Source organism: Stegodyphus dumicola, chromosome X1 (genome assembly GCF_044657685.1).
Source record: "Stegodyphus dumicola isolate Sdum_Otavi_A_Nest chromosome X1, ASM4465768v1".
In the NCBI taxonomy this organism is placed as follows: domain Eukaryota; kingdom Metazoa; phylum Arthropoda; class Arachnida; order Araneae; family Eresidae; genus Stegodyphus; species Stegodyphus dumicola.
In genome coordinates, this window is record NC_140780.1 from 172553193 (window position 1) to 172615127 (window position 61935).

At 32.4% G+C, this 61935-nt stretch overlaps 1 protein-coding gene across 6 annotated transcripts; it reads left to right on the forward strand.

Annotated features, from left to right (window-relative positions):
* Positions 1 to 9634: 9634 nt before the first annotated feature.
* Scgbeta (sarcoglycan beta) lies at positions 9635 to 60657 on the forward strand. 6 transcript variants are annotated; one of them, XM_085807724.1, is made up of 7 exons: positions 9712 to 9775; positions 14599 to 14621; positions 27069 to 27263; positions 36746 to 36928; positions 51964 to 52173; positions 60011 to 60145; positions 60290 to 60657. In XM_085807724.1, exons 1-7 carry the CDS (start codon positions 9727 to 9729, stop codon positions 60497 to 60499), a joined length of 1005 nt encoding a protein of 334 aa, XP_085663850.1. In that variant the 5' UTR covers positions 9712 to 9726; the 3' UTR covers positions 60500 to 60657. The 6 variants fall into 6 exon arrangements, with proteins under 6 accessions (XP_085663854.1, XP_085663849.1, XP_085663850.1 ...); XM_085807725.1 differs by lacking the exon at positions 14599 to 14621 and adding an exon at positions 26198 to 26370 and having other exon boundaries at positions 9758 to 9775; XM_085807728.1 differs by lacking the exons at positions 14599 to 14621; positions 60290 to 60657 and adding an exon at positions 39135 to 39337 and having other exon boundaries at positions 9635 to 9775.
* The last annotated feature ends 1278 nt before the right edge of the window (positions 60658 to 61935 follow it).

Genomic DNA, 61935 nt, shown 5'->3' on the forward strand with positions numbered 1-61935 from the left:
TGTATCCATGTACACATCGACTTATTTTCACTTAAAAAAAATCCTAGAATTGCCAAAAATGGCACTGCGCACACCCTTAACTTTATCTATGTACACACCGACCTATTGTCACTTAAAAAGTAAAAGAAAATTGACAAAATTCCAATTGTTTTTATCCTTGTAAAAAGCGGCAAAGAAATAAGCGGGCGATTCTGCACTTTACCGAAAATGTTTTCAAAGAAATGGCATCATTCATTATAGAAAATTATGTTTGAACAACCAACGAGATGAGATTATGCTTTAGCGATAACTCGGTAGCGAAATATTATATGAAATTAACCTTTCATCTAAATTAAAACATCAATATTTAGATAGTTATTTACTATTATACTTCCTTTCTTGCGTTAGGGTTGCCGCAATTACTTTTGGCAGCACTGGCATCAACAATAGTTTGGCGATTTTTTACGGCTCTCGAAACCGAATAGTACCAAAATCTCTTATGTGACCTCAATAATTCGAAAGAAAAAATGAAATTATATCTGTACAATGGCAAGTTCTGTATTTTTAGTAGAAAGCCCACTCAATCCCTAAATATTAAAAATAAATATTTAGGATTAATAAATATTTTAATATTTGGAAATTTATTATTCCCGAATTATACGACTATAATAACTAAATCCTTTACGCTTTTTACAAAGACCAACACAACTACTTTTTACAAAGAGACAATTTAAAACCTTTTACAAAGGTCTTAAATTTACTCTCAGAAAGAACTAAGGGTTATAAAAGAAAGCATGGATTTTCATTTTTCTAGAATGAAAAAGTGAAATTATTATTTAATATTTTTATTTAATGCAATGACTGCAAAAATGTACGTCTTAATTTTAAGAAAGTATACTGATCTAACACAGTTTTTTCAAAATGTTTTGATCATGTATGAAAACAAATTTTCGTTTATTGAATATATTAATTTTAATATTTTATGCTAACCATAACACTATATAAACCTGAATTGCCAGTGCTGTGAGCAAACAGGCATAGAAATCATAAGAACAGTACACACTCAAGCAATGGTTAAGATACTACTAAATGATCCTCGTTCTTCTTTCTACATAAAAAAATTGCATCTTTTACTATCAGATCTTTGACAATTCAGGATACCAAACATAATCATTACTCAACCACCTGTAATTATAATTGCACTTGCTGGTCTTTTAAATGCTAATGAATAATATATATATATTATTAATTAGACTATATATTTATTACATCATTTTATATTTTAGTAATTTTAATTTGTTTAAATATAATTTGAAAGGGTTTTTTTTTTTTCCCCTAATCCGAGAACCTTTTTCTATTTAAATTAATGGTAAATAATTCTTTGATTTATACCATTTTGTTTATAAAATATTTCATTGAAAGATTGCTTTCATTATGTATTAAAAAATCTGACTTTAATTAAAATTTGAAAATTGTTCTGTAATTATATCAGCTTGACACTATTAATTAAAATATTTGCCATAATTTTCAAACTTTAAATTTCAAGATAGTTATTTCTTGTAAGTGTGTAGTGTATATTAATAGTACATAACTTAAAATAGCAACCATATGCCAAACTTATGGTGTATATAGTCCTTGCTGTATAATAAAAAGGCAAAAAAATACTAAAAACAAGTCTTAAAATATTTTCATGCTTTTAAAATGAGATACATTTCTTGCAAGAGAGGTAGCACATAAAATTGTCATTTTGCCAATGTAATTAATATTTAAATGCTACAATTGTCAAATTACTTAGCTGACACATTAGAAATAATTTTTCTCTTGCAGTAAATGCTTCTACAGTAAGACCCCGTTTAACACTGTTTCCGTTTAGCGCTCTTTTATTTCAACCCGGGGATTCTCCGAGATTGCTCGCAGCACTACGGGGATTCCCATAAATTGTGCGCAGCGCTAGGTTTCCAAATAAAGTATCCGAAACAGTGTAGTTGTGTTTCTTGTTTCGTGCGGTGCTGTACGAACGCATTTTTATCATTTGAAACATTTGTTGACATTATTGTAAGTATAAATTTATATAATACCATAACGATTAATACAGTGACAAATATTATGATCTTTAGTTTTTATCATGAGTGATAATAAAAAACAAGAAAAGAAAGCAACCAGAAAAAGCATTTCACTGGAAACTAAAATGCAAGTGATTAGAAAATTAGATTCTGGTGAACGTCAATCTCAAATTAGTGCTGCATTGAATTTGGCAACTTTAACAATAAGGACATTTCTTAAGGATAAAGAAAAAATACTGTCATCGGCAACTGCAACTTAAATTATCCGTTCTAGAAATAACATTATTGAGGAAATGGAAAAACGATTGTCTATATGGATTGACGACAAAATTGAACGCAATATGCCATTAAGCCAATCTATCATAATGGAAAAAGCTAGAAGAATTTTTAATTACATTCAGGCCGAGGCAAGTGACATAAGTGAAACTTTCGCTGCTAGTCGAGGATGGTTTAGTAGATTTAAACATCGAAATAATCTTCACACCATAAAGATTACAGGAAAAGCAGCAAGTTGTGATACGAAAGCGGTGGCTGAATTTTCAGCAACATTAAAAACAATAACTTACATTAGATGCCTTCTTGACAAAACGGTAGAAAATTGGAAACACAGAATAGACTGAATGATCTGACTGACTTAGAATTTTATTTGTTTTTATAAGTATATTCGTTTATATTGTTTTTATTTTTGTAAGAAATAAATGTTTGGCTTTATTTTTATTTAAAAAAACATTATTAAATTTCCCTAACCCCATTATTTACATGTTAAGATAACCTCGTTTAGCGCTGTTTCCCATTACGCTCTACTTTGATGAAACAAGCGGGGGTTCTTACTGTATATTGTTAATCTTATGTCGATTAAGAATTCTCTTAACCTGTTTAATGTCCATACGATTGCCATTAACTCCAATTTGCTGGCATGATAAAGGCTTCTATATATTTTTAAACAATTTTCATAAAAATTAAAATTTGTAAGAAATAATTTCTAACATTTAGGATTGTGCACTGTTGTAGTTTAAATGAGAAATCAACTAGGATTTTATAAAATAATATTTATTAACAGACTTCAGAAACAAGTACGAGACATACCTAGATATAAAAGGGTTAAAAAAAATTTCGCATATAATTGTTCCAATCAACAACTGTATTGCATATTACAAATCTCAACTGAGGTCAGTCTATGGTACCAATGGTACATAAATTTTACAGCTCTAAGGAAATTTAGATGCGTGTGTTATTATGGAAAAGCCTCGATTTCTACCTGCCTAAGATGAGGGATGCCTTCGTGGAGGATTCTCTAAGGGAAACCGGCTCGTATACGCAGTACACATGGGGAAAACCACGAAAACGCCCATGCAACCAGCGCGTTTGCGGGATTCGAACCTCGGACCGAATTACCAGGGTTCAGCGACTTTTACCGCTTGGCCACTGGTGGGCTGAAATTTACATGCGATACTTCAAGCCAAGTGCGAGATCTGAGACTTTTTTCTGGGCAAGATCTAAGATTGAAACGTTATTTTGGTGTATTGTAATTAGTAAAACACATCATTTTAGGATTATTTTTACAAAATTTTCATTGAACAAGAATTTCTATCTATAGAATTAAAGAGAAAGTGTTGGCACAGAAAATTAAACAAGTTACATTGAAATAAATGCTTAATAAAGCAAACAAATAAATCGAGCTTTTCGTTTTTGTACATTTTGATTCCCTTTAGGTCATACGTATTTTGTTATTTCATAAATCACCATTTCATATTTTTAATTTTATAATTAACATCTAACGTTTTGTTGTTTAGGAAATGCTGCTTCGCACAGCCAAAAACAAGTCCAGGAGACATTAAATTAAATCGATGGAACATTGTGCATAATTTTTTTAATTTCTGTTGCATATGCTCAGAATGAGAATGTCAAACAGGGTCCGATAAATAGGTTCTGCATGCTTTCATAGAGGACTGGGAAATAAAATACATCTTCTGTTTTGAAATGACATTAAAAGGAACATTTTCTAGATTTCATAACAAATGCTTTATATATTGCAGTCCAATGCACAAAGACTACGGTTAGTATTGGGAAAAGGTACAATCCAAGCTGTACGACATGATTATATTTATTTAATGAGAATAAGAAAGTGTAATAAACAAATAATAACACATGAATATTTGGCTCAGTTCACTCATAAAACCAAGATGACTTACCTGATCCCATTGTTGCTATCTTCAGCAAGTTATCACATATTTTAACACTGTTTTTTACAGTGCCCATATAACAGAAAAAAGTACCTGCATTTCTAATAACAGTTTTTAAATGGAACACTATCATTATGAGTTATAAAATATACTTTTTATGTCTTATTAGGGCAAGTTATTAAATTATAAATACAGTCAAAAGTCGTTAATTCGGACACCCATAATCCGGAATGATCTATAATTCGGACCTCAAAGCTAAAAACTTTCTGCGCATGCGCCGCTTTGACGCATGCGCATAGGCGTTTAAGCGTGCGCGTAAGACCTTTACGACTGCGCATTTGCGTGTGCACAAGCGCAGAATACGTTTTCGCTGCGCGTTTAATGTATAACGGACGGTATAAGCTAAAATTATTTAATTGTTTATTTCAGTTAATGTTGATGATTGCGTTGTTCTTTAATCTTCGAATTGGATCCGTCTTATTATTTTTTGCAGACTGTAAGAGCAATTTTATAAAAGTAAGTTTGAACTTTCGATTATGTCAAATAGAATTTCCGATGTTGGAGCTCCCAAAGGATCTACGAAAACGAAAGTATGTTTCGATGTCCATCGAACAAAAAATGGATAAAGGTATATCCTTTGTTTATCTAACCGTTCCGAAATCTGTTTATCAATTTCACGCTGCTTTGCGCGGGGGGGGACGTGGCGGCGCGCAATGAACTGGAAGTTGATCTGTCAACACTATCGTTATCTTCAGGGCAGATGTTTTTATTTTATTCGGCTTATAATTCCTTATTAAATGTAGTATTTCATCTCGATGTACTTCGTCTTTGATATGATTTAAATCAAATTCCTCGTCATTATAAATATCACGAATACAAATCAAATAGTTTTCTGGTACAATTTTCTAATTTCGGCTATGCGTAATGTATGCTTTACGCATGCGCGCGTTGAAAGAAATGTTTAATAAAGTAAACAAATAAATATTAAGCTTTTTTTTTGTAAATTTTGATACCCTTTAGATCATAATTGCTCATTATTTTATAAATTACGGTTTCATATTTTTAATTTTATAATTTCTGCATGCCATCTTACCAGATTTAAACTGATGATCTATAATCCGGAAAAATCTATAATCCGGAATCACCGAAGTCCCGACGAGTCCGGATTAAAGACTTTTGACTGTAATAGAATTTTTTAAAGTGTGAAAATTAACAGTCTCTTAATGAAGAAAAAGTTACAGAAATGATAATTACTTATGTCTAAGTAAGAAAAGATATATTTATAATTTATTTAAATCTGTTATTAAAGGGATAGTAATAATCAATTACTCAAGCATATGTTAAAATCTAAAATAAACCTAAGACTTATAAATGTAATAATTAATTAAAATGATCTTTTAAAATATATTACCTAACTATGTTACTTCTGATTAACATTTCTTACATGATAAAATATTTTTCAGATTGAATTTTCCTTTAAAACTGAAATACATATTTTGAATATAATGCCACTAATGATATGTCCCTATATATATATAAAGGAAAATATATCACACTTGGTAAGTGTTTGTATATGTTACAAACTAGACAAAGGAAGATGAAATGAGTTAAATAAAAACTGTTAAAATGAATAAATTATTAACTTTTATACATTCACTTTTTATTGATATTTTACAAGAAACAATACATATCTTAACAGAATTATTTTATAGGTAAATATATACAATACATGTTATAGTTACAGAGTTATTAATATTGAACTGTATAGGCCAGGGGTGGCCAAGTTCCTTGATAGTCCGACCCATTTTTCAAAAGTTGAAATTTTTCGTGAGCCGCAATTAAATATGTATTTAAAAGGTATGCAAAAAAAGTATTAAAAATTTTTTTACATAAATTATATTTATTAAAATCATATAAATAAAAGTACAAAATATGTGTATTGAATTTAAATATTAAAAATTAAACACATTTATTTTACTTTTCTTGATAATTCTTTAAAATTTGGTGAATAATTGGTGATAGCACTATAGTACGATCAATAATTCTTTGAGTTGCTGGTTAGTTAATATTGATTGGTGTTTGGATTTCACGAATTTTAAAGTGGAATAAAATTATTCACATAAGTACGTTATTCCGAATATTGAAATAATTTGACAAGCAGCCTTTTTTACTTCGACTCTGGTACAAATTTCCAAAATTCAGTAACCGGCGTCGATTTATATTTTAATTGTACAGCTTGATCTTCTCGCATCTATATTAATTCTAATTCTCCAGATGCTTTTGAAGTCATAATTATATTGGAAATGGAAAACTCACCTTGAATTTTGTTAATTTCAAATGGATTCAGAAAAAAAATCAAGAGACGATGGACAGAAATGAAATTTGTTACAACGTTGCACTTAGTCATTCATATTTGTTGTCTGTAATTTAAAAGACATTTTGAAACACATACGGAACTATAATATTTTTTAAAAATATAATAACACAAAAACGAAAAGGGAACTGGGGTACATTTATCGAGAGCCACAAATAATTCTTCAAAGAGCCGCAGGTTGGCCACCCCTGATATAGGCTAAACTAAGAATAGTAATTATTAAATTAGAAAGAATTATTATTATTTTATTGTTCACTTTCAACCAAATATAATCATTATTAAATATAATGGTTTACTAAATCCCACAAATTTACAGGAAAGGTGTAATAATAGGTGCTGAGACATGGTTACGTACAACTCCAGCATTCCATAAGCCGACAAAAAGCACTTCTGCCTACATTGCTATCCTATCATATGAGCTCATGCTCATCTAAAGGCGTTTTTTTTTTCGTGTATACTTAATATTTATCTTTCTGTAATGCGACCAAGCTAACCATATGCAGTGCTAATAACTGCCAATAGCTCGACACGTAGTCAAGCCATAAAAAAAAGCACCGTAAAAATACTCTGTTGAAAAATGAACCGCCATTTTTCTTTGTTTAACCCCCTCCCCACTAATCACATGTGAAGTTTGCTGCTTCAGTAATTATGTTTGACACATGCACAATTCCATATAACCCGCCATTACTAATCATCGGCGCGATCAAGCAAAGAAAATATACATGTTCTTTGGATCAAGTATCACGCTACAAAATACGACATATGATCACTATAGTTCGTCCATTTCTGCGCATGCGCTAGCCACACAATTTCGCCAAGACCTCATAAATCGCCAAATTTAGTAGCGGGTTGCGTTTCCTAGGGAGGAAGTAAAAATACGCTACCGGTTAATCTCCGGTTGACTATGGTACACGGAGTATAAAGAGAAGAGCACATATACTTTTAAAATAAAAAAAGATCTGCATTATATTTTTAGTTAAAATACTGCATTTATTGGTTAGAAGTTAGTTCAAGGCAGGACAAAATTAAAGATAGATTGAATTAGTTTCAATATTTTTTATTCTTTATATTTAATTATAAATAATATACAGTTCAGCATAACCAAGTGTTCAGAATACTTAATTCAAATCCGCATACTATTTTAAAATCTTTTGAAATCAATTTGAAACATACTTCTCAAATAACAAAGATATGGAAATTTTTAACAGGAAACGATAAAATATCAAAATCAAAACTGACATCTGATTCATAAAAAAGAATAACTCATTATGATATGATAGTAAGGAAAATTTACTGACTGAAGCAAAAAATTCTACAAGCTTCATTAAAATTTCGTCACAGTTTATATCAAGCTGACACTCGAGAATAAAATACGATCTGTGTGTGTGTGTATCTAAGCATTTTACAAAATGAGAGACGCGAAGAACCTATTCTAATTTGATTTAACATATACACAGCAAGTATTATTACTAGTAATATGATTATTTTTATAAGGGAAAGGGACTGAAAAATATCTTCAAATTAACCATTCTTAAAAAGTACTACAAGCTTTGCAGCATGAAAGCTGTAAATGAATTTTATAATTTGAGGGAAAAAATACAATCATTAGTGAGCAGAATATTATAACGTTGATAATAACGCAATCTATCACATTAAAAACATAAAAATTTTTTCATCCGCTAGTAATCTTAGCCGTCTAGCTACTCCATAAATGTTTACATTTGGAACTAATAAGATGGAACAACAGCGTCATCTAGTGAATGCGACATTTTAGAACCGTTTTTCTACTAGGCAGTTTCACGGCCCACCAGCTTATTCACAAAGCCTACAGACCGTTTCTTCTGCTGTTTGCTCCGATTGGTTAAAAGAGGTAGGGTTACAGAATCTAGTGCTTGGCGACTTTTGGTTCATCGTCTTTACAATTTGTATCTGAGCGTCGTGTACCAAAAAGTGAGCATAACCCACCGGAGAAAACGCAGCCCAGTGGTAACGAGCAGGAGAATAATTCCCAGACTTCTAGGTCGCCGGTTCTATCCCCGCTCGTAGCTTTCATAAACTCTTCACTATACGGAGTTATTTTTATTTTAACTTTATTGAATGACTTTGTCATTATTTGTCTTTTCGCCTTCGGGTACGGTGTTAAAAATTAAACGCCTTTAGTTTCTCTATTTTTGTTAATGTTAATTTTTCTTATTTTTATATACTGGTTTGTACTCTTTGTAGTAGGTACCAGTAAGCAAGATTACGATCCAAGAACTCTAAAAGCGTTTCAATAGATATAGCGCATAATGGAATAAAATATAATTTTAGTTATACTTACTCGTAAAAAGAATAGGTATCCGACACCCTTAAATGTTTACTGAATGTTTTCATTTGGTTAATTTTTTAATATTTCTTTATTTGTATAAATTAATGCGCTATGAAAATTTACACAACAGACTCTTCCTAAGTGAAATAACGAAAAAGTGCATATGCTGTCTCGATATAAACACCTTTTCTTGTAAAACAATTACGTACTTTTAAAAGTTTAAATTCAAATACAAATAAACTATTAATAAGATCAGTAGGTTATTTAAGATATATTCCACACAATTCCTCTAAGCTTTCATTTATAAACTTAAAAAATTATTGAATGAAATAAACGCTGTTTCCGTTTGTTTGGCGTTAATTACCACGCCTACAGGGCGATAACTCGCCATTCCAAATATGACCGCCAAGCAGATGTTTCCTCCAATGAGAGCAGCCAGTAGCGAAATTGTCTGTAGGCTTTGTGAATATGCGGCCCACCAGCGGCCGAGCGGTAAAGTCGCTGAACACTGGTAGTTCGGTCCGAGGTTCGAATCCCACGAACGGGCTGGCTGCATGGGCGTTTTCGTGGTTTTACCCATGTGTAACGTGTATACGGGCCAGTTTCCCTTAGAAAGTCCTCCACGAAGGCATCCCTCATCTTAGGCAGATAGCCCTCGAGGCTTTGCCATAATCACACACACACACACTACTAGGCAGTTTCACCTCCTTCATTATACTCCGTGCTATGGTATTACCATTCCAAAGCAGAAAGACTTAATTGCATGATACACCAAAGAGGCATCACTCTCGCCCCCCCCCCTTGTTTTTTTCACATGCTATGTATGTTTATATCTCGCTGGTCCGGAAACAACATGGCTGCTGGAGAGGTATTAAATGATTAAAATATTCCATGAGTTCTTGATGCGAATGACTCATTTTTCAGCTTTAAATTTTACGATCACACCTAATTCTGCTTTAAATGTTATGCATAGTTCAGAATCGTACTTTATTGACTGAAGCATTTTGAATGCATTTCATTTAATTAATTCGGTAGTAGTTTACTTTTTGTGAAATGGTTTAATTTCTATATTTGTCATCTTTTAACGCTTCTCCTTGTATACGCATATAATTTGAAATTAATTAAATAGTGTTCTTAATGTAAATTATTTTATAAGGAAGAGTTTGTTTAATTAGTCGGCAGTAATTCAGATTTTTCTCTAAGAGCACGAGTTTTAAATTATGATAAATGAAATAAATGAATTATAAAAGTTGTAAGAAAACATAGAAATCATAGTTATGTCACTTTGGAGATTTGCCAAACGTTTGTATATTACTTCAGAATAACAAATTGGAAAACTATAGAAAAATTGTGAATTATGGTAAATTTTAAAGTGAATTTTTGGGTTACATCAATTAAGGGAATTTTTGTTTTGTCAAGGGTGCAAAACTTTTCAATTGATTGACTGCTTTCATTAAAGTTTTCCACTGATAAGTGTTCTAAATTTTAAAAAAATTGTCACAGTAATAAAAATGATGATACCGTGAGTTTTTTTTTTTTTTTTTTTTTTTTTTTTTTTAAATCCAGAGATCATTGACATCTGCAGATGGCTTGAAAGGAAAAAACACTGTCTTTGTTGTATTAAACTCATTTAATTTATGAAGTGCATTGAACTTGAAAAATCACCGTAATAATTGCTCTGATACATATTGAATGGTAGAAAACTATTAATTATGTAATTCAGTATTTTACTGTTGATAAAATAACTTGGAAAGACTTTTCCTTTTAAAAAAGTAAAGTGAAAACAAATGTGTTGGTAAAATTCTAGTATATGGCCTTGGAGCAATTTTGAAATTGTCACCAACACCAAAAGGATTCATTTATTGCTCATCATGAATACCATGTTTACTGTTCATTGTAATGTTGCCAAATTCCTTGTGTAATGTGTACCAGGATTAAACTAAATTCGTAATATAAATCCAGCTGATGGGGAAAGGGTAGGGAATTCAGTAACCTTCTTATGGCTCGTGCTTTTTACACATTCTGCTTATTTAGATTCATGCCTTCATTTATGCATTTTCGAGGTTTTTTATATGTAACAAGTTATGTATAATATCTATTAAAAAAAACTTGAAATTTGTTAATGAGAGGAAAATTAAATTTATAGCTTGACCACGACCATGAGCGCAAACATGCATGTGCCATTCAGATCTTTCTGTTCTCAAAATAAGTTGTATGAACAGGAATCACATAGTAGGGACTTTTTTATTCTTATTTTTTTGTTTGTTTCCATGATGTTTAAAGAGCACAGAAATGAGAAGACAGAAAATTATTTTTAAATAAGTTATGCTGATCATCGTTTATAATTAGCTGTTTTATTACATTATGTTTACTTTTATACATTGATTTATTTACATATTTGTAAAAATACAAGTGCTTTAAAAATTAGTTTTGCTATATATGCATTATTTGAATATAAAATGTAATAAATAAATTTTATTGTTTCAAAAGAATAAATTTAGTTTAATTTAAAAAAATAAATTTAAATACATATTTAATTAAATATTCTTTGTGCCATTGCTGCAAGGAATGAAATTTTAATTTAAACAAATTTAAATTCTAAACCAATACGTATAAAAGTAAAAAAGTAGAAAAGCAAATTTAAATTCTAAAAAAAAAAGAAAAAAGCCAAAATAATTTAAAATAATTTTAAAAAATGCAAACATGTAAAAGATTTAATTCTCGAACTAATCTACAATATCATTTAAATTCAGAAGCATAAGCAAATCAAGTATAAAATCTATCCATGAAAATAAATCTACTAATTTAATAAATTTAAAATTAAATTAAACAATTTTTTAAAAAAAATGCATATGTGAATGATCGTAGAGTAGGCAGGAGACAGACTTATCAAGGGGAAGTTGCCTCCAAACCTAACTCTCCAATCATTCAATTCGTGTTTCGTCATTCATGCACGCAAGGGTAAAAGTCAAAACCAAAAGTAATTCCAATAAAGTGGTACCCTTAGAAATTAACATTTAAGTATTAACATTTAAGAATTAAAGTTCAAAAAGGAAAATGTTAATACTTAAATGTTAATTTCTAAGGGTACCACTTTTGGTTTTGACTTTTACCCTTGCCTGCATGAATGACGAAACACGAATTGAATGATTGGAGAGTAAGGTTTGGAGGCAACTTCCCCTTGATAAGTCTGTCTCCTGCCTACTCTACGATCATTCACATATGCATTTTTTAAGAAAATTGTTGGTTGATCTTTACATTATGGTAACTTGGCGTTTTTTTGGCGAAAATTTGGCGACCAACTCTCCTACAGCAACCCTCTATTTTTTTTTCCCCGCCTCAAGTAAAGACATGTTTCTTTTCTTTTTATCTACTGAACACTTCTTCCAACAATCTACTAGCCGAATTACACTTATGCTAGAAATTTTATCTAACAAAACTGCTTAATCATGACAAATATTCACTGCAAAATTGGGAAAAAGTGCACTATACCATACTCCTTACGCGTTTTTCAAAATAACACATACACATAAACCATGTACACGCCGACTTATTTTTACTTAAAAAAACATCCCAGAATTGCACAAAAATGGCATTGCGCACACTCTTCACTATATCCATGTACACTGCTTTTTTCTCATAAATTAGAAAAATTTCACGAAAATACATGACAATTTTCTCAATCTTTAAACCCGGTAAAAAGAACATATATGAAATTACCTGATCGCGAAAAAGTATTTACCCTTTCCAAATATGAACATTTCCACATATAAAATAAATAAAATATCCAAAAACTTTTACCTCTAAATCATCTATTACATTATACATGTCACCAACGAATTCATACTGCAACCATTACAAATACTTAGTGTCAGATATTTAAATTATTTCCATGCACGTTTACTTCAACTGAAACGCATACCAAATTCCTACAAACATAAAATTCACAAAATAACTATCATTTAATTAAAATATCACTAAACCATGTACACGTCGACTTAGTTTTACTTAAAAAAACATCCCAAAATTGCACAAAAATGGCATTGCGCACACTCTTCACTATATCCGTGTACACTGCTTTTTTCTCATAAATTAGAAAAATTTCACGAAAATACATGACAATTTTCTCAATCTTTAAACCCGGTAAAAAGAACATATATGAAATTACCTGATCGCGAAAAAGTATTTACCCTTTCCAAATATGAACATTTCCACATATAAAATAAATAAAATATCCAAAAACTTTTACCTCTAAATCATCTATTATATTATAAACGTCACCAACGAATTCATACCGCAACCATTACAAATACTTAGTGTCAGATATTTAAATTATTTCCATGCACGTTTACTTCAACTGAAACGTATACCAAATTCCTACAAACATAAAATTCACAAAATAACTATCATTTAATTAAAATATAATTAAATTCAAAAACACTACTTAAAATATAAATAAGCACATACATTAAATTAATAAAAATTACCTTACAATCCTAATTACTTTAAACTAAATCATTGCTAATAACAATTTTCCCAATAATACCAAATTCCTTTACTTCCACCTTACATTTAGAACAATGCATAAAAATAATATCCTCAAATAATTAAAAATACTAACTTACCTAATCTTCAGAATCTTGATTACGTGTCCGATAAACTTTTCTTTAGTTACGGCCATGGGATCCAAATATTCACGAACATTGTTTCACACAACATAGAATAAACCAAATACAAAATTTCCAGATTTTTTCCCCGATTTCCCCCCTTTTCCGATTAAAGAACCGTAATTCGTCCATTAATATCACATGACATATCCCATGATCTCTCATTTCCCTCACACAAAATAATACGTAATCGGAACTGAGTACTGCTCACATTATTACCAAAGTCCCAGGTAGTAACCTTTATCGCCTCCAAAATATCGCCAAACTACCAGTTACCATATTGTAAAGATCAACCAAATTGTTTAATTTAATTTTAATTTATTAAATTAGTAGATTTATTTTCATGGATAGATTTTACACTTGATTTGCTTATGCTTCTGAATTTAAATGATATTGTAGATTAGTTCGAGAATTAAATCTTTTACATGTTTGAATTTTTTAAAATTATTTTAAATTATTTTGGCTTTTTTTTTTTTTTTTTTTTTTTTTTTTTTTAGAATTCAAATTTGCTTTTCTATTTTTTTACTTTTATACGTATTTGTTTAGAATTTAAATTTGTTTAAAGATAAATAAATTTTATTATATTATAATTGTAGTTATGATTATTCAGGTTAAAATTCCATAATCGGGGTGAGCGCCAAGCTTGGCGAGAGTTTTTTTATTTGGTTGTGGTTCCGGCTGTATGTTTTCTTGTGGCAAACCTAGAGCTCTTTTTCGGTAACTGTAAGAGCACGAATTTAGTGTAGCCAGATTTTTTTAAAAATTTAATTTTGAAATACTGTGTTTGTTTCTAAAAGCTTTACTGTTTAATATTATTGTTATATACAGTCAAAAGTCTTTAATCCGGACGTCCATAATCTGGAATGATCTATAATCCAAACCTCAAAGCTAAACGCATGCGCGTTTAATGTATAACGGACGGTATAAGCTAAGCTAAAATTATCTAATTATCTATTTTAGTTAATGTTGCAGATTGCGTTGTGCCTTCTTCTTCTAATTGGGTCCGACTTATTATTTTTTGCAGACTGTTGGAGCAATTTCATAAAAGTAAGCTTGAACTTTTGATTATGTCAAAAAGAATTTCCGATTCTGGAGCTACCAAAGGATCTACAAAGCAAAAGCATGTTTCGATGTCCATCAAACAAAAAGTGGAATTGCTGCAAAAAATGGATAAAAACATATCCTTTGTTTCTCTAACCATTCCGAAATATGTTTATCAATTTCACGCTGCTCTGCGAAGGGGGAACGACGCGGCGCGCAATGAACTGGAAGTTGATCTGTCAGCACTATCCTTATCTTCAGGGCAGATGTTTTTAGGTTCATCTTCGGATTATGGTAACTTGGTGATTTTTTGGCGAAAATTTGGTGGCCAAACCTGCTAGTTTTGTTTTGGACGCCATTTTGTTTTCACGAAGTAAAGGCATGTTTTTTTACTCAGCATTTTTTCCAACAATCTGCTAGCCGAATTACGCTTATACTAGAACTTTTATGGAACAAAAATGCTTAATCATGATGAAGATTAGGTGCAAAATTGGGCGAAAGTACAGAATCACCCACTGCTTGCCGTGTTTTTAAGAATTGCACTTACACGGTATCATCCATGTACACGTTGACCTATTTTCACTTTAAAAAAATATCCCAGAATTGCAGAAAAATGGCATTGCGCACACTCTTCACTTTATCTATGTACACTGCTAAAGTCCTAGCTAGTAACCTTTTTCGCCTTACCAAAATGTCGCGAAACTACCTGTTACCATATTCCAAAGATTAGCCCGTTTTTATTTTATTCGGCTTATAATTCCTTACTAAATGTAGTATTTCATCTCGATGTACTCTGTCTTTGATATGATTTAAATCAAATTCCTCGTCATTATAAATATCAAAAATACACATCAAATAGTTTTCTGTTTGCAATTTTCTAATTTCGACTATGCGTAATGTATGCTTTACACATGCCCGCATTAAAAGAAATGTTTAATAAAGTAAACAAATAAATATTAAGCTTTCCTTTGTAAATTTTGATACGATTTGATCATAATTGCTCTTTATTTCATAAATTACAGTTTCATATTTTTAATTTTATAATTTCTGCATGCCATCTTATCAGATTTAAACTGATGATCTATAATCCGGAAAAACCAATAATCCGGAATCGCCGAAGTCCCGACGAGTCCGGATTAAAGACTTTTGACTGTATATGTTTAATATTATATTTATGTAAATATTTGCAGAAGGTTAAGCTGTTGGGGGGAGAATGTTCGATTTCATATGACATGAAGTTTATAATTTATGAATTTTTCTTTTAATTTTATTTAGTTAATTTTTTTTTTTTTTTTTTAGTTTTGTTTCTTGCATGTGGCAATCGAAAGATGTGGAATGTATAATGCTTTGAACAAAAGTTGTCTAGTGTGTTGAATTCCACGACGATAGTAACTTGAATATTTTAGTTAGTTTTATGATGCTGAATACGCATAATTTGCTGTTCTGTTTACGTTTAAAACTGACTTCGCAGTGCTCTGATCTGATAAGTGTGTACATTTATTTACTCAATAATTATTTACAAGAATTGTTCATTCTACTATTTTATGATGAATTACATATATATAGGACTATGCTTTTACTTGCAAAGCTGTTGGACTTTGTTTTACTCATCTAGTATTTTATCATCTCATTTTACTATTCTGTTTACATAAAATAACAGCGTTCCACTACTGCAAAACTTAAAAGTTACTATTCTGTTGATGATTAAAAATCACATTTTAGTGCTTTCATTGCCACCTAAAAAATTCGCCAAATTTTGAAGACCAAAATAGTTTGGTGCCAACTTATCCCGCTTATGGAATTTTAGCTATTATTCAGTTATTTTGTTTTATTGTATGATTTTAGTACATTATAGCTGTAATTTTAATTATTCAATTATTTCATTTTATTTTATGATTTTCATTATTATGTCATTATTAAAATGAATTATTATAATTAATTATGATAATTATGCTACAGTAACTGATTATTATATTTATATTATAATTAATAATTATTTTTATCTTTGAACTAAATTATACTCCTGCAATATTGCTTGCTCTTTTCGTGGACTGTGAGTTGGGAATGTTAAGTTCTCTATTCTCAAGTTCCGTGTCACAGAATATAATGACATGATGTAGCACCACTATAAAACACATTATTTTAACCAACTGAACCTATTTTAATGATAAAAACAAACTATCACTTACACAAAAGGCCAAATTATTGGCAAATGTCACGTTAAAATCAACTATGATCTGAGTAAATCGTACGCAAATGGAGTGGAAACCTATTGACCAGATTCTTTTTTTTCACTACAAAAAGAATACTTCCTCTAAAGGACATAGTTTCCTGATTTTTACTGACCTCATCTTTAAAAGTAAGCAATGAAATATACATTATTTATAAAAAATTCATAAATTATGAAAAAAATTTTCCAACAGTCTTGCTTTCCAGGTAGCAAACCAGTGAGAAACATGCATGTGCCATTCAGACCGATTTATTTAGGATTTATTTCTCAAAAGACACAGAACCATCCAATGACATGGAGAATTTTTCTCTCTCTCTCTGGCATATAAATTCCCTCTCTCCGATGAAGAGAGGACTTTCATGCGATCTCTCACCTTGTATCATATAATTAACGCCCCTTTTGGACAATTCTGTATGTTTTCACAGAAAGCCAGCCAGGGTTGCATTTGAGACAGTCGAACTGTGCTACTAACTGTTGATCCCCTTTTTTTTTTCTGCTTTGCTTGTTACTAGCAAACATGCTTCACAGCACTCCGCTTTGTTCATTATTAAGTTGTAAATTGCTATATGCAAAAATTGTGTGGTGCATCACACACCAAGAATAGTGTGGACTGCAAGAAAGTTCATGAATAAATTAATATGTTCTTTTCATCAAAGCTGTCTTCCTTATTTTTTCTTTCTTATCCAATCTCTCACTCAAAAATTTCACACACACACACCGATATGTATCTGTATATATAGAGAGAAATTAAAAAAATATTTACACCCAATACATATTCATCTTGCCATAAGAAGTTGGTGAATATAAAACATAAAAGTAAAATTGTTTGCAAATGCAATAAATCACTTAAAAAAAAAAAAAATATGTCCAGCATTGAGATCAGTAATGCATGAATGCATTCAAGTAGAGCAGAAAATTAAAAATCACAATAATCAAAAATATATATCTCTTGGCTCCTTGTCATCAGAGGGCTGGTATATCAAAAGTAAATGGATCACTCAGTTTCTGAACTGCTAATGATAGAAATTTACTAAATTTAAAACTTCAATAAATTACAAATCAGTTGAAGACACAATTGTATTGTATTTTATTGAAATTTTTAATTTAGTAAATTTGTGTCATTAAAGGTTCAGAATTATGCTGATCCATTTACTTCTCTTAATACACTAATGCTTATGCACTTTTGATCTCAGTGTTGGGCACATTGATTTTTTTCATGGTGGTTTATCGCATATGCAAACAATTTTTTGTTTGCATACGCATATTCAAATGCAAAACTCTTGCCAAGCAGCACAATTTAATGACAGTTATAGATAAGCGTGACATAACAACACATTTGTAATACCAACACTTTCATTTGATATAACCATGATTGATTCTTGAAAAGCAACATTTTGTTTTTACAGATAAGGATATAAATTAACCATTGTGGCTATATTTGTTCTAGCATTAAAAAAAAAAAAGTATTAAAACTTGGGACCTGCCTTCTACAGAACAGCAAGCAAGGGAGTATTTTCAAATTTATGGGATTCAACCATAGAAAAGTGTGTTAATGGGCATGATACAGCCAGCTGAGTATGACTTACAAAACGATAAGAGATTAGTGCAATTACCTGCTGAAAGTTTGTACTCAAAGCATTCTAAAGCTTGCAGTAAAATTGGAGAACCTAACAGTATGGTAGCAATTGACGAAATCATTTTTATGAAGCACAGAAATGAGGCAACTGTAAAATTGTTTGTTTATTAAATTAAGATACTTCAATTCCTTTAGAATTTCACAGTAATGATTGTCATAAATTTGGCAGGATCTCTGTTAACTTTCATGGTTTGATGGTAGCTAATTTCAGCGTTTAATGGGATAATACGTATGTACTAGTTTTAATTTTAATGTTTAACAACTCCTTACAGTAGGTTGAATGTGTGTTGGGTTTAAATATTTTTTGTATTGCCACCAGTTATTGCAGCTTATAAAAGTGTAGAACTTTTTCATTTTGTACTCGTATTTGTTATATACGTATGTCATAATTTTGAAGCACAGTTGTGATGGCTGAGTGGCATGGCGAGAAGAAGGAGTTGATACCAAACTAGATTTAGACAATAAACATCTTTATTTGCAGATTCTCAGGTGTAGCGTAGCGTAGCGGTATCTTAACTTTAAATTAATAAACCCAAGAATACATCAATGCGAGTGGACTGTAAATTAACCTTTATTCGGCAATTTGAACTTTCGAACACAACACACAGCACAAAGTAAAACGAGAGATTTACAAATAGCGTTTGCAAGAATGCAAGAACAAAATGGGAGCTACACATACAATCTGCACGTTGCGAAATAATATCTCACAGACAGGCAGAGAGCTCTGGTGGTCGAAACATTCCACTAGGCATTGAAACATCGTTTCAAACTAAATAGCTTTTACAAAATGAAATTATCATAACAGTATTAAATTATGCAAAAATGTATCATTAAAATATTCACAAGAAAACATAATATGAAATTATGCAATGAAACTAAATTGTTCTCAAAACAGATGCACAGAAGCCTTGATACAATTCAGGAACTTAATTATAGTTAAAGCAACGTACAAAGTTATAATGTTTTAGGAAAAAAAAAAACTTAATCATTGATAGGCAAAACACTAAGTTTGTGAATTGGCCTTTTGAAACTTCCATTAGGAGTTTTGATCTTCACGATACGCACAATATTATCTGAGCTAGGAAAAACTTCCAGCACTCTTCCTAATTTCCATTGTAGCAGGGGTAAATTGTCTTCCTTTATGATAACTAAATCATTAACCTTTAAATTAGGTTGCACTTTCAACCATTTTGAACGTCGTTGCAAATTAGAAATGTATTCATTGGACCATCTTTTCCAAAAGCTTTGAAACATTTTCTCAACAAACTTCCAACATTGCAATATAGGAATTTTTTGATCATGTAAACTTTCTTCTGGTAAGGCAGTTAGCGGGGTACCAATTAAAAAATGGCCTGGCGTTAGTGCAGAAAATTCTGATGGATCTTCAGACATTGGACACAAAGGTTGGGAATTTAAACAAGCTTCAATTTGAGCTAGCAATGTCGTAAATTCTTCTTGCGTTACACCTATGGTTGTTCACCTATGTTTCGCTTGAGATGTAACTTTGTAGATTTGACTGCAGCTTCCCATAATCCTCCAAAATGTGGCGCTGCGGGAGGATTAAATGTCCACTTAATACCTTCAGTAGAGCAATATTTATTAACCAATTCATTTTCATTCAAGGAGTTTATTACTCTTTTCAATTCCTTATCTGCAGCAATAAAATTTGTGCCACAATCGCTATGCACTTCTATTGGTTTTCCTCTTCGAGATAGAAAGCGCTTCAAAGCGGCAATAAATGATTCTGATGTTAGGTTACCTACTAATTCAATATGTATAACTCTTGTAGTAAAACACACGAATACACAAATGTAGCATTTCATTAGTTTTACTCCTCGACCTTGCCTGGGCTTCACTTGAAATGGCCCGGCGTAGTCAATTCCAACTTTGGAGAAAACCTTTGACGGAACGACTCTAGACGATGGTAAATCAGACATTATCTGGGTAGAAGTTTTAGCTCGTACACGATGACATTTCACACATTTCCAAATCTGTTGTCTTACAACTGACCTAGCGTGGATTATCCAATATTCTCCTCTAATTACTGATAGCAATAGCAGGGGGCCAGCATGAAGATGAGATTCATGAAAATGATTCACTATAATCTGTGTTATGTGATGTTTCTTGGGCAACAAAATAGGATATTTTCTGTCCTGCGCAATGTTGGATTGTCTTAATCTTCCTCCAACGCGTATAAGTCCATTCTTATCGATAAAGGGGTTCAAAGAAAGGATCTTACTATTTGAGTTTAATGGTTGATTCTTTTTCAGAAGATTATATTCATTAAAAAACTCATCCCTTTGAACTACTCTAACAATTGCATTTCTAGCGTATTGCAATTCTTCGGTTTTACGGTAACCCTTAATCCTTGTTTCGGTAGATTTAGCTGAATTATTCGCAAACCGAAAACACTGTGCGATGATTCTTTTAAGTTTCAAGAATGATGAAACTTCATTAAGGACTGGAATTTGCAAAGCGACTGTTCCAATTGAACAAGAAATATTTTTCTGTTGTTCCTTTAAAGACTCTTCTGAAAGTACTAAGTTGATAGAGAATGGAATATTATTTGAATTAAGCCACTGAGGACCTGTCCACCACAAGTCATGAGTAGAAAGTTCTGAAGGCAAAAGACCTCTTGATGCGCAATCAGCTGGATTCTCCTTTCCTTTTATGTGATTCCAATGCAATGAAGGTAAGACTGATTGAATTTCTGAAACGCGGTTGGCTACGAAGGTTTTCCGGCGTGTTGATTCTGATTGTATCCAGGACAAAACTATCATTGAATCACTCCATGCGTAAATATCGTCAACATGAATTTGTAATGAATTCTGCACAGCTTGAACCAAATGCACTAATAGAACTGCAGAGCAGAGTTCTAAACGAGGAATAGAAATTACTTTCAGGGGAGCTACACGAGTTTTTGATGTTAGTAGCTGCGCCGAAACTGAAGAATTATTTGAAGATTTTAAATAAATCACTGCGGCGTAAGCTTTCTCAGATGCGTCACAGAAACAATGAAGTTCTACATTTGTAGATTTGGGCAATAATACTCTCCTAGGAATATGAATGCATTCAAGATTTGCGATATCTTCACAATAGATTTTCCATCTTTGATTGATTTCATCTGGCAAGGGATCATCCCACGAGATTTGTAATTTCCATATGTCTTGAAGCAAGAATTTTGCTGCAACTATAAAAGGTGCTAACCAACCAAGTGGATCAAAGATTTTCGAAATAGAAGATAAAATTATTCTTTTAGTAGAACACTCTTTGTTTTCAAGATTTCGAAATTGAAAAGTAAACTCGTCTTGCACTGGATACCACTCCAAACCCAATAATTTTATTGATTTAGTATCAAGTACTGTACTTGAAGAATTTGAGTTCCGAGCACTCAAAGCAGTTTCCAAAATCGAGCGATCATTTGTACACCATTTATGCAAATGAAAGCCACCTTTTTGTAAAAGTTCACTCAGTTGTTTGAGTATGCAAGTAGCCAGGTATGAAGCTGAAGTAGTGCCGTATGTAACTGTGCACAACCTGTAAGTTTTAATCAGCTCCGATGGATCATCTCTGCACAATATTTTTTGGTAATCGCGATCTTCATCATGAATTTGAACTTGTCAATACATTTTCAATAAGTCGCTAGTAATGGCTATGGGATAGCATCTAAACCTCAAAAGAATAGTAAATAAATCGTCTTGCACCTTGGGACCATTCATTAGCGTGTCATTAAGCGATATCCCTGATGTAGTTTTGACACTAGCATTGAAAACGTTGCGTAGTTTTGTGGTAAGACTCGATTCTTTTAGCACGTGATGATGAGGTATATAATAATGAAAATTTACTTTATCCAGATTATCATCGGATAATTCTTCCATGTGTCCAAGTGATAAATATTCGGGCATGAAGTCTTTATACTGTTGATATACTTCAGGAGTTTATATTAGTTTTTGTTCCAGACTAAGAAAGTTGCGAAAGGATGATGGTCTGGAATTACCCAACTCATTTCTCGTAGGCTTGAATGGCAATTTTACTGAGTAATGACCATTTTCACTACGGATGTGATTTTCCACGAAATGGTTTTCACACAATCTTTCCTCTTTAGTTAAAGGTTTCGATGTGGGAATTTGTTCCAAATCCCAAAATGATTTAACTAATTCCTCCGTGTTTACATTTAGCGTATTGACTGAAACCTGCTTACGGTTTGGGAATTCAAAATGTGTAGTTCCAGCAATTGCCCATCCTATTCTAGAACAACATGCAAATGGAAGATTTTTGCCCCTTTTAATTACCTCACCATTGATTAAAGTAAGGAATACATTAACTCCAAGTAAAATATCAATTTCTCCTGATTCATGAAATGTAGGATCTGCTAAAGTTAAATCTTCGAAACTTTCATATAAATTCAAAGGTAATGTTACACTTGGAATGTTTCCTGTAATTTTGTCTATTATGTAAGCAGACGTTGAAATTCTGTAATTAGTATTAAAATGAGGTGTAAACAACAAATCAACTTCTCCAGTAGTAGTTAAGCATGACACTAATATCTTTGAATCCTTTACGCTCAATCCTAAATTGATAGCTGTTTTCCGACGAATGAATGATTTTTCACTACCTGAATCTAGTAAACATCTACAATTTATGAATTCATTTTTTGAGTTTTGAACCTTAATTAAAGCAGTACACAAAAGTACATGACTACGTTTACCATTAGCATGAGCTTCAAAATGTTGATTTTCATAGTTGTTTGCACAAACAGTTGGAGAAACCTCACTCAAGTTGTTTTCTGCTATTTCGGAACAAACACTTGTGCTTCCGGTGAAGGGAATCTAGAGCCATTCTTTGGTTTGAAATTATTTTCTAAATGCGAAATGCTATGATGATGCTTAAAACAATGCTTGCAGGTATTTGCACTCTTACACATTTTAACTTTATGGACATTAGACAAGCAATTAAAACAAAGTTTATTAGACTTAACAAACCCTATTCGTTTTTGCACTGGTAAATTAAAAAAATTAGAACACCTGTATAATAAATGATCTTCTTTACAAAACAAGCAAGTAGAATTAGTAATCAGAGAAGTAACCCTATTACACACTGGTTTATCTGATTTATGCGTTTTACTAATTAAAGGTTTAATGTTCTGTAATGTTCTAGCGTAATTCTTCAAAAATTCTATCAAGTCATTCAACTTTGGTATTTCGTCTTTTTTTACTTGATGCTTCCACCACAACTTTGTCGAACCATCAAGTTTTTGCAAAATAATATACAACAACAAAGTATCACTAAAATTATCTATCCTTTGATCTAATATTTCCAATGAGCGAGTCATTTCGTTTACGTTATCTACTAAACTTAATATCGATGATGCAGATTCCGTTTGTATTTGTGAAACGTTAAGAATTCTTTTAATAAAAGCAAATATCTGTTCTCTCTTATTAGAAAATCTCTCTTCTAGTAAATTCTAAGCAATACTGAAATTTTGATCAGCTATGGGAATTGACTGAATAATGCGATAAGCATCATTTTTCAAAGAACTCTTTAAATATTGTAATTTTTGAGCTCCAGATAGATTTGGATTGTTGCGAACACTAGCATTAAATAAATCTTTAAATGTTATCCATTCAGTTAAATTTCCGCTAAATGTGGGTAAAGATAATTTCGGTAACTTTAAACTTTCAGAGATTGATTCAGGTATGACAGGTTTGTCGCCATTTGCATTTACGACCTTGTAAATCTTTAAATTACGAATAATTTTTAAGTGAACCTCCTCAATTTTCTCTAAAATCGACTGTTCTTCCGTAACGAAAGTGTCTATTTTATCATCATCACAATTTGTATAAATTTCTCTAAATAGAGATTTAAAAATCTTCCTTTAAGATTTTACATTTTTCTAAGATTAATTCAGCTTCAGCATTATCTAAGTTATCATAATCTATTCTCTCGATGAATTTCGTTAACTGTGTTTTCAAAATTTTCTTTCGTTTTTTTTCTATATCTAACATTTTGAAAGTATTCTAAATTCTTGATTTTACTAATACTTTAAACACAAAAATAGTAGCAATAACAAAATGTCAAATGCAATTAAAATTCGTTAACTATTTCACTCACCTCGTACACTGTATCCATTGCGAAACTCTTGAGAATTCTAAACCGAAATTGCATTATCAACACCAATACGAACACGTAGAATTCTTATTTACAAGCGTGGGCATTTCTCGAATCTCCGGCGTAGGACGGAACAGATTAATGTAGCGTAGTAGTATCTTAACTTTAAATTAATAAACCTAAGAATACATCAATGCGAGTGAACTGTAAATTAACCTTTATTCGGCAGTTTGAACTTTCGAACACAGCACAAAGTAAAACGAGAGAGTTACAAATAGCGTTTGCAAGAATGCAAGAACAAAATGCGAGCTACGCATACAATCTGCGCATTGCAAAATAATATCTCACAGACAGGCAGAGAGCTCTGGTGGCCGAAACACCAGGCACACTAGAATAATTCCTTCTGGATAGTACTCTTTCATCATAGCTGTTACAATAATTTGTTATATTCAATTTATACAGGTTAATGGGGCGACAACATTTTAGCAGAGCATAGAAGATACGTTAGCAAAGACGGAAGCTGGGGAAAGGAATGCAGCAGAAGAATAATAGTGACGTAGTTAACTGCCAGTGGTATTTATACCAAGTTTGATATACAAGTGCAACTAATCTATGATTGGTTAGTTTTAGTTTTAGTTGTCCCTTTTCAAGTAGCATTACATAATATAGAAAAATCTTGAATTTGGAAGAACAGATGAATTTAGGGGGAGATCACCAAATCTAGAATGCCAATGATTTTTTTATAGCAGCTATAGTATTTTGTTAAATTTTACATGTTCCTTCTCCTTCAAAAGAAAGGTCGGGTGGCAGAAAAGCACTAGTGAATTAGTGAAAGCAAGAGAAAATTGAGTATATGAGGAAAGACATGAAATAGCATCAAGGACATAGCCTGCAGGTTTACCTATGTCCAGTCACGATATATGACCTTTCTCATACATAGATAATGTAATACTTAAACAACTAATTTAAAATTAATGCAATAACAATATAATTTGTAAATAAACTAACTACTAAATTAAGACAAATATAATTTTAAAAGTCCTTAATTCCTTTGAAAAAATATCCAAGGTCTTTTGGAATGTTCAATGAAAACTGAGAAGTCTCTTGGTGAAAATAGTTCCACCAGGTAAGTGTTCAGATACTTTCATAAGGTTCTTAAGTTCACTTAAAATCTTTCAAAGTAAATGTTCACATGTTTTTCATAATGTGAATGTTCATTAAAAAGTCTTTCAAAATTTTGTTGATGAAAATATTTCCATTATAATACAGATTGAGTTGTGAGTTTTCATACAGTTGCATATTCAGTGAAATTTAACTTTCATATTCAGTAAAATATAATATTCAATTTTACAATATATATAATATGAATAAGTTACTGCATCAATAACTATTTTTTGTTCTGTTTTTTAATATACTACATATACTATATTTAATAAAATTGATTTGCAAACCATTTGAATATTTAGCTGACTCTAAAATTGATTGTAATCAAAATTCTTTTTGTGTGGCAGTGATTTATTATATAACTTACTGAAAATAAATTGTCATTTGTTATTTTGTCATAAACTTGTTTTTTTATAGCTCATTTAATGAATTTCTTCTCATCAGGGCTGGCACTAGACTTTTTGCCGCCTAGTGCCACTGCACTGGCTCTGATACTGCCCCTGCTTCTCATAATAATTTGAAATTACAGTGATGTTCTTTTTTTTCCTGGATGAGGGCAGCAAGTGTATGTCTGCTTCTAGTTAAGTGCTTAAAGTGATAGAATATGTGATAATAAAGTAAGTGCTTGAGGTAGTGTTTTATTATGGAAAGTGAGCTACAACAGTTTTTTTAATGTGTAATATAAATGCAAGCCACTCTATGTTACAACCTCCATGGCAGCATCTCTTCCTTTGAACATATAACCCTAAAACATTTTACCATAAGCTAAACATCCATTTGAAATGCATGGTAAAAAATTTTTCAGCTGGATTTTTTTTTTTTTTTCCCTGTATGTAATGATTCTTAATAACAACTGCAGCTATTTTTTAAGGTGAGTTTACTGATGTTGTTGACAGTTTCAGCAGTCTTAAGTGATTGCTTTAAACATGCCCAATAACACACAAAAAAATTCATGTTTAAATGCTAATTTTTTATTTTATGAAACTGAGGATTGGCCATCAGTTGGAAATATCAATTTTAAATTGCTTAGTGTTTATATTACATTATATAGAAATTTTTAAATCCAAAAGAAGCCTTTTTCAATATTTAATCATATGGACTATGCATTTGTGGCTTGAAGTTTCATTGCCTACTAAAAGTTTAACATTGCTCACTGGTTTTAATAGCTGCTGCGACTACTTAATCAAAATTTTAAAAATGTGTATATATTTCAAGAGTCACAACTGATGGTATTAACTTTCTGCTATTATGTAAAATCTAAGTTAATTAATGAAGTATACGTTTCTTCTTCTTCTTCTTTTTTTTTTTTTTTTAGGGTACGAATGCAATGTCGATGAGAGGGAAAGCTCTGTTGAAACAACATTTGAATAAACAGCATGTATCATTTGGTCCGGGATATGTATCAATTTCTGAGCTGTATTTGCAAAAAACAGGTTTAAGAGGCCGAAAAGGAATGTTATTTTATGCTTTAGTAGTTTTCCTTTTTGCTGTTGCACTGATAAATTTAGCTGTAAGTGTATCTAATATTCCTTGTTATGAAGTGAATTATGTCTAATCTTTTTAAATTCATTTTTTGCCGTGTAAGCTCAGCATATTTAAAGGGAAAAGTTTATCCAAGCTTGCAAACAGTGCCTGATTTAAAAAACTGAAGGTCTGACATAGAACATATTATGGAGATCCCATCCACCCCTAATGTTTTCAATATATGACATGTCACTGTTGCAAATTACATTTCATATAAAGTATTTGTTTCTTTCTAAGTATCCACACTGCTAGTTTCAGGAATCGGTAGAATTTTCATGTTTTTGGATATCCATGTGAAAAAAGCGCACATGTTTGAGTACATGTACATTTGCATGCTTTATACACTGACAAAGGGGGGGAAATCTGAACACCAAGAAAAAATTATTGTAGAGTGATGAAATTTTGGCAATATATTTGTCAAGCTAACGTGTTTAATTGATTAGATTTTCAAGATCACAGATTATTGTAAGGCCAAAAAGAGCCATTTCTAATGTGAAATGTTACATTAATAACCACCAACATTTTGAATACAAGCAGGCAAATTGTCATACAGGTGCCAATTGTCAGTTTATGGAGTTGAGTTCCATGCCTGTTGTGCTCAGTCAATACAGGGGCGATTAATGCTGATTGTGGATGATGCTTGAGTTGTCCTCCAATGATTTCCATCCATGCTCGAGAAAAATCAATTGATCTAGCAGGCCAAGGCACCATATTGACACTCTGTAGAGCATGTAGAGTTACAACAGCTGTATGAGGGTGAGCATTATCTTGTTGGAAAACAACCCCTTAAATGCTGTTCATGAATGGCAGCAGAACAGATTGAATCACCAGAATGACATGGGCTAACCATGAAAGTGCTTCTGCTGTCATGAAATTGCTCCCCAGACATTAACTCCAGGTCTAGGTTTGGTGTGTCTAGGCCACAGACAGGTTGGTTGCAGGCACTCACCTGGCCTCCTTCTAACCAGCACATGGCCATCATTGGCACCAAGGCAGAACCAGCTTTCATCAGAAAGCACAACGTATCTCCAGACCTCCAATGAGCTCTAGCTCGACACCATTGATGTCACAAATGGCAGTGGTTTGGAGTCTGCAAAATGGCACTACAGGACATCTGGCTCGAAGCTGCTTCTATAAAATGCTCCCTTTGTTATTCTTCATGAACAAAGTAAAGATATGTAAACATGTAGTTTTCATCAAATCTTAAATTCGTCAATTAGCTGGTGATGTTTTATGGTTTTACCGAGTTTTCAAAACATTTGGCTACCATCATTGGGTTAATAAGCATACTATACTTGAAGTATGACAAAATTGTTATATAGGGATGGTAAAATTTCCACAAGTTTAATTTTAGAAATTTTGTTTATAAAACTTAATTAAAATAGAGTCGGTCTGCTAGGTGACAAATATTGTGATCATTGTTTTTACCAAAAAAAGTATGAACAGTATTTAATTAAAACTTTCTCATTATGTTGCTTTTTTATAATAATGGTTTCAGCATAGTATTATAATATTTGATCAAACCAAGGATATTAAGGCTGTATTCCTAAGCTTTGTCCTACTTTGAAGGGGGAAAACCCCAGGCAATGAAATGTGAAAATTTCATATCCTTTTTTCCCAACTACCAAATCTACCAAATCTTTGGAGGAATTTTCTGCATTTATAGATGTTGCATGCTTTTATCCCATTAAGGTATTATCCATTTACAAATAGGCATACTCTGTTTAGGATTTGTGCCCAAGTCCAACAATATATCAGTCTGTTGACCTTCAGTAACCAACATATCATCCTAGGGTTTTCATATAGGATACCAGTTCTAAAAAGTAAGGTATAAATGCATAGTGAATTAAACTAATTAATTGTGTAATACAGTACAAAGTCTTTAATCCGGACTCGTCGGGACTTTGGCGATTCCAGATTATAGATCATCAATTTAAATCTGGTAAGATGGCATGCAGAAATTATAAAATTAAAAATATGAAACCCTAATTTATGAAATAAAGAGCAATTATGATTTAAAGGGTATCAAAATCAAGAAAAGCTTAATATTTATTTGTTTACTTTATTAAACATTTTTTTCAATGCGGGCATGTGTAAAGCGTACATTACGCATAGTCGAAATTAGAAAATTGCAAACAGAAAACTATTTGATGTGTATTCTTGATATTTATAATGACGAGGAATTTGATTTAAATCATATCAAAGACGGAGTACATCGAGATGAAATACTACATTTAGTAAGGAATTATAAGCTGAATAAAATAAAAATATCTGCCCTGAAGATAAGGATAGTGCTGACAGATCAACTTCCAGTTCATTGCGCGCCGCAACATCCCCCCCCCCGGAAGAGCAGCGTGGACTTGATAAACAGACTTCGGAATGGTTAGAGAAACAAAGGATATGCTTTTATCCATTTTTTGCAGCAATTCCACTTTTTGTTTGATGGAGATCGAAACATACTTTCTCTTTGTAGATCCTTTGGCAGCTCCAGAATCAGATATTCTTTTTGACATAATCGAAAGTTCAAGCTTACTTTTATAAAATTGCTCTAACAGTCTGCAAAAAATAATAAGCCGGACCCAATTAAAAGATTAAAGAACAACGCAATCTGCAACATTAACTGAAATAGATAATTTTGGCCTAGCTTATACCGTCCGTTATACATTAAACGTGCATGCGTAAATGTATTATGCGCATGCACTGGAAGTTTGTATGTTTGAGGTTCGGATTAAAAACTTTGTACTGTAGTTTGGTAATTTATGACTGTCTGCACCTCCCTCACAAAAAGTCGACAGTCATTGTTGACTAATTTTTTGCCACACTAAGATGTGAAAGACAGCAGCCATTTCAAAAAATGGTTGCACATTAAAAATGGCATTAAATGTCAACCAATTAAACTGTACTAAGAAAAATGCAAGAAACATCTATAATAAAACATCTTTTTTGTGCTCTTCTGCCCATATTCATAGTAATCTGTTCTGTTTTAACTTAAAAAAATCAGAGAATTGCATAAATTTGACATTGCATAAACTGTCATTTTCCCATTCACACAGTGATCTCTTTTTGCTTATAAAATCAAAAAATTGCACAAATTTGTCATTGCATGTGCTGTTGTTTTTTCGTGGACACAGCAGTCTGTTTTGGTTTAAAGAAATATGGATAATTATACAAATTTTGGCACTAGCACACAAATTCAATCATTTAAAAAGTACATCTGTATGGAATATAAATTTTTGCATTTTCTACTGTTAGACAAGATACCATGTTTCTAAAGAAATGTAGTTCTTTCTTTCTCTTCTGCTGTCCATAATCTCAGTCCCATTACAGTTCCTTACAAGGAAAAAAAAATTTATTCAAATGTGCTAAAAATAAAACACTAATCAGAAATATTATTGTCAAATTTATAGGTGGAAATTAGCTATTGTCTTCTGGGAGCATGTATACCTGATACCTGAGTATATAGATGGCTGGGTTTGCCACGTAAATGCATTTTGATGTCATGGCTTGAGTATTTTGGTGTCATAGTACATATCCTTATGAATACTTTCCAGGGAGATATGGATAATGTCCAACAGTATGTCAATAGATTAACTTTCACTAACAAATACATTATCCCAGCATAAGGTTTTCATAATAGGCTATCTGATAGGTAAAGCAGAAATGCATATTACAGGAAACGGATGAAACAAACTAATTCTTTTACCATCATTATGTAAAGGTCTTCTTTTTCTACAACATGCTATTGGTACTGTTAATTTTAAACATTAGCAGATGAGTATATTCTCAGTGGCAGTTCTTTTCCCCAAGGATTCTGTAATATTGGTCAAACAATAGTTTAGGGCAGGGATTCCCAACTAGTTTGCTTGAACCCCTTGGGGGTGTAAGGTATTCTAGGAGGTGGAAGATATTTAAATTTTTTGTTTAAAATAAATTAAATAATCATTAAAAAATTATTCATATGACATTGGTGTGCATGCAAATACTATTTCATGTGCATGCATCAGTAAGAGATTAGCTGTGCATATTGTGTGGGGATCATTTGAAAATATTAGTTTATATGATAGGTATCTTAAAGGAAAAGAGTGGAAAACATAGAAAATATGAATCATAAACCCATATTCTTTCAGTTAGGATAATATGTTGGATGACAAAAAACTGATGGAAGATTATTTAGAACTGCACACAAATTGTGTTCTTGAAATGCAGTACTGCTTTTCAAGAAAAATATTGATGTTTGGCAGTGTTCCCAAAACTTAGTGGAAAAGCACTAACTGTGTTTATCCCATTTGCGATGACATACGAGTCTGGATTTGCCCTTTTGTCAATCAAAGCAAATTCAGAAATTGCTTGGATGTGCAAGCAGATATGTGAATTGCTATAAGCTACAAAGTGCCATAAATCTTTTATCCAATAAACAGAAACTAAAAATTCATTTTTTAAAAGCTTAGTGCCATTGTTATTGTTTGGTAATACAGTCAAAAGTCGTTAATTCGGACACCCATAATTCGGAATGATCTATAATCCGGACCTCAAAACTAAAAACTTTCTGCGCATGCGCCGTGTTGACACATGCGCATAGGCGTTTACGCGTGCGCGTAAGACCTTTTACGACTGCGCATGTGAGTGTGCGCAAGTGCAGAATACATTTTCGTGTGCGCGTTTTATGTATAATGGATGTATAAGCTAAAATTATATAATTATCTATTTCAGTTAATGTTGATGATTGCATTGTTCCTTAATTTTCGAATTGGTTCCGGCTTATTATTTTTTGCAGACTGTAAGAGCAATTTTATAAAAGTAAGTTTAAACTTTCGATTATATCAAATAGAATTTCCGATATATATTTGTTAATATGTAAAGGATCTAAAGCGAAAGTATGTTTTGAAATCCGAAATCTGTTTATCAATTTCACGCTGCTCGGGCGGGGGGGGGACGCCGGTAATGCATTGGAAGTTGATCTGTCAGCACTATCCTTATCTTCAGCGCAGATGTTTTTATTTTATTTGGCTTATAATTCCTTACCAACTGTAGTATTTCATCTCGATATGCTCCCTCTTTGATATGATTTAAAACAAGTTCCTCGTCATTATAATTCGCTTCCGATAGCGAAGAATAGTGACAGAGGTTATTGAAAACGAAAAAATTTCGATTGACAAATTAGTCGGTGTTCTCGACACAGCAATTATAGGACTTGAACAGCGGAACTTTGTAACTGAACAAGAAATTATGTCTGTTCAATAGAATTAAAGAGAAAGTATTATCACATGAAACGAAGGAAAACTTAAACAACTTACATTGAAAGAAATGTTTAATAAAGTAAACAAATAAATATTAAGCTTCTTTTTTTTTCAAATTTTGATACCCTTTAGATCATAATTGTTCTTTATTTCATAAATTACTGTTTCATATTTTTAATTTTAGAATTTCTGCATGCTATGTTACGAGATTTAAACTGATGATCTATAATCCGGAAAAATCGATAATCTGGAATCGCCGAAGTCCCGACGAGCCCGGATTAACGACTTTTGACTGTATTTTCTTATCTCTGTGTTTCATTTTTAATTATTTAAATTTGATTGTAGAACTTTTGTTTTCTTCTTTTTAAGAAACTACGAGGCGTATTCGGAAACTAAGTACCGTTTTGGAAAAAAAAAAAAAAAAAAAGTAGTAAAACAATTTTTTCGAATCCAATTTTATTTTAACATGAAAATACATGTCTTAAACTATTTTTCAACATAGTTTCCCCCAATGATCAAACACTTGTCATAGCGGGTGACCAGTTTTTGTATACCATCGTCAAAGGAACTTCCCGCCAGTTTCGATAACTACGACTCCACAGCATTTTTCGTGTCATCGTCAGATCCAAATCGCTTGCCACCAAGCTCGCGCTTCATGTGCAGGAACAAGTGATAGTTGGACGGAGCCGAGTCCGGGCTGTACGGCAGGTGATCGAACTGCTCGCAATGAAACTGTCGAATTAACAATTGAGTGACACCAGCAGTATGGGGCTGAGCATTGTCATGGAGCAACACAATTTCTTTACTGAGCATTCCTCTTCGTTTGTTTTGAATGGCATGCCTTAGTTTTGTTAAAGTCTCACAATATCGTGCCGCATTAATGGTTTCACCTGTGGGAAGAAATTCAGTAAGCAAAATGGCTTTCCTATCCCGGAAGACAGTGCACATGATTTTTTGTGATGACATTGTCACTTTGAACTTTTGTTTTTTCGGAGAATGAGTGTGTCTCCACTCCATCGATTGTTGTTTCGATTCTGGTGTGAAATGACACACCCAAGTTTCATCACCTGTCACAATTTGGTTTAAAAAGTTTTCTCCCTCATCACTGTACCGCATGAGAAATGTCAGGGCACTACCAAGTCGCTTTGTTTTGTGAACATCAGTGAGCATTTTTGGAACCCATCGGGAACACAGTTTGAGATAATTCAAGCGGTCAGACACAATTTCGAACAAAACAGTACGTGAAATTTGTGGAAATGCCTCTGAAAGCGTTGTCATTGTGAAGCGTCTGTTCTCATGAATTGCTTCATTAACTCTCCTTACCAAATCATCGGTGACAACAGAAGGCCGACCACTCCGAGCCTCGGCGTGGACATTTGTTCAACCTGCATTAAACATTCTTACCCACTTTCTCACCATTCCATCACTTATCGCGTATTCACTGTAAACTTCTGTCACTTGACGATAAATTTTGGCCGGTTTAACATTCCTCGCATTCAAAAATTTAATCACGGCACAAATCTTGCAGTCAGTGGGAGAACTAATTGTCTTAAACATTTTGAATGTGCACAGCAAACTGAAAACACAACATAGAGCAACCAAAATGGCGACAATTGAAAGTCGGTGAACAAGAAAGACTAGTGTGCATGCTCGGGACGCCTACCACAGCGCTGCGACGGCGCTAGGATGAAACAGTACTTAGTTTCTGAATACGCTGCGTACTTTAGGGTATGCAAGAACATATTGAAAATTTTTGACAGGTACAGGACATGAAAAATGTTGGGAACTTGCGGTCTGGTATGTAAAGCTATGAACATGTTTTCTCCACTCTTTCAATTTGTAGGATTGAGCCCTTTGCAGTTGGTGCCCTTACATTCCATGTCATAGTTTTACTCATCCACTCCTTTGTATTTTAAATTAGTTTGAAGTTTGTCTGTGTGTAAAGCATTAGCTTCTCTTAATTCTTTATTTTTTATTTTCTCATTATCTGAAGAATTATTTTTCATTGAAATTAAGAATAGTTGGTAATCCAAATAGCTTTGCTTTATTAATAGGTGTAGTGTTCATTCATGTCAGTTGCTTCTTTACCTTAAGCTTGTTTAACTAAAAACTTAAAAAGGAAGAGATGTTAATAATATGTCTTAAAAAATTTCTCCTTCATTTTATTGCAAGTTTGTTCATTAACAAATATTGAGTTGAAAGCTTAATGACATCATTAGAGATTACAGTAGCCTAAGTTTTAAAAAGTAAGTTCCTTTTGACCGTGTCAAGGTCAACGCAGGGTTTTCATCAATTTAACCATTTACAGTCAATACGAAATCTGATAAGTAATATGTTATAGTGTTTATGTTATACAAGCATCTGTGGCATTTAATTAATTAAACAGAATTCAGTCTTAGATTGAAGTTCTTTTATTGAAAACGTCTGCTCACCAGTGGCCGAACAGTAAAGTTGCTCAATGCTGGTAGTTCAGCCTGGGTTCAAATTAATGGAAACAGGCTGGCTTCATAGGCATTTTCGTGGTTTTTGCTATGTAGATATGAGCCACTTTTCCTTCGAAAGTTCTCTACAAAGGCATCCCTTACCTGAGGCAGATAGCCATGGCATCCTTTGCCATAATCAAATAAACAAAATCAAAATATAGGAAATGTGGATGCATTTCTGAGAATATAGAATGAGAACTTAACTGTCTTTGATCCCTCTTCTTCATGGAGTAAAAATATTTGGTTGTTGACAGAAAATAGGAATTCAAGGATCCCAGGAAAGTCTTCAACAAAGTGATTTTTTATAGATCAAGTATTAATCTAAGGTTAAATTTTATCTAGTTTTAAATTTCATTTTAGTATAATTCTTGCTTCTGATTATCTGCAACCCCCGCCCTCAAAAAATATTTACAAGGCAAACACTCTTTGTCATCAAAATAGTCATGCGGCAACCCATAATGTCATGAGAATGTATTTATGTGGTAACCCAGTTATGTGGATATGCACAGCCATACAAATTCAATGGTCTATTTTCTGATTAGTGTTTGCTTTTAGATTGAGTACATTTTTTCCTTGTACCGAAAACGTAATGGGACTTGCTGGTTGATAGAAAAGGATGTTCTGCATTCCTTCAGAAGCATATTTTATCCAATATTTGAAAATTAAAAAATTTGCATGCCATGAAGTTTTTCTTCTTAAGTGATCTAATTTTATGAAAATGCAATGTGAAAAACTGCTAGCAAAGTGTTACAAATGTGGTATGCTAAGTTTGTGCAATTCTCAGATTTTTATAAGTGAAAACAGGTCATTGTAACATGGAAAAATAACAGCATATACAATGCCAAATTTATGCACTTCTCTGATGTTTATTAAGTGAAATAGATCACTGTGTACATGAGGAGAACAGTGAAAATGTATTGCATAAGGATTTCTTGGAAAAGGTAAGTGTTCTATTAGAAATATTTCGTACTTATTTTAATTTTATCTATTTATTGCTGTTTTGTAGAATTTTTAGTGCACTGCCATTTTATAAACAGCTGTTGCCTTTTACATATTAGCTTGAACTGGTATGTGTATCAGAAAGTGCTTGTCTTCTGTCAGACATGCTCTATTTATTTGTATGTACAGTTTACTGAATGAATCAATTATATCAATCTATTTATTTGTATGAATCAATCAATTTATTTGTATGTACAGTTTACTGAATATGAAATCAATTTAACTTAACATCAAGACATTATCTTGATGTTCTAGTAGGCCAAGTCAGATTTATATCAACATTCTTTAGCTGTAGCCAATGGTAGTTTTGTTTCTAGTAGCTGCATGTTATTTCCAAAATATTCACCCATGTATAAATATGAGCCACTTTCCTTTGGAAAATCTTCCTTTAAAGATATCTTTTCAATTAGGCAGATGATATTGCTGTGTTTTGCCTTAACGATTAACCACAGATAACTCTTTTCTAGAATTTATATTTCATTTTTTCCACCAGTGTAGAAAATTTGTCTTTTTTAACAAGATTAAAGCTCATTTGTGTATTTCATATTTTGTAATAGTGATTTGTTGATGATGTGTAATGAATTTAAAGTAAATCAAATTAGGTTCTTTAAGCAGTTTTTTTTTTTTTTTTTTTGTACAAGTGCTTTCTCTGCGTTAAAACAGTTTTTAGATTTTCGCTGCTTGTTTTAAAGTTTATTTTGAAATAATTTACCTGCTATGTATTTTATACAATTTAAATGTAATTCTAGGTAATAGTTGTCCTTTTAAGTGTGCTTCGTATTGGATATGGAATGGAAAGCATGGAATTCATTCGATCTGGAAAGTTGCTTCGATTTCTTAATCATGCAGATATGGGTACTGTTATTCCTGATTCTGGCATCATTGGTAGCTTTGCGGAGAGAGATTTACCTATCATTGGGGATAACCAGCCTGTAAGCAACATTAAGTTATTATTTCAAATTAAACAGAAGAATATTATTTATACATTTTCCCTTTTTATATATTTACTGCTTACTCATCTTTTAATTGTTATTACTTTTTTCCATTCTGATTTTTTTCCATATTTCATGAATTCTTTCAGCTGTTTGTTTTCAATAATATTTAGGTATCCGGTATGAATGTGTTTATGCCGCTGGTCAATATATATTTTGTAACCAGCAGCACAAACATACTATTGCCAGAGTACTAAATATTATTGAAAACAAACAGCTAAAGAAATTGATGAAATATGAACACTATTCTAATACCAGCAAAATCCATTGTCTTAAAAAGATCATTCACTTAACCAGTTTATTATTTGCATTAGCTAAGTTCAATTCAGTTAATATTAAACTTGTTTCACAGCTTTCTACTAAATTCAATTGAAGAGTGTAAGTGCCATGTGTGCAAACAACATTAAAAGGAATATTGATAAACTTCAGTTCTATTATTACAGTAATGCTAGTTTTAACCAAAATGAACTAAATAAAGACACTGAAGTGCTAAAAAACCAATTTATCATCATCACTGTAGAAAACTTAGCAATAACTTTGGTATTATCTGTAAAAAATGTTATCAAGAAATTATTGGGTCATATAAAATGTCTCCATGGTTTTTTTGCCTCTGGTGTTGATGCCTATATATCCAGCAATACTCATTCGATTGTCTCGAATGAACATGTGCTTAAAAGGTGACATTCAGCTTCTAAGTTTGTGAAGATAGATTTCTAATTCATTGCTCGTGTAAAAGGTTTATATTGATTTGAAAATGAGTGAAATATCTGAAGAAATTCGCTATGTGATGCTTTTTTACTATTCAAATTGTAAAAATGCTGCAAAAACATGCCAAAAAATTTGTAAAGTGTACGGTGAGAATGCTGCGAGGGAACGAAGGACCCAGGAGTGGTTTGCTGGATTCTGTTCTGGAAATTTCGATGTTAGAGATGCACCTTGCTCTATTCAGCCAGCCACTGAAAAAGTCTTGAAATTTTGCAACTGATGGAGCAAGACTGGCATGCAATCTGTCAGGAAATAGCAGAGGCACTAAACATCAATCGCATGATGGGTCCGTGACACTTATCTGACAACCACTTAACCGACACCAGTTAGCCAACACAAACACTTAGCCAACACGGGCACTTAGCCGACAGGTCATTTAGCCGACATGGACAGTTAGCTGACAAGACATTTAGCCAACAAGGACACTTAGCCGACAGGACATTTAGCTACGGGACACTTAACTGTCAAGACATTTAGTCAACAGGATACTAAGCCGACAGTGATGTTTAACTGGCACATACCCAATAATTATTAAAACTTACGAAATACAAAATTTCTCAACTTCTCCATAAGTTCAATATTTAAGTTATTTTTTGCCTATCAGTAAAATTCATTTTTCGATTCTTAAAGATCTCGTGTGCTTTTAATTATTGTTTTAATTTAGCATTGTTTGTTATATATCATGCTGTTTGGTGTATATTGGCCAAACTGAAAAAGCGCTGAAATTTCTCGTCAGGAAATATGAACTAAATTTCAAAAGGAAAAAAGATTTTTTTTAGCTAAGTACGGTGATCACTTAATTACATTTGGGATCTTCAAAAATTATCCGTAAAGCTTCTTCATTTAATCAACTGTGTTCTTTTGAACACTTTCACAGCATTAACAATTTTTCTTGTTTGTATAACGATAATAATTTTCCAATCTTGCTCTTTGAAATTTCTAATACCTTTACGTTTCATTACTATTTTACTCAATACATCATGTTGCATTCTTTTCCTTACAAAATCATTTTGCTCCTCCTACAAATGAAATTTCCTTTCCCTGTCATGAAAAATCTAAATAATGCAATAAAAATTATTGTTATTCTTGAATTATACTTTTTATAGAAACATATGATGGTGAAAGGTTAGTTTAGCAAATATATTTTATTTTGTTATTAAAAAGAATTTAAAAAATTGAATTTTTAAAACAAGCAAAGATGTAAATTATTTGTGACCTCTATAATGAGCTGGCCATGCTACTATTCCTGAGATAAAAAATTCTATAACATTTTATTGACCACGCCTCTCTCTTAAAATAATCTGGTGCATTATGTTTAATTTAGAAGTAAAATATTCTTTATGGTTTTATTTCATTCGTAACTGAATACATTTCTCAAAAGCTACATTTTTCACTCTTCATATATCGAAAACGTTGTTCTAATATGAAATTCCGGACATTGGAAAATCTCCGAAGAGAAATCGGAGGAATCTGCAGAAGGAGGAGCACCAAGCAGGGCGGAGCAAAGCGAGACATCCTGAAAAGCCACCGTAATGGGGTGCTATCTCTCTGTGCTAGATTTAACTACATCAGTCATGTAACTAGGTAATATTATGTACTCTGTTTTGAAAGTCACGTTGTGTAATTTTCAATATATATATTATAGTGTTTCATGTTTTTCTCATGAAATGTAACTTTCTCAATATCTGTTAAAAAATGTATAAGTTTTCATTTCACTTTTCATTAATTTTTTTCTCTTTCATTCCTTCTCTTTCTCGTTTTTGTTTTAGCTACAGAGTAATAGGGAAATATTTGGTGCCCATTTTCCTGAATGTAATTATAAAGTTCTAGCCTAAAAAGGCAATTTTTATTGGAAGAGACTGGTTATATATTAAGTCAAATGGTCACTCTATTTCTGTTAAGTGCAGCAGCGGCCGAGCAATAAAGTCTCTGAACACTGGCAGTTCGGTCCGAATATCGAATCCCGCGAATGGACAGGCTGCATGGGTGTTTTCGTCGTTTTCCCCATGTGTAACGTGTATACGAGCCAGTTTTCCTTAGAAAGTCCTGCATGAAGTTATCCCTTCCGTTACACAGATAGCCCTCTGGCTTTGCTATAATTATATAAACCAAACCTACTTCTGGCTGCAGGCCACAAGGTACGAATTCCCATGCCAGAGTACTATCCCAAATTAATAAATATGCAATGCCTAACCTGTAATTGTAAAGGGTGTAAATAGCATTTTAGATAAAAAAAAAAGTAGTTCCAGTGTTGCTAGGAGTAGGGCGAATCACTCTACTTCCTGACAGGGAAAGAAAATTTCATTAGTGGGAGGAGTGAAACAGCTTTATACGGGAATTAATGTAATGTGATGTGTTGAGCAAAGTAGTAATGAAATGTGAAAGTATTAGAAATCTAAAACCATTGGGAAGAGCGAGATTCATTGTCAGCTTAATGTCATGTCGGCTAACTGTCCGTGTCGGCTAAGTGTTCCTGTCAGCTAACTGTCCTTGTTGGCTAAGTGTCCATGTCAGCTAAATGTCGTCTCGGTTAAGTGTCCCATCGGCTTAATGTCCGTGACCGCTGCATGACAGTTTGGAATCAATTGAAAAGAGCATGCTACAAAAAGAATCTTGATGTTTGGGTGCCATATAAGGAATTTTCTATTATGAGCTGCTGCAACCTGGCAAAACTATCAGTTTGGCCCTGTATTGCACACAACTCAACCGTTTTAATGAAGCAATCCAGAAAGAGCGACCAGAATTGTCCAACAGAAAGGGAGTTGTGTTCCGTCATGACAATGAGGGACCACACACATCCTTGATGCTTCGAAACAAATTGGCGAAACTTGGTTGGGAAGTTTTGATGCATCGACCATATAGCCTGGACCTTGCACCGACTACCATTTGTTTCGGTCTGCAAAACAGTCTTGATGGTAAAATATATGTCGACCGAAGTCCCGCTGAAAATCACTTGGCCAAGTTTTTCGACGATAAACCAAAGTTCTACACTGATGGAATTATGGAGCTACCCGAAAAATGGCAAAAGGTCATAGATAATAATGGTCAGTATGTACTTGATTAAATTGATTTTCAGTAAAGAAAATTTTTGTTCAAAAGTGTACCAAAAGTCCGCAGAGGCTTTGTATATGGCCCAAGATGAATGAATCTCGCATTCATCATCATTCAAATGATGAATGAAGCATTCAAGATGAATGAATTTACAATGAATAGTAAAATTATATACAAAACCAAACCTCTAATAATCAAGAAAGCACACTAATTAAATAAATGTAAAACATCTCACAAAAAAAAAAACTTAAAATTATCCATAAGCCTAATGATGAATGAAGCATTCAAGATGAATGAATTTACAATGAATAGTAAAATTATATACAAAACCAAACCTCTAATAATCAAGAAAGCACACTAATTAAATAAAGGTAAACATCTCACAAAAAAAAAAACTTAAAATTATCCATAAGCCTCTCTGCAACAAATTCTTCAGTTTGCATGCAGTATCAGAATTTTGCAAGTATCTAATCAAATTCAGTTTATAGCTGATAGGGTGAATAATTACCAAAAACAAGAAAAGGAATAGATATTAATATTACCAGAATGCTTAAAAAAATCTGTGCAAAGATCCAAGAGTACAATAATATCGCAGAACATAATAATTGGATTATTACCAATGAACAAAGTTATTAAAACCATTGTCAGTAAACCAAATGTACAATAATTGCTATGATTTTGAAGACTGAACACCTTGCTGCTTGTTTAGATTTACAGTACTTTAATTGAACTTTACAACCTTATTCCCAACATTCAAGAATTAATTGATTTTGAAATATAGAATCTTACCTTAGGTACACATTTTATCATAATTTATTTAGCTAAAATGTAACTACAAATTAATGTTAATCTTATGTGTGACAACTATTCTACTGCCACTTGTAATCTTTTCCTGTTTGCTAAAGAATTGAATTTTAATAACTGCTACCAAAATCCAGAACTTATCAAATTTCCCTTTAAAAATATAGAAGACATTTTTGCAGTAATTAATAACAATGAAATAGAGAAACAGGACATCTATCCTAAGTCATTAAAACTTAACAGAGCTATCACTAATGACACAGAAACAGATTATTTAGACCTGTTAATGTACAATCTCAACAAAATAAAATTATTTTACGAAAGACTCTTCAATTTCAAGCTAATTAATTGGCAATCGAACATCTTCAGAAAAATCATAGCAAACACTATTATTAATCAAAGCAAAAGAATTAAAAATATTTAAAGTGATAGTGAAGACTTTTCAAAAAAACTTCACTAATTAAATAAAATACTTTAAAAGAACTTAAAAATTATATACATTTATTAAAAAAAGCTTGCTAATCTACAGTTGTCAATCTAAACGTTTTCACCACTTAGCTGTTGTTTATCATGGTAGACTACATATAAACCATTACAGTGCTAGACTGTATATATTAACGTAGTTTAATTAGACATTCTTATTGACTCTTTCATTTGTAATAATTTTTTATAAGTCTCTGTTTTTCACAAAAAGAGCTCACTTTATCTTCTCATTCTCCAGGCAGCCTCTTGAGTGAAAAATCTGTAATCTGTAACAGATTACAACTTATTCCGTTTTCCTGCTTTTTGTTCTTTTAAGATTAATTACAACACAAATAAGTTGAATCATTAGCTGGGACTCCTCACTTACCTTTTAAACTGCTACATATTAACACTAGAACGGTGGTAGAGGTCATTTTGACCCCTGAACACTTTTGACCGCTGATTACTTTTGTTTTATTGGAAGAAATCGTTTGGAATTTTTTGACATTTCCTAAATAGATAACAAATATTTGTAAAAAAATTTTCAGCATTCTAGGTTCGTTAGTTTTTGAAATATTGGCATGTATTCCTTGAATGGCAGACAGGGACCCTTTACTTTTATCCCCCCCTTCTGCTCGAGGCATTGTCAAATAACCCATGAAAAACATTGCCTGATAAGTATTTTTCGATTGCATTCATAGTATCTCCCAGAAGGATAAAAACCTGGGTGATCTCACTACTTTGTAATGTCTACATAAGTTCTTGTTCCTTTGTTTGCAATTATCTATTCGTTTGAAGAAAATACTGCAAGGAAGATAAATGCTGAATTTTTCATGCTTACATTTTTTTTTTTTTTTTTCCAGAAATAGTTTATCTTACAGATTTATTTTCCTGTTTGTTAGTTCAGCTTACTTACTGCAGGTGATAACAGTTATTGTTTTCTGATAGTATGATATTTTTCTACTTTTTTTCAACTTTTATAAAATATGTCGAATAAGTGGGAAAGAGATCTTACAGATGAAGAAATTAAAAATTGTTGCAGAAGCTATCTGAGAATGTGTCTGACGGAGGTGAAATTGATAATTTTTCTGTAGAATTCCAGACACAAACTATTAGTGAATCTGAGGACAGCGTATAAGGTATTTCTCCCACTTCCCTAGCGTGCCTTCGTGGTGTAACGGTAGCATGCTGGGCCGGTATTCCAGAGGTCCGTGGTTTGATTCCCGTCGAAGGCGGTTGCATATTTTTCATCTGTTCTGCTTCCAATTAACCTAATGACTCTACAAGTGGCGCCCGAACTAAAAGGGTTGTGGATGATGATTCTCTGCACCCAGGATTTGGTGACTAGGTCCTCTAAAACCATAGTCGCCCTTTAAAAAGGGGAGTATATAAGGTATTTCTCCCACTTCCCTAGCATGCTTTCATGGTGTAACGGTAGCACGCTGGGCCGGTATTCCAGAGGTCCGTGGTTTGATTCCCAGCGAAGGCGGTTGCATATTTTTTATCTGCCTTGAGATTGAGAAGATGAAATAAGCTCTTTTTGTGAAAAACGGAGACATACAGCCTAATCAGAATTATTACAATTGAAAGACTCTATAAGAATGTCTAATTAAACTGTTCTATACCACTATAATGGTTTGTGCATATCTGTTCCTCTTGAAATTGTTTTGCATTGTACTACATGCTAGGATTAATTCAACCTAATGCTTCAAAGAGCATGGATTGAATATTTGCAGAGGTTTCAGGGGTTCTCAACTTCTACCCCCCACTGCATCCTTTCCACCACTGCTAGATCATTCTCCCTTCCCTCAAAATCGATGCGTATACATTTATTTAGATTAATTTTAATGGCACCACAGGAAGCAGGTAGAGTAAAGCTGACTGTATTCCCCCTGAAACTATGAAATTCCCCCTGGCCCTAGATTGTTCATTCAGACTTTATTTTATTTTTAATATTTCACAAAATTGTCGACTCCTTTCGTAGACAAATGACGTGTTTGTTGCTCGCTGCAATATATATATTTTTTATTGTTTCTGCTATGTTTGCTTTTTTGTGTGTTGTTTGTATATTTTGTTATTAAATTATTCTTTTGGACGTATTTTGTATTCATTTATTTAAATCAAATGAAAGGTTTTGATGCTGTTTCTGCAATTATTAAATTATATGAATTGAATTAATTATATTATTGCATTTTGGATTTGTAGGAAATAGGGAAAATTTTTATCGTTCCATGTTGTAGAGGTTGGACTGATGAAGACGCAAATTGATTTGCAATTTATTGAAGTTTTAAATTTAGTAAATTTGTGTCATTATCAGTTCAAAACAGGCTGATCTATTTATTTCTGTCAATGCACCAACCCATGGTGACAGTCTGCTGAGAAGTGTAAATTCTTTATTATTTGCACTACCTGTTTGATTTTTTTTAGTGCTATATTTTTTGCACATGTGCATTTATGCATTATTGATCTCAATGCTGGACATGTTTGTTTATTCAAACTGGTTTATTGCATTTACAAGCAATTTTTCCTATTAAATTTTTGATTGCTCTATATTGAATATATAACACATTTTTAACTGGCACAAATTCGTTGCTCAGTCTGTTAATTTGAATGCCATCAAATTAGTTAGGGGGACTAATGATGACACGAGAAGAAAGATTCCATGAAAAAAAAAAATTAGTTCTAAAAGTTGCCAGTAGAGTAAAATGTGGTGAAGTTCTAATTTCACTACTAAAAATTTGCTGTCAAATAAATGCTTGGTCCCATAAACGAATTCATTCAGTAAAGATAAGCGTAAAACAGTGAAGGACATTCTGAATGTTAGCTAGTTCAACATCATCTCACTGTACCTCAGTACATGTTACTTGTGAATTTTTTTTAATCTTCAGTTGAGTTCAACCACCACTGTTCAGGAATTTAGAAATCATAACAACCTACTCAAAGGCCCTATATCAATTAACCTTCTGAGCGTTACGGGTTTAGCCCTGAAATTACAAAGTTCCTCAAAATGTCTTGAATAAATGATATTTTCTTGATTTTAATTAAAAAATGACTCTTTCATTTCGTACCTTGATTCCTTTTCTAACATACATCCAAACTAAAATCCGATACATTAAAAGTTAGCAGAAATTTTCATGTATAATGAACGTGGAAGGCAACCTTCTGTACGGAATTTTCCGGTCGTAATGCTGAGAGGGTTAATGCACTGAAAGGCATAATTTAGAAACTTGAAGAAGCATGTTCCTTAGAAATTCACTTTGGTAGAAGCGGAAACAGTATGAGAACAGACAGTTACTGGTGTCAAGATTGCAATCATTGAGGGCACCCATGGCACCATTCCTGGTAGGAGCAATGCCCAGCACAATTGAATTTGAATCTTTCGGTAATACAGCAAATCTTTCAGGAATTTTCTCACTTACCCATACTAGATATGGTATGTATCAGAATTAAAACAGCAATTATGATAAACGGGTGGCATTTGCTCTGACATGGTAGAGGTCATCGATGCTTGGATGTGGAGAATTTTGTGGGATGATGATACCCTAAATGGGACTGTTAACTCTCTAATTTCTCATATTTGGACATCAGAACAATTCTGTGCAGTTCATAAAATCCATTGCACTCACCATGGTGTAGGTCTGTGAACCTAAGTTCACAGCAGATTTCATCAGCAAATCAATCTTTTTTGAGAATTAACATAACCATAAACCTTTTTTGAGAATTAACATAACCATAAACCATAACCGTAAGTTGGGACAATAACTGTAATTGTGTGCCAAAAATTGAAAATGTTTGTCGGGAAAATATACAGGAATGGTTTGACGGAAGTTCAATTGAACCAGTCTTTTAATACTTGAGTGATATGGATATTGTTTCAAATGTTACAAGAACAGGAGAAATGGGAGAGTAATACTCAAAATTCGAATGATAATTCTGATACAGCAATAACTTCTGTTGTACAAAGTAACCAAAAACTGTCTTGCTGTTTTGGGCAGTCAGAAAGAAAAAGTCATAAAACAAATAATCACCACTAATTTTCAAAGTAATCACCATTGGCATCCAGTGCCTTTTATCAGTGAGTGTCTTAGCTAGCTGTGTGATGCCATCGTTGTAAAACTCTAGAGTCTTGGATGAAGTCCGTGAGGGGCCTTTTTGAGGTCTGGCCGATTGGTGAAATTTGCAAATACAAAGCTGATTTTTGTTGTTTCATTCTAAATTAGACATTTTGTTGCACTAAATTTTGTCTTCCTTCTGTCACACACTAAGTTAAGCCTGACTTAGATATTTATTATACTTATTTTTATTTGCAACACATCCTTAAGGCATAGCTGAGCCCAGAATAAATAAATTTCCATATATACTTAAGGCTTATTCAAGGCTGGCACTAACATTTTGCACCAAGGTGCAATTTCTGCAGCACCGAAATTATGTTGCTAAGTGCCTCCCTAAATGTTAAAATTTTAGCATTCCTTGTGTCTTCCCTAAATTTTGAAGATTTTGCCATCCTTTAATTTTGCTGCTTAGTGCTTTTCTAAAGTATTAAAAATTTTGCCTTCCCAAATACTGCTGCCCGGTGCTTGATGCTTTGATGCCGATCCTGGGATGATCTGAATAACAAACGAGTTGTTCTCAATTCATTCAGCACTAAATGGCTTATTAGTATAATTTGCAATTTTGGCCTATTAGTATAATTTTGAAATCTCTCTTTCCCCCCCATATGGAAAGAAATCTCTGTTAAATTTCTCTTCATTGACTCTGTACTTTGCTTTTGCTGTGCAGTTAGCTGAAGTCTGTGATCATCACCATGCGTGATGTCAACATAAAAGGTTACTATGCTTTTTGGTATTCAGTTAACTAATATTTAAAAAGAAAAATTGTTTAGACATTGCTGCATGAGTCATTTCTCAAGCTGCCATATGTTGATAGTCATGGGGTTATGAAAGCAAAATGCACTGACGGAAGAAAAAATTCCCAACACCAAGAAGGATTTGTGCTAGATAAACAAAATTTGGTAGGCATGTTTATACATCTGAAAGATGACGTGTTATCAAATTTTTCACTAGGCGCATAAGTGTGGTGCTAGTAGTGCCACTATCAGCATGCAATCAAGCACGTATGGGACACCATGGATGACAACTCCCGTGTCATCCACAACCAGCATTAACTCTCCGATCTATTGACTGACCAAGTGCAACAGACAGGAAACTTCATCGTGCAAACTGACATCTGGCTTTCTGAAGGCATAAAGCTGTCCATAATGAAAATTAACTAGCCAACTCTGCAAAACTTGTTACTTTTTAAATGAAATGCATAATATCTTTTTGTTTCCTGCATTGCCCTCTGCGTTTTGCTGCTTCATCAAAGATGACAAACAGTAAGTCTATTATCAACACACCTTGTTGTTCAAAATACTGAAGGATGGTTTCAACAGCCTTTAGTCCCTTACTATATTATATTTTAGGGGCTTCTATGGTGGAGTCCTCAACATCAATGTCTTTGTCATTTTCTGGCATTTCTTCATTAACTGCAATAGCAGCAATAATTCTGCTTCAGACATAATGTCTTGCTTGGTATCATTCTGATGAAACAAATATTTCATGGAACCATTCTTTGAAAATTGCACATCTCATCCAGGCATTTGACTGGTTTAGGTAACAAACAGAATGTTTATCCATTTCATTTTCCTCAAATGCATGTGGTTTCTTTCATTTTCCTATGACAACAAGTTTTAATTTATTGTCACCTGTTGTATTACTACATGCTAAGATTGTTACCCACTCCTTGCTCCTTTTAAAACCAGAGGCTGACTGTTCTTCCTTGAAAGCAAGACTTTTTGCTGATGACAGATTATAATTTAACTGTGTTTCATCACAATTGTATAATTTCTCTCCTGTCAAACCTTCAATTTCGATAAATTTTTGAAAGTTTTCTTTAAATTGAGGTATACCCTTCATGTCAAGAGATAGTGTTACCCCACAAATACTAAGCTGTCACACATCGTATCTTCCAGCAATCAAACCAGCTAATGCTTGCGGCAAATTTAGGATCATTGCCCCCCCCCTTTTTTTTTTTTTTTAAATTCTTCATAAAATTTTAAGGCCTTCTCTTGCAAGATTGGCTTACTAATTTGTGTGCCCGTCTCTCTTGTTTGGAAAGACCAAATGTAAAGTGCTTCATTTACCTCATTAAACTCACTTTTTTACATACCTTTCCTTTCTTTCAGTGTTGTATACGTTGTCTTAACACACTATGACTCTTTCCATCCATTTTTTCTTCCAGTCTTCAGTTGTACTTTTGCTGGCTCCCAAGTCCTTATCCACTGCACTGACACTTTCTCCCTTATCCATTTTTCTTAATGCCTTCCAACTTTTGCTCCGTATACAAGTTCACTTGTTTTCTTTTAATGGAAGATGCCATCACAGAGTAGTGTCTAGCACTCACAAACTTTGAAAATGTAAACTGTCCTTACATTTTTGTTTTATTAAATAGAACCACTACTATTTAGTTGTAAAATTAAGTTGCACTTTTAATTGCATGCATTTTTAGTCATGTATCTTTAGTCATTTAGCCTTAATTATGATCAAATGCTATTCTTTTGTGCTTTATGTTTTTATCATTGCTGAGTTAGATGTTTATGTGAAAATATGTGTAAACATATTGTACATTAATGTTAAAGTGCATTCATATTATTTTATGTGAATTATGCTATGGCATATGAAATAAATTATTATTAGGTACCCAGCATGAAATTTGTAACATTTGCAGTAAATCATTCAGTAAGAGCATTACACAATCAAACAGAATTTTACATCTAGATTTTTCTAGTTTTTTCTTATGTATGTATAATTTATAAATTAAAAATTATATAACTCTTATGCTGTAGCCTTAAAAGGTTTGCCATTTTATTCTTTGCTGATGATTGAGCCACTATAAGTTGTTCAGAAATATTCTGGCAGTTTTATGAAGTTCAGAATTGGATTTAAATTTATGATGTTTTTATATTGTATGCAACTATATGGCATTATAGAAAGGTAAATTTTTAGTAATTTAGTCTACCATTGCAGTATATTAAGCCTTTGTTTTTTTACATTTTCCCACAGCAATGACATAAGGTGTTTTTAGGACATTTCTTTACTTACTTCTAAGATATTATTCTTGTAAAATTGGTCCACTTCCTGCATTCATAGCATTCCACAAAATATGTATGTTGTATAGATACAACTATAGTCCGATAGGTGAAGAGGAGTGGTAAGCATTGTTTTACAGGGTAGCCACACTACCTGGAAAACCGGAAAAAGTCAGGGAATTCGGAAATTGACCAAAAAATTCAGGGAAAAGTCAGGGAATTTAAGTGTTTTAGTCAAAATCTGGAAAAGTCAGGGAATTTCATACAGCGATCCCACCAAAAAAGGCGAGTTTTGCGCCGACGTCGGAAGAGATCACTTTTTTGGCGAATTGTGTATCACGTGAGTGTCATTTGGGCAGCTGGCATAGAGCCAATTTTCGCAGCTCCAATTTGATTGTCTTTTAGAAAGGCAAAGCAAGTTTCCCGCAACTTTTGGTTTCCAGTAACCTCGAGAATCGCACGTGCAGTGCATGAACTAAAGAAAGTACCTGTTCTCGTATAAAACAAAATGGGTTTAATCCTAGTATACGGTACCTTGAAGGTTAGAATCAAAAAATATGTATTGTAAAGAAGAAAAACCTCTCTGCAACAGACGTGGCTCCGTTCCATCATAGACGGAAACAGCTGTGCCTGCGCGATATATCTGTCGCCAAAGCTCGAAACCGGTGTCGAAGTTCGAAGGTCACGTTATCAAGAGTTCATAAAATGAATATTGTTTAAAATTTCTTTAAACTCTAAAGGAAAAGGAAATATTTTTTGGCACAAGTAAATTAATTCATGGATTAGTTATTTTGAGAGGAAAAAAAAAAAAAAAAACTACGAAAATCCGTCTTTAAAATTATTGCGAAAAGTCCAAGAAAAACGTTTCTTCTTGGATTTTTCGCAATAATTTAAAAACGGATTTTCGTAGTTTTCTTTTTTGTCAAAGAACCAGAGTCGTAGCTAGGGTTTTCAGCGCCCAGGGACAACTGAAGATTTCGCACCCCCTACTGCTTGCCAAGGATGGAAAAGATTTAATTCTAAAATATCGTAACATCAGTTTGGCGCCATTCGGATTCTGCGCCCGGGGACAGATGCCCCCCTCTAGCTACGCCCCTGCAAAGAACGTTTCTTCTTAACACATGTTTCTCAATTTCCTGTACACATCGTGGAGAGGGAAATTCTGGCCGCCAGTTTCCGTCGGCAAATCCCTTGGCAAATTTTCCCTTCGCTTTCTAGCCGCGTAATAGCTTTTACGTGTATGGAACCTTTTCTTCTTTACATAGACGTTCTTTGGTTAGAATAATCTCCATGTATGGTACAGCGGGATTTGGCGACATTATGATGAGCAGTAAACGGGTCATTTTGTTCTTGGCGACAATTTTCAAAATCGTGCGAAGGCCGTACCGTATACTAGGATTTTACCGCAAAATCTTTTTTTTTTTTTCTTTTCTTTTTAATAAATACCTTGTCATTTTGCAGTAAAATAAAAAAATAGTAATCAGTCATCTAGGCTAACCATGTAATATAACTATATTCGCTAAAACATCGTTGATTGTTCTAATTCAATTTTTAAGTAATTATCTTTATTTTTATGTTATTCATATCATTTAACGTTGCTTCTTCCCTCTAAATTTATTTATCATTAGTAAATAATATTTCCAAATTTGAGGAAATTTTCTCTGGCATAATCCTGAAATTAATTCTAGCAGTATGATGACATCACGAAATTTAATGCACATATTTTTTCCTTATGTATGCTGCGAAATAAATATAAAATACCTCAATTTAGTAAAAAAAAAAAAAAATATCATTAAATAGATTTCTTTCTTTCATTTAGCTGTAGAATGTCTGCAAAAAAAGCTTTATTTTATTCCAGATTGGGCAGATTCTAATCTCAATCTTCAGTGGAGAAAACAACTCCTATTATAATTATATTTGTGTTTTCAAGTGTTAAGGTGCCTTTTAAGAAGACACCTCACACAAATTAAATTTACCTAAAATCTAACGTAACTTTTAGCATTGCGTTGTGATTTATAAGAACCGTATTAGCCTCATGTTGAACTGGTGATGATCATGAGTAATAATTAAATAAAACATACAATTGTTATCCAATGTATATATCTTAAATTTTATTAAGTTTCTTAAGTGGAAAAGTAAACAAAGTTATCAAACAAAGTGTACCAAGAATAATTAAGAATAAATGTCCTCTGGGATTTATTGTACAATTAAGTGAATTTGCTACACAGTACAAGTAATGCCATAATTAATTTACCTCTTAGCACAGCCAACGTACATTACGCGGATAGACTGGAATTTTCTCGAAACATACCTGGAAAAGTCAGGGAATTTCATTCTCCTGTTTGAGTGGCAACCCTGGTTTTATCTAGGAGACCCAAATCCTTTAAAAGACCTAAATGAAGTGTCCCCCCCCCCGAGGTAACCAAACTGTTATTTAGGGTAGGAAAGATGAAACCTTAGTTCGCTCAGCTTAGCCTTGTGTCCTTTTTGGGGACAGTAAGTCCCATTAATGACCTTGTAGTTAAGATGACTGAATACTAGGATTTTGACCTGGGTTCGAACCCAAGCAAATGGGCTAACTGCATGTTTGATTTTCTAGCCTTTTCCCTTGTATAATGTATCACCAGCTTTGCTGTATTCCAACAACCTAATCTAACTTTTTTGTAGATTCTTAGAGACCCTCTGCTGTAATTTGAGATGAATATATGTATGTTGTGCATTATCACATAAAAGTATTAAGTTTGGCCTTTTCTTATTTGCATGCACATAGATTATTTTCCGTACAAGTTCTGGAATCATTTCTGGTGAATATGGGCCAAGTATGGAAATGCATCATGACTGGACAGTTATTTCAGGTGTTGAAGAATTTTTGCTTCAAAGTCCTACCTCTGGCAAAAGCATTTTTTCAACTGAATATAAAGATTTCAAGCTTCCTTATGGTGTTTCACATTTGAATGTAAAAGAAGCTCATGTTTCTAGGGTAATATTTTTTTTTAATATGAATGATCTTCCATTATGCACATTTGTCAGACAAAATCACCTATAGTAAAATGTCATATTGGGTTTCAGTTTATGATGCATATTATCTTTCATTCTGTTACAAGAGTTAACAATTTTTCAGAGTATCCATGCTTTTAATAAGTGTTAAATGAAAATTTCATTTACATGCAGGTAAAATTGTACTTAATACTGATGGCAATATGACTGAAACATTTATAAAAATTAATATGGGTTTTATTATGGGCCCCCAAACTCCCACTTTTTTACTTATACTTTTTAGTAAACAAATGGAAAAGCCCCACTAGTGGATAAGTGTGCATTAGGAGAATGAGTAATGGTAGTTCACCATTGGTTTGGTTTCTGCTATTTAAGCAGGCTGTGAATTTAAAAATGTGCAGTTATTGACGTTTAATTTTAAACAGCATCTGCAGTCACATTGAAGTGTTTGTGGTATAATGTATCTCTGAGTATACTAATAGGTCATGTTTTAAGAAGTGCATGATTTATCTGATTTGGGAATTAAATCAATATTAAAACTAATTTATTCAAAATTTATTTGACTGAGAATTTAAAAGATGATGCATTGTGGAGAAAGCCATGAGGAAGAGTTTATTGAGGTTCATATAGATCATAAGGACCCTTAGGACCATATAATGGCAGTATTTATTGCCTCACATTCAGGCAGGCTTGTTAGGATTTGTGAGGCTTTTTTTATTTGTAGCATAAATATGGGCTATTGTGTATTTCCAGATGTAAGGTAATCTCTGTACAAGCTGAAAGTGCATTTTTTTCTTCAAATATTTACCTAAAATTCAAACCAGTATATTAACTGAAATTAAGCAAAAAATTACTTTAACATTCAAACATGTCATCATGAGCGCAAAAATGTTGCCCAGGTAAAATAAGTGAATTATTTTCCAATCATATTACTGTAAAGTAAAATGCAAGATGCCAAATATTATAATTTTAACTCTGTAAGCTTATTTGAAGCTAGTACATGTTTTCCATTCATTTATTATCTTGTGTGCAATCTGTGTTAGTCTTATTTTCTGTGCTTTTTTTTTTTTTTTTTTTTTGTCAAAGAAAAAGTAAGAGAAATACTTACATGGCAAATTTCAAACTGCATGTGATCACATTTATTGAAAATTCCAACAGCTGTATGGTGGTCCCATAAATGAAAAATAAATTAAAGACTAGAGAAAGTTGTGTGCAGATTTCAAGAACATCAGATTTTTCGCTTTGACAATGACATATCAATCCAGCATTATAAACAATATCGAAAACAAAATAACTCATTTTCATAAAACAAGTATCTCATTTCATTTGAATTTTTTTTCATAAAATCGAGAAGCATAAGCTAAAGAAATAAAACAAAAGTGTGATATCTGGTGATTTATTGCTTGTGCCCGGCCAGCGGAAGAGTGCCTGTGATTTAACTGCATTGATTCTTTATACCAGTGTTCTCAAACTGGTGGCCCTCCAAAGCAATTTTAAATGGCCCATGAACATTTGTAACAAGAATTTGAGGATTTAATGATATTTTTAGGTCAATATTACATTATTTGCATTATCATTAAAAACAAATGTGATGCCCCAGAAAATATTAGTTAATTTACTAATTAATTTACAGTGTGATTGATACAAGTCTTTTTATTATTTTTTAATTAATTTACAGTGTGATTGATACAAGTCTTTTTCACAAATTTGTAAATAAATATATTTTTTCCCGTACTTTTCAAAAGTTAAATATTGTCAGCTTTGAACTTTTGCAATAACAATAGTCACTTTGTTTGAGAGTATATTTTTAAGTGAACATCCTCCCCTCAATGCAGTTGAAAATTGAAGTCCAAAAAAGAACTAGATTGACCAATGAGCACCTGCAATTTTTGATGAAGATAGTTTCTAGCAATTTCTCTCCAAGGTTACAAACTTTACCAAAATTGAAATGCTATGTGGTGCTGTAGCAGAGTGTTGTAATAAGAAATAAAGAAGTTTTTAATCATTTACATAAAAATATATGTATTTTTCTGTGTGCATCAGAGAAAAATTTAATAAAAATTAGAATGGGAATAACATGTAATTAATTATTCTCAAGTTTTTATAATTTGTATATTTTTAGTTCAAGTTATTTAATGGTTAATTCAACTGGAATTATTGGAAATAAATGTAAGTCTGAAAAATTTAGCATTTAACTGTTAGTACATGTGATTTACAAAGTGTAACCATCTGCAATTTCTTGCAAATGCCAGCTTTTAGATTTCAGGCAAAAAGTAAATATAGATTGAAGTTTTTCCTTTGAGTCATATTATTACTAATGTATGCTTTGATAAATATTTAGTAAATGAAATTTAAAATTTAACTTTGTTAAAGAAAAACCTTTTCATTTTGTTCAAGAAAAGTTGGCCTGTCAGGTGCTTTCAGATCGTGCATTAGATCCACATGCATTTGAGTTGGAGACTACTGCTTTATTCGATATCAAAGTTAAAACTGTGTCTGCAGCAACTGTGTAATATCATTTGACATAACTTTGACGTTGGAGCATATTTTGCATCAGAGTTTTAAAACCTTGTGCAAAATATGAAGCATACTTTTTAGTGCCAGCTACAGTGCAGTAACAAAATAGAATGCTTCCACGGGTCACAGAAGACTGCACTGAAAACAATGAATTCTACATATCTCATTTTGTCATGCAAGGTAATGCAATTTTTTGTTTCAGTGCACAGCAGAAATCATTGAATTTGTAAAAGAAGTACACTGTAGAAAAATTGGTACTTAGCATATTATTGCAACCATCTTAATAGAAGTCGCCAAACTCTGGCAACTATGCACCTAACAGTTCTTGAGGTAACCATATCTATTGTAAGTTGCAATCCGAAAATTCACTGAATCACTGTTATTTCTGTAAAAAATCTCCAAACTGTGTCAAGGTGGTTGTGTTAATATGTAAGTACCAAAAAGTCTAATTTAAATATGCATGTACTGAATAACAAAACTTTTCCTCAGTCTTTCGATTCCTATTTCCTTAGTGTATTTTTCTTTTTCCTGCTTCTGTATTCTGATCAGGAAGGCATTCAAGCATTGTGATGAGGATACTGATGATATGTTGTGATAAATAAAACAGGTTTCTTTTTTGTAACTTTTTCATGAAGAACTTTCTGAACTGGTTTTACTGGAGGAACTTAATTCATGTCGAATCGGTTCTTGCAAAAATAACTTCATAATAGGTTTAAATTTTCATGGTTTCTGAATTATTTTTCAAATGGAAGAACTTTAATAGTTGTATTCAATTAGGTGTTAAAGCACTGTTTGGCATGTACGATAAATAATAAAAATGGGGAGTTCTCTTGTCACCAAAGGTATTACTTATACATTTTCAAAATAAAAGCAAGTAATAATTATAATAATAGTAATTTAATGTTTATTTCAAATTGTGCCATTTAAAATCAAGTCAGGGCAAGAATATTAAAGTCATTATGAAAACAGTTTGAGTCTAAGAACTAGATTTTTACATTTAAGGCTGACAGAATTGCTCGGCTCACTCAGCTGACTGTTGTTTGTAGTATCCATATTGTCGCAATTAAAAATTTCAATATTTCTTAATTCTACTAAAACTGTTTGCATGCAGAAAAAGGCAAATAAATTTTAAAACCTGCATAATATAGCATGGCATAAAGATATACATATTTTCTGAATCAAATTTTTGCATAAATGCATATGATATTGTTAGACCTGATATTTTTGCCTACCTGACAGTATGTGCTTAAATGACAGCAGTTGTTTTCAACTGCATTAACTTTTGTTTACAGTGAGATGTTACTAGTATGTTAGTCTTGTTGCAAATGATAATTTTCCAGAAAATTTGGATTTGCTTCATGTTACTAAATGCAGGCCAAAATTCTTCATTTAATTTCAAGGATGAAGAGCCTCTAAGTAATTTTGGTGTAAATTTTTTTTTTTTTTTTTTTTTTTTTTTTTTTAGATTACTGGGCAAAATTTGCCAATAGTTTCTTTAGTCATGTGGCATATTTCTGCTATTGCTCTGAATGAAAGCAATTATCATTTTAAACAATTCCTTCACATTTTTACACATTCTTGATGATATTTATGGAAATGGAATAGTGATGAGCAACTGGCTTACTTAATCTTCAATCTGCTGAAATTTTACCATTAACTGAAACATAGAATTGTAGCAGAGGCTCTACTAAATCATTAGTATGAAGCAGGGAGTAAAGAGCTCACACAAAAATTATTTTCTTGCAACGGTCAGTCTTTATGATTGTACAATGAACCTTGGGGATTTATCACTAGAAAAGGAGATTTCTTTGTACATTTCCAGAAACTTAACTGAACTCTTTTTTTAAAAAAAATAGCAAAGAATGTGCCTTTCTAGTGTCCTACTGCCTTTGCCTGTTGCACATGAGCAGCTCTGCTTTAATAGTATGTCATAGCTGCCAACTCTCCCAGTTTTAACAAGACTCACATCATCTGCTTTCCCAGTAGATCACTGAATCTCCTGGTTTTTCGTTTTTAGCCTTTATCAAGGAAAATGTTTCCCAGCAATAAATGAAATTTATTGAATTAATGATATTTAAATTATATAGATTCAATTTTTCTACCTTTAATGATTTTCTGAATAATTTTTCTTATTGAATTATATTTCATTTGAATTACACTTCTTTTATTAAATGCTATTTCTTGTGAATTATATTTTTTTCTTATAACTTTATTCATCTTATTAAATTCTTTATCTAAGTTGTCTTAATCTGCTGCAGACATTTATACACTTTGTATGAAGATTCAAACAACGTTTAATCATGAATATTTGTATTTGATTTTCTTTACTTCAATACATGGTACATTACTAAATTTATCTGCACATATACTATGTACATTGATTATTAATTTTATTTTCATCATATTTAAAAGTACTTAGATAAATAAAAATTTTAAATGAATTTATCCAAAGAACATGAAATTTAAAATAGCAAATTAAATTATGACTAATTTATTAATTTGAAACATGCAATTTAAAGTGAATTTTTGAATTCAGTCTTTTAAATAACTTCACTGTACTGTGTGAAAAGCTCCTGATTTCTCCCAGTTTTATAGATTTTCAGGGCTGGCAGCTGCAGTAAGTGAACCATTACTTTATTGCTCTTGCAGTACATTCACATGAAGTACAATTATAGTTTTAAAGTTTTATTAATTTTTGAAATTGTGCAGGATGCTATACAGTATTTTTAATATCACTTTACCATGTCTTGAGGATAGGGCAAAACTTTACAATTCCATACTTTCATACATTTAAGAGGCAGAGACCATCCATCGAAACTTGAATCTCCAGATAAAGCACTATGTCACCAAAGTAAGCAACTCAGAATGTGCATAATGCTATATGCATTATTACATACTTGATTTGTAAGTATGTAATACTTGTAACATACTTGATTTGTTACAAGGGGGAAGTTCCCCCCCCCCTTGTAACAAATCTTAATGGCACTTTGGAGTTTGCCTGCTAATGAAACAAGTATTACAGTTTTTTCTCCAGAAATATAGCATTTTTGTCTAGTAGTAGAGAGTGTGGGAATACACATTCCATGAAGTTAATTTGTGCAATCCTCTGATGTTTTTAAAGTTAAAAGCATCGATGTCAATGTGTACTTGGAGAGATCAGTGCCAAATTGTTGTGTAATGCTGAGAATTCTGCATTTCTTTAATTTTTTTAAAGTTAAAACAGGTTTTATTATGGTCATTTGTTGCATTTTTAATTTAGTTAAAGTTTTTGCTGTTTAATGTGTTTTTTGTTGTTTCCTTATGGATATTTGTTTTATGTATTTTTCACTCTTATTTTGAATGTTTCATGTGTTTCTAATTTCACTACTTTGTTATTGTTTTAAGTAATTTTCAGTGCTCTGCCATTTTTTTAAATGTCTACTGTTTATCACGTGTTAGGTTGGGGAATTTTTGAGAGGACTGAGTGTGAAATCAGAGTGCCAAAAAGAAATATTCATTATAAATTCACAGTAACATATATTAGTAGTTATTACTATTTTATGTAACACTCGTAATACTTTATAGTGTTTAATTTATGAATTCGCCATGTTTTTTCTATATTAGGTGAATATCATTTTATGTAAAGTTCTGTATTAGTTGTGGATTTTATGTAAATGAGATAAATCTTTAGAAAGTATTACCCATGAACACAATGTTACTATATGAAATTTGGAATATTAGGCTTTCAGTTTTAGCTCATTATAAATCAAAGTCTTCTCATTACTGTGCTGTAAATTTAGTGTTCAGCAATTTCACCACCTCAGTTTCCATAAAATCTGTCATATCACTTAATGCTTGCATGTGACATGATTTCCCCCCCTTCCTGTAGGCCAGAATGTTTGTTTAAATCGAGATTAAAATGAGAACTGTCTTATAGAATTTCATCAAAAATTGTAAAGAGACTCACTGATAGGTTTTTCAAGTTCATTATTTTTGTAATATGTGATAAAAGTATATCAGCTGGTATATGAAATGATATATAAGTTTAATATTTGAGAAAATTGTGTTCAGTGCTGCATATGTCATGTTAGTTGATTCATGGAAGCTTAGTGTCATTGTTTAAAATTCACCCTTTTTTGTATATGAATAAATGTTTCTGTCCGTTTTTCTATTTTTAAATGCCTGCTAATGGTAAAAATGCTTGTTTTTTCTCAGTAATAGTTTAAATATGAGATTACCGTAATTTCCGGAAGAAACGCCGCAGCGTTTATGTGTTTAAAACTTAAATTTTCAGCGGGTGCGGCGTTTAGGCGCACTAAAAATAAAATATTTCCTACAATGGTCATTGTACATAGTTTGGATGGCCTTGTCATTGTGCATAGACTGGTGCTATTCCCACACAAAAGACCACTCAGTTGCTTTTTGCGAACGTTATTTTGTTTACATTCTTTCCCTTGAACGGACCTACATGCCTTATTCACCATAAACGAGATCTCAGAACAATAACATTCTTCCCCCTTTCAAATCAACATTCTCATCAGTTTGAATAGTCTCTCTTCTCTGATATTCGATGAATCTTCCAGGACCCATCCTCTCCCCACCCCTGCCTTTTCTGCAATTTTTTTCAAAGGCGGACACGACTCCACCTGCCTCACAATGACGAACTCTGACGTATTTCCCCTTTAGCATGAATGGATTTTTCTTGGCATTCTGCCAAATACAGATCCCATCAGTTTGGGTACAAGTACTTGTTGAATAGTTTTTAAGTAAGAAGGGAGCGGAAAATTTTTGAAAATGTCTCTAAACGGCACAGAAGCTATACATTTCTTACCTTTAATTTATTTTTGAGTTATGGCTTCATTTCATGCATTTTTCTTAACTGATATGTCATATATCAGGACTTAGGTTGAGTTTTTGCATCTATACAGCCCACGACGATGTCACGCGCAATTTAATCTATTGCGGCGTTTCTGTGTAATTTTAATTTTTTTCCCGCCATTTTTCTCGAGTGCGGCGTTTACGCTGATGCGGCCTTTCTTCCGGAAATTACGGTAATATTAGATGGATACTCCCAGATGGATCTGAATAAGTTATTATCACAATCTAAACTTTTTACTTGATCATGTACTTAAAATATACACTGAAAACTGAATTAAACTTCCATTACCTATATGTATTTCCATATTTCAGTTACTAGAGGCCTGTTCTTGAGTTATACTGGCTGCTCAGAACAAACTATTTTACTACTTTCTATGTTAACAAATGTATTTAGATATAACTAGAATGGGCCTTTTTTGTTTTTTCATTGGAATATTTTTTCACAGATTGTCAGTAAGAAAACAGAATCTCTCGAAATTACTTCACCATATCAGATAATTTTGAAAGGAAATGAAGGTCTCACTATGGCTGGGAAGGAAATAATATGGACAACTGGGCTTGATTTATATTTAAAAAGTGTGGTATGTGTGCAAAAAGATATCAATTTCTTTTATGTGCATGTTAAAATTTTCTCTAAGTTTATGTTATTTCTGTGCAGTAACTGAAATTTTTTATTACTGGTAATGATATAAAAAATTCATTTAAACCATTTAATTTGATTTCAGAATCAGAGTATCATCTTGGATGGAGCTAAAGGTGTTATGATTTCTGCTGAAAAAATATCTTTTGCTGCAGAAACTCAAGATAGTGCTCCTCGTTGGTATAAATTATGTATTTGTATGCCAAGTGGGCGTGTTTTTCGTATTCCAGTTCGAGAGCATGGATATGGTTGTCAAAATGTGACATTTCCTGGAAGTATTAACCCATGTTCTTAACTAATAACTTGTGTTTATATGTTGTGTGTGCTTCACTCATTCAGGGGAAAAATTCCATTCTAGTGACAGCAGTGTAGTTAGTGGTGATGTTAATTAATTTAAAAGTGTTAGAAATTGTTAAATAAACATGCATCAATAAAAAAAAGTTGTATTTTAAAGAGGCTAAGAGAAATATTTCTATGAAATTTGGAATTTTTATCTTAACCTTTATTTTATAATAGTTGATTTAAGAACAGTAAACTAGCAATATCTTGAAGTCAATGGAATCGAAAAGTTCTTCGAAATGACCTAGGTTTGACATTATGGCAATTTAGAACCAATGTTTGAAAAATGGATTTAGTAGGGAAGCTAAAATGAAAATTTAATGAATAGTTTAATATGCATTTGTAGTGTATGTAATATTCCTAGAGATACCTGTAAATAATCAGTACTTTTTAGATTAGACTGACATGTTCAGTACCATGTGGCCTTGGCTTTGAAACAAGCATACAACCAGTTGGTTTTTACCTGAATTTAGGAGAGCTCTAGACCATTGGCTTTATGTATACATAAGTGTAAAGCAAAAAATCAAACTCTATGGCAAACTGTTGTGGCTACCACAGCATTTTACTTTTCGATTCCATTGCAGAAGTACGTGCTAGTTCGAGCTGGTGATAAAAATTTTCTTACAAGAAGATAGATTTAGTATGCTGTGTCAGCTAATAGCTGTAGGAAACATGAAATGGAGAAAAATTCTTGAAGTCTTGGATGTACACAGCACAGGAGCAATGGGATAATAATTGCACTAAATTTAGTTACTAAGATATGAAATATAATCAATAAATACAGGTACAATTACAATGCAGATTAATATGCAGCATTGTGGTAAATTGTGTGTGGTCGTTTAAAGGTATTTCAGTACTAAGGTCTTAGTCAGATAACTGAGGAATATGGGCATAATTGCTGATCATAATTTTTCTGAAGAAGTTTTGAGAACTAGCAATAATATAATCTTGTCCGCATCCAGAATTTCAAGGTCTTGATGCAGTTGTTGCTATTGCATAAACCATGGTGTGCTAGTAAATGCTCTTTTGGAAAATTTTGATTTTCTTCCTGTAAGTCGTGAGTGCTGTTGCCCACACAGAGACTGCATAGAATAAAACAGGATGAATTAGACTGACATATAAATTTTTTTTGATGCATAAATCTAAGTTACATTTTTCTCCCTATGAGACTGTAAATTACCATATGAGGAGCATTGGCTTTGCTCCTTACATATATTGCATGTTCTTTGAAGTTTAGTTGTTCATCTAAATCTACTCCTAAAATATTTTATGGAATGTACAACTGGGAGAGTCTGATTATTAATCTTAAGGTTTAGATTCACGTGTTTGTTCTTGTAACATCTAAACAGGATGACACTGCATTAAGTGTAAATTTCTGTAAGTCACGCCATT

Bases quoted from the DNA above. Each gene is read 5' to 3' on its own strand.
- Scgbeta (XM_085807723.1), top strand. From the start codon at position 9,671: ATGATACACCAAAGAGGCATCACTCTCGCCCCCCCCCCTTGTTTTTTT. The intron at 27,264-36,745 runs GTAAGTGTATCT...ATGTAATTCTAG, and splicing joins TTGCACTGATAAATTTAGCT to GTAATAGTTGTCCTTTTAAG. The intron at 52,174-60,010 runs GTAATATTTTTT...ATTTTTTCACAG, and splicing joins AAGAAGCTCATGTTTCTAGG to ATTGTCAGTAAGAAAACAGA.